The 72,089-nt window shown below is 37.2% G+C and overlaps 1 protein-coding gene and 1 long non-coding RNA gene across 2 annotated transcripts in view; both read right to left on the bottom strand.

Annotated features, from left to right (window-relative positions):
• Positions 1-19,709: 19,709 nt before the first annotated feature.
• LOC122241912 lies at positions 19,710-47,736 on the bottom strand. The gene is made up of 3 exons (XM_042998343.1): positions 47,541-47,736; positions 21,771-21,963; positions 19,710-19,938 (listed from the first exon to the last, which is right to left on the bottom strand). The coding sequence occupies exons 1-3, from the start codon at positions 47,734-47,736 to the stop codon at positions 19,710-19,712; spliced, it is 618 nt and encodes a 205-aa protein (XP_042854277.1).
• A 14,392-nt stretch (positions 47,737-62,128) lies between these two features.
• The window catches only part of LOC122242071, a 10,900-nt gene continuing 939 nt past the window's right edge, over positions 62,129-72,089 (bottom strand). The window contains exon 3 of the long non-coding RNA XR_006222243.1: positions 62,129-62,241. This is a non-coding gene — a long non-coding RNA (uncharacterized LOC122242071). The remainder of the gene's footprint in view (positions 62,242-72,089) is intronic.

Raw genomic sequence — 72,089 nt, 5'->3', positions numbered from 1 at the left:
CCATAGGGTAATTCTTTTTTTTTTTAAATATGAAATTTATTGTCAAATTGGTTTCCATACAACGCCCAGTGCTCATCCCAAAAGGTGCCCTCCTCAATACCCATCACCCACCCTCCCCTCCCTCCCACCCCCCATCAACCCTCAGTTTGTTCTCAGTTTTTAACAGTCTCTTATGTTTTGGCTCCCTCCCTCTCTAACCTTTTTTTTTTTCTTCGCCTCCCCCATGGACTTCTGTTAAGTTTCTCAGGATCCACATAAGAGTGAAAAATATGGTATCTGTCTTTCTCTGTATGACTTATTTCACTTAGCATAACACTCCAGTTCCATCCACGTTGCTACAAAAGGCCATATTTCATTCTTTCTCATTGCCATGTAGTATTCTGTTGTGTATATAAACCACAATTTCTTTATCCATTCATCAGTTGATGGACATTTAGGCTCTTTCCATAATTTGGCTATTGTTGAGAGTGCTGCTATAAACATTGGGGTACAAGTGCCCCTATGCATCAGTACTCCTGTATCCCTTGGGTAAATTCCTAGCAGTGCTATTGCTGGGTCATAGGGTAGGTCTATTTTTAATTTTTTGAGGAACCCTCGACACTGTTTTCCAGAGTGGCTGCACCAGTTTGCATTCCCACCAACAGTGCAAGAGGGTTGCTGTTTCTCCACATCCTCTCCAGCATCTATAGTCTCCTGAGTTGTTCATTTTAGCCACTCTGACTGGTGTGAGGTGATAGCTCAGTGTGGTTTTGATTTGTATTTCCCTGATGAGGAGTGACGTTGAGCATCTTTTCATGTGCCTGTTGGCCATCTGGATGTTTTCTTTAGAGAAGTGTCTATTCATGTTTTCTATTTATGTTTTCTGCCCATTTCTTCACTGGATTATTTTTTTCTCAGGTGTGGAGTTTGGTGAGCTCTTTATAGATTTTGGATACTGGCCCTTTGTCTGATATGTCATTTGCAAATATCTTTTCCCATTCCGTTGGTTGCCTTTTAGTTTTGTTGATTGTTTCCTTTGCTGTGCAGAAGGTTTTTATCTTCATGAGGTCCCATTAGTTCATCTTTGCTTTTAATTCTCTTGCCTTTGGGGATGTGTCAAGTAAGAAATTGCTGTGGCTGAGGTCAGAGAGGTTTTTTCCTGCTTTCTCCTGTAGGGTTTTGATGGTTTCCTGTCTCACATTCAGGTCCTTTATCCATTTTGAGTTTGTTTTTGTGAATGGTGTAAGAAAGTGGTCTAGTTTCATCCTTCTGCATGTTGCTGTCACTGAACCATAGGGTAATTCTATTTTTAATGTTTTGAGGAACCTCCATACAGTGGCTGCACCAGTTTGCACAGTGGTTCCTTTTCTTCCCCTTCTTGGCCAGCGCTTGTTATTTCTTGTGTTGTTGATTTTAGCCATTCTGACAAGTGTAAGGTGACATCTCATTGTAGTTTTGATTTACATTTCCTTGATGATGAGTGATATTGAGCATCTTTTCATGTATGTGTTTGTCATCTGTATGTTTTCTTTGGAGGAATGTCTGTTCATGTCTTTTGTCCATTTTTAATTGGATTTTTGGGGGGAGTGTGGAGTTGTATACATTCTTTATATATTTGGGATACTAACCCTTTATTGGATAAGTCATTTGCAAATATCTTCTCCAATTCCATAGGTTGACTTTTAGTTTTGCTGATTGTTTCCTTCACTGTCCAGAAAATTTTTATTTTGATGTAGCCGCAATAGTGTATTTTTGCTTTCATTATCCTTGCCTCAGGGGATGTATCGAGGGAATGTTGCTGTGGCTGATATCAGGGACATCACTGCCTGTGCTCTCTTGTAGGATTTTTATGGTTTCAGGTTACACATTTAGGTCTTTAATCCATTTGGGTTTATTTTTGTGTAGGGTGAAAGAAAGTAGTCCAGTTTCATTCTGTAGCATGTCGCTGTTCAGTTTTCCCAACACCATTTGTTGAAGAGACTGTCTTTTTCATTCCTCCTTTGTCAAAGATTAACTGGCCATATAATTTGTGGGTTTATTTCTGGGTTTTCTGTTCTATTCCACTGGCCTATGTGTCTGTTTTTATGCCAGTATCATACTGTTTTAATTGCTACCACTTTGTAATATAACTTGAAATCTGGAATTGTGATACCACTAGTTTTGTTTTTCTTTTTCAGGATTTTTTTTGGCTATTCTAGGTTCTTTGTGCTTCCATACAAATTTCAGCGTGGGTGGTTCTAGTTCTGTGAAAAATGCTCTTGGTATTCTGATAAGGATACCATTAAATGTGTAGATTGCTTTGGGTGATATAGACATTTTAACAGTGTCTGTTCTTTGAACTCATGAACATGGAATGTCTTTCCATTTCTTTGCATTATCTTGAATTTCTTTCATCAGTGTTGTATAGTTTCCAGAGTACCAGTCTTTCACCTTTTTGGTTAAGTTTATTCCTATTTTACTGTGTTTGGTACAGTTGTAATTGGGGTTGTTTTCTCAATTTCACTTTCAGTTGTTCCATTATTAGTGTATAGGAGTGCAACAGATATTTCTACACTGATTTTTATACCCTGTAACCTCAGTGTATTTATTTTTCAGTTCTAGTTTTTCGGTGGAGTCTTTAGGGTTTTCTATATATAGTATTATGTCACCTGCAAGTAGTGAGTTTTATTCATTACCAATTTAGATGCCTTTTATTTCTTTATGTTGTCTAATTGCTGTGGTTATGACTTCCAGTACTATGTTGAATAAAAGTGGTGATAGTGAACATCCTTGTCTTGTTCCTGACTATAGAGAAAAAGCTCTCAGTTTTTCACCATTGAGTATGATGTTGGCTGTGGATTTTTCATATAGGGACTTTATTATGTTGAGGTATGTTCCCTCAAGACCTATTTTTCAGTGTTTTTATCATGAATGGATGTTGTACTTTGTATACTTGAAATTTTTAAAGGAGTAAATCTTAAGTGTTCTCACCACAAACACACATGAAAGGTAACTCTGTGAGGGGATGAATAGGTTAATTAATTTGATTGTGATAACCATTTCACAGTATGTAAACATATCAAAACATCACACTGTATACCTTAAAGATAAACAATTTTATTTGCCAATTATACCTCAATAAAGCTGGGAGAAAAAAAAGAAGCCCAGAAGTGGGAATGGGAAAAAGCAAAAATGGGTGGTGATTCAGAAGTGGGGACTTAACAAAGCTGGAATGGTTGCCAGTCAAGGAACAAAAATTCTTGGGTGACATCAGGTGGTCTCAGTTGAACCGAGTAGACCAGAGGTACAACTGGGGTGGGAGAGAATGAGTGTGCTCAGAAGAGATGTGATGACTTTGGCACAAATGGAGTAGATGGACCGGTGTGATCACATGCAGATGGAGAACAGGTTCTGTGATGGTATGGAGCGGGGATGTAGAAGGTAATAAAGTTATTGTTCTAAGGGCATGCTTATTCCTCACATTTCCCAGGAAGAGAGGTAATTCATTTGCAGAAGGAAAAATTGTAGTAGGAGAACTTTTCATGCCTCTCTCAAAGGAGGGGTAGCAACTTCCTTGGTGGTAAGATCAGGAAAGAAGCCTTTGCTGCTCAGTCCCTTCCAGAGGACTGTACTTCAGTCTGTCATCAGGAAGCATGAATTCGTGTTTTCTTTATATGGGAGGCCTTCCTATCTGGGTGGGCAGGCTTTAATTCATGAACAAAAGCAGTAAGGGGGTGCCTGGGTGGCTCAGTCTGTTAAGCATTGGACTCCTGATTTTGGCTCATGTCGTGGGATCGAACCCTGCGTCAGGCTGTGCGCTGATGACACAGAGCCTGCTTGGGATTCTCTCTGTCCCTCACTCTCTACCTCTCTCAAAATAAATAAATAAACGTTAAAAAAGTAGTAGGAATCCCATTACACCCAAGCCTAAGCTACATGTTCCATTTCAGCACATTCAATAAATGCTAAAGCCTCATCTCTTTGATACGTTCCTAAATTTCTCTGAAATAAATTTCTCAATTGATTCTGAACTTGGATGGAAGCAGGATGTAATTGTTACCTCCCCAAATTCTAAGAGCCATGATGAAAAAAACTTTTGAGGTGTGGAAATTTGATCAGTTGACAAGGTATTGCCAACAAATGGATGACTTGATAGAAGGGTCACAGAGTATGAGGAAGCCAAGAATCTTTGAAGTAGTAACATATAGAAAACTTACTAGCATGATGCTAAAGTCTCTGAGGGAGATTTCAGGACTTAGATAAGGAAATGTGGGAGTGTATCCTCTAGTCTTTTAGATGCTGGACAGAAAAAAAAATGTTGGCAAGGGTGTGAAACAATGATAGCTACCATACACTTATATTGAGAATATAAGTTGATATGGTTTGGTGTTATCTAGTAAAACTTAAGATGTGTATGTCATATGATCTTACAGTTCTTCTCTTAGGTATCCACCTTCAGAAACACCACACATTAAGGCAAAATACATGTTCACATTTGCTCCTAGAAGTTTTGTTAGCAATAGTAAAAACAAATGATCAAAAACTGTTCTCATATATTGCAGTGGAATATTATACAGTACTAGAGTGGAATATTATATAATAATAAAAGTGACCAATCTTCAACTAAACCTAACAGCACAGTTCTGAACCAAAGAAGCAAGGCAAAGGAATATTTAAACTATAACTCGTTTAAAAAGTTAAGAATAGACAATATAAATCTATTATTTATCAAATCACTCTTGACTTTTGCTTTTATACATTCCTTACTCATGGGCTTCTTAGTGTTTCTTGAGAAAGTTATAAATGTACAGATTATAATTCAAACTACCTCATTTAAAATGTGCTATCTTTATTTAATGTGTTATCATACACAAGTCACGCAAAAAATAATTTGAAATAATCACTTTGGAATGGTAGAAACACAACAAAAGGAAACAAGATGAGAGTTAACATCATTCAAATAGTTTTGCCATTTATCTCCAAAATTGTTAAGTGACTTGTCTAAGATTGCTCAGCTGAAATGGACAGAGCTGACATTTTAATGTAGGCATTTTGCTCTGGTTCATTGGTTCTCAGATTTTAGTGAGCAGTCTAATCACTTAGAGGGCTCATTCACACTCCTAACACACTCCTGATATTCTGAACTCCTAACATATTCCCAGGTAATGCTGATTCTGAGGAGGACAACTGGTTTAGATAAGGAAAATAATAAGAGTTATCTTATAGGATACACACACATTTAAAGGGTTAATAACTTCGGATAGGTAAGACACTTAACATAGTGCTAGGCATGCAATATTCACACATAAATGTCACTTTTTATTATTATTATTACTACTATTCCTCTATAATCTTTAATGGTCTTGTGAAAGTCCCACATTAGGCATGCCACCTTCCTCCCTTTTCACATTGCATCCTCCTGGGTGCTTCATCTTTTTCTTTCTTTAAGTTTTTTTTTAAAGTTTATTTTTTTAATGTTTATTTATTTATTTTGAGAGAGAGAGATAGCATGTGTGCATGTGCATGAGTTGGGGAGGGGCAGAGAGAGAGAATGAGAAAGAATCCCAAGCAGGCTCCACAGTGTCAGTGCAGAGCCTGATAGGGCCCTAACTCACAAACTGTAAGATCATGACTTGAGCTGAAATCAAGAGTTGGATGCTTAACCAACTGTGCCACCCGGGCTCCTCTGGGCTCTTCATCATTTTACATGCAGATGGGCAGGCTCTTTTTCTCCCAGATCTTCTCCTTCTTCAGAGAGGAGAATCTAAGAGATCTCTGTAAACTGCTCTTTGCTACTAGAGATTGCCTTCCATGAAATAATCTTTGACATGTTCTTGTTAAACACCACCTTCTCAGCAGGGCTGATGAAAAGAATGCAAGAATTGAAAGGGTTAGAGCCTCATTCTGTTGCATTAAAATGAGAATGTGATGAAGTCATGGTCAAGCAGAAATCCTTCAGTGGCTCCTTCCCAGGAGGGAGACTCAGTCTTCCCTGTGACCTGCCCTTACCAACCCGTTCTGCTTCCTCAGATACCCCTCTCCTGCTTCCCAGTCCTGGGAGCCACCGGTGCTTCTGATCCTTGGAGTTCCTCCTGCTTCAGGCTCTTTGCTCACATTGTTCCCTCTAGCATGATCACTCTATCTTTCATCCACATGGCTATTTATTTCCCACTCGTCCTTCCACTATCTGTCCAACCATTATTTCCTCAAGAAAGCCTTTTATGATATTCTAGATTAGTCAAAATCACTGCTTTATGCTCTGGAGCACCTTCATCTTTTATTTCAGAGCATTTATCACAGTTTGTAATAGTATACTTATGTATGTGATGATTTGATTACTATTTGATTCCCTCACTACCAACATTATTTAATGGAACTTCCTGTGATAATGGAAATCTTTTATATATTAAACACTTAAAATGTGAGTAATGTGACTGAAGAGCTGAAGTTTTAGTTTTATTTAATTTTAATATCCACAAGTGACTAATAGCTACCATGTTAGACAGCAGAGTGCTAGACTGTAGGCTCATAAGGAAAGGAGCCCTAACTATATTGTTCATTTCTGTATTCCCAGCTTCTATCACAGGGTCTAATAAATGAAATGATCTCAGTAAATATTTATGAAGTGAATGATCTCTCCAATGTCTATATATTTTAATACTGTAAAAGAGTTGAAAGTCTTTCTTTTTTTTCTATTAGAATAATTCCCTCTTTTTATTTTTTTTTCTTATAAGAAATTAAATAGAACATTGGTGACACTAAGAAATGCTTTTTGTGTGAAATTCTGAGTTGCCTAAACCTTGTGGCTTATATATAGGTAACATCTATTGCTTCAGTCCACTGAGAGTACATTTTAAGATTCTTTGTAATTAAAAAAAAAGTTAATTTATTTCCAACTATTCTTTCTTTTGCTTAGAATTTTCTTCTAAGTAGTCCTTATTTCTCATTTACTCAGAGAATTTTGTAAGTTTCTGCTGTCATTTGATGATTTAAAATTATTTCTTCTTTATGAACAAATAATTGCAGACACACAAAGAATGTTAAAGTAGAAAAGTAGCCATATGAGTATAATTTATAAGAAATACCTTATTTTCTAAATATTATACCATTTGCCTACATTTCCAAAAATTACCTAAAAGCAGTCAATGATAAGGAGCTTTCTTGGATTAAAAATGACCACTCTCAATTTTTGAGCTCTAATCATTACTATATGGATGGCTAAACTTTAGGTAACTACCCAAAGATATCCGATCTAGTCCCTGGCATACACACAACAGGTACTAATAACATGGGTTTTGCCTATTCAGTGTTTCTTTCAATTAGTACAATTGCCTGTCAGGAATATATTGATAGAAACTAATGCCTTTATCCCTGTAGGGAAGATTATCTAATGATCCCACTCTTCCTAACTTCCTTGAAGACTTGGAGGTTCAGGAGGCCAGAACTTATTTCATTTTGATGGCAGAGGTTTTTTCTGGCACGGCTTCTAAAGAAACTCTTACTTATCTTCTTGCTTATGACTATAACTGTTTTCCTGAGTGTGAGATTGGGGTCACAGGGACTCTGCTACAGACTCTTTATTAAGGGGGGTAGGATGGTGTGCAACAGTTTACTATTTTTCTGGGTCTTTACAGTCTGTTTAAAGGTCATCTTCCTTTACTTCCTATAGTAAGTCAGCCAGAAAAAAGAAAAGATGACCTTAAATTCATAAAAATATTCTATTTTTAAAAATTTTCTTTGAACCTCTAAAAAAGCACCCTTTTGTATTGATGTGTCTCTCATTCATATACTGGGCATCTGCCTTGAGTATAGGGACCATAGGTGTGTTACCACTATGAAAATTAACTATTGCAAAATAAGATTAATGTGGAAAGTTAGATTTTAAAATCAAGATATAAGAGAACAAGCAAAGATGTGCAGAATCAAATTGAAGAGAAAGATTTGTTCTGAGTCAGGCAAGAATGACATATGCTCAATTAAATAGCCATTTTCAGGGGCGCCTGGGTGGCTCAGTCGGTTAAGCGGCCGACTTCAACTCAGGTCACGATCTCGCGGTCCGTGAGTTCGAGCCCTGCGTCGGGCTCTGGGCTGATGGCTCAGAGCCTGGAGCCTGCTTCCGATTCTGTGTCTCCCTCTCTCTCTGGCCCTCCCCTGTTCATGCTCTGTCTCTCTCTGTCTCAAAAATAATAAAAAAAGTTAAAAAAATAAAAAAAAATTAAATAGCCATTTTCAGTACAAAATAGATATCAATGAGAAGAGGATAGGTGGGTTTATCATCCATGGGGACTAAGAGGAGAATTGTAGAAGCAACTGTTGGCAGGCAGTGCCCATGCCAAGGAAATGAACCCTGCCATTTCCTTGGCTTGACATCCCTGTAGGAGGGAAGAACTTTCTCACCAAGAAACCACCTGGGTGTTTAAAATGGGCTTCATATTTAATTTCCCTCCAAGGAAAAATGTATAGAGAGGCTGGTATAGGTATATGGCTCTCTTGACAGCTTCTAACAAGTAATAAATGATTTGGCCTACTATCTCTGCCAACAACATTAGGTTCCTGAGCTGTAATCTTGATAGCCAGTTCTGAACCAAAGACATTTCCCTGGTAAATAGGTTTCTCTGCTTCAGCACATAAAATACAAAATGCCAATTAAATTTGATTTAAGATAAATAATTTGGAGAATAGTTATTCTAAAAATCATCATTTATCTAAATTTCAAACTGAACTGGGCATCCTACATTCTGTCTGCTAAGCCAACTTAGTGAAGATCTGTGTGAACTGCCAACTTGCCTAACCTGCAAGCCACCCTCGGGCATCACACTGGTATGAGTTAATATTTGAGGGTGAAGCCATGTCCTGCACTTGATAGGGCTGATGATTCTTTTCCGTCTTATCTGATTTGAGCTTCACAATGAATGTGTGCCCTCCCTGGTGTGCATGACTACCATGTGTTCATCATCATGAGAATAATGAGACCCTCTAACTTCTGGTCTACTGTCTTTTCCATTTGACTGCCTCTCTTAGAGGATGTCTTATTTCACATCATTTCATTAGCTGTTTGTGTTAATCCCTTGATTCTCACTTTGAACACTTACTCCCAGCATCACTTTCAAAGAGTAAGTCATTTCATTTGCTTCCTAACTGATAAGGAGTTGCACTGACACATAATACTTCTCATGGGAATGTAACAGTAGAAATAGAGGTTCAGAATACGCCCCAAGCAAACTTTTGGTTTGACAGACCTTGGATTGGGCACCTTTCTGGACTTCTTTTCTAAGTCAGAAGTCCCTTCATTCCTACCCTCCCCCAAGTATTGAAGATTTCCTTAACTGTTGTTGTTGTTATTTCCTTAAAAAGTTCCAACTTTTCTTTACAAACCTTCTGTCAAGAAAAGACCTTTTTGCTCAACTAACCTAAGGTTAAAAGTACCCAATAATGGGCTTAATTAAGTTAAATGAATGCTTATGGACAGCTTGTAGGGAAGAATGTTATGGTACTTTACTATTTAGAGGGGGATCCTTTCACTTACTCTGAAAAGACTGGCATTTGATCTTTATGGAAGATGGAAGGTTCTAGGAATGTTTGTAAACTCTCTTTAAAAATTATTTAGATCAATAGGCGGACAATCAAAATCACTGAATCCTGTCTGAACAGGGAGCATGACACGAAGAGGACAGTATGGTTCAGCTTCTCTTGCATGGAAGAAGTTAAATTAATATGCAGCCAGCAGGTCTGTTGAGAAGCAGGACCTGTAGCTTCAGTGTCTGAAATCTGTCCCTGATTCTAATGACTCATTTTGTGACCCTATGCAACTTATTAACTTCTTTACTCTAATCTTATCTGCTGGAAAAGAGATTTAATAATACACAATTCATAAGAGATTATAATCCCAAATCATTAATGCAAGAATCTGTAGAGAGAAAATACTGTTAGCTGGTAGAGTGGGGGTGATAAAAGTAATTCTGAAAGGCAACATTTGAAAATCTGGAGACAGTAACAAAATAAACTTGTAATGCTACAATTATGGCTTAAAAAATAGAATCAAGAGGTTAAATCATTGGAGACCTAGAAAATGGAGAGGCACTGTAGGGAGCAAGAACAAATCTAAACCATATTGTGCCGTGTGACATGCCTGTTTCCATTGTCACTACCCCCACTTCCTATGACCTCTCCCCATTTTTGTCTTTTCTCCACATCCCAAACACTGAATTCTATTAAGGGCCTTCTCTTTTTGCCACCCTAAACCTGAAACTTGTTCTGAAATGCTTTTTATGTACTAAGACAGGTATGAAGTAATAAGTCAAAAGGGCATTATTTTACAGGCTGGTGGCAGAATTTCTTCTGAGAAAATATTTTCGGTTTAATATTTGAGAAAGAAAGGTGAAGGCTGCAAGGATAGGTCGGAAGGAAGCAACTAAACTATCTTCCAAAGAAATGACGTTGTGGGTGAAGGAATACTCCAGGAGATGGAGAAGAGGAAAACAGAAGGCTGGCAGAAAGCCAGCAACCCAAATTGGTAGCAATGGCAGAGATACTCTGTAAAAACTTAGACATCTAATATTCATTCTTAAGCTGTTCACATTATTATGTTATAGAACTACCCACACCAAGGCCTTTGTGCTTTCATCTGTGTGTGTGGAATGGAGGAAATGGGTCACAGTGCACTTGAAATGCAAGTCTAGGTCACAAGAGGCAGAAGCCAGACAGCTGGTGGACAAAAGTGAAATGATGGATGAATTAAATGAACTCAGAGGAAATAGAGTTTTGAAGCTTGAGGTGACTGAGAAAAAAACCAAATACTACTTCTCCTCCAGAATTTCCACTGATTTCTACCACAAACAGGAAAGGGTTTCAGTGCGCTTTGCTTTAATTTCCACAGACTGGTATCTTAACAACTCTAGGATTTAATTTGGGCTATAAAAAGCCCCTCTCTGGGGCTGTGTGACGTGGGGCAGAAAGCTGGCATCCCTCATTTCCCTCTTCCATTTCCCCAGTCTACCCTCGCCTTGCTGCTCCTCGTGGCAATTCCAGAAAAGAGTTCCTTTGAACTATGAATTGCACAGCTGGGAAAAAACAAACAAACAAGCCAACAACAACATTGTTTTAAGCAGTTGGAAAATCTCTTTGGAAAGATATTTCTATTTTTGTACAGATCAAATAAAATGATTGGGACTGTGTGAAGTAATGTCATGCACAAGGCTTTCCAGGAATGTGGGGACAAGTTGGAAAAGTGTGCACAGGGTTGGGCTGGAAGATGGTAGGCCAGATGAGGAATCTGGAGGATAGAGCCTGGAATTTGAAGTCTTCCCAATGAGCCCCAGACATTCCCCAGAGGAGCATTTTCTAAAGACTATTTTGGCAGAAAAAGAGAATAGATTTTAAGAAGAAAAACTATAATTTAAGTTCAATTGCTGACCTTTAACATTATATTCTGCTGTCAGAATATCTCAAAGACCTTGAAGCTTAATAAAAAGATTCAAATATTATACCATCCACTGATGATAGCACAACTGTAGCTTATACTGTTTTGTTTTTGCAAGAAGTATTACATTTTGCTGTGAATGCTAATAATTTCTTAAATAGCATGTAAGATAGAAGTACCAAGAAACTCTTCTCTTCGTATAAGAAAAGGTATATTTTTTCACTTAAAAAAATTAAGATTTTATTCCCATTCCTTCACTTCCTTCGAATTGCTTTTTAAAAGGCTACTTAACATTTCTTAAGCTTCTTTTACAAAGGTGATACTTTTGAGAACTGAGTTCAGGATTCTCAAATTTCTCTTCTATCATTTGGTGCTGGTAGAGATCCCCTCACTTTAAAAAATGACTTTTAAATGACAATCTCACAGCTCATTTTTAAATAGCCTCTTTCCATTTCTGCAGAATTGCCTTGGAGTTCAAACAAAATGAGTCACCCAAGGGAAAAAAAATCACAAGCCATTTTTATGCATTCTCCAGAGCAGAAATTTAATTTAATGGCACTGATATAGAAGAACTCCTTCATGCAGCAATTTAAAAGTCAGTTCCTTTACTTTTATGACAGTAACAAGTTATCTATGCAGATGAAATAATAATGAGTGGTGAATGAATGGTGCTCATGTATGTATGGGAATGGGGTGCTGGTGATGAGGGAAAGGGGTGGGTAGACATAGTATCAAAGGGATAAATAATTATGTAATATAATTTGGGGGGAGGGTGTCATTGGAGCCCTTCCTGCCTCCTCACTGGGATCAGAGCCATCTCAGTCCCCCATAGCTCCTTCCTTCCTCCTCCTCTGCCTTCTGATTGGAAGGGTTTTCCTGTGGGAAAAATGGAGGATGGCAAAAAAGGAACTTGAAGTGGTTCAAAATTTCTCTACAAGTTCAAATTGTTTGTTTATCTCTACCTTATGTCTGTTTTTCTAACATTACAGAGAACTTACCAAGGTGTCCTGTTCTAAGTCCTATGTCCCCTTTCTGCCATGAGGGTCTTTTCCTTGACTCCCACACCTGGGGATGAATCCACTACAGAAGTAGATATATGTGTGCATGCATGTTCTCACGTGCCTCAAGAAAATCTACATGTTTAGAATAAGTGACAGTACTGGTCTAAGGTCTCTCTGTTACATTTTGAAATGATCTCTATGGTTCACAATTTCATTTCTTCAACAGGACATACTTTTTATTTATGTTTTATTCAGTATAATTAACATACAGTGTTATATTAGTTTCAAGGATATAATATAATGATTTAACAATTCTATATATTACTCATTGCTTGTCACAGTAAGTAATTCCTTTATCTATTTCACCCATTCCCCCACAACTCCTCTCTGGCAACCACTAGTTGGTACTCTGCATTTAAGTCTCTTTCTTGGTTTTTCTCTTTTTCCTTTGTGCATTTGAGTGAATCGTATGGTATTTGTCTTTTTCTGACTCACTTATTTCACTTAATATTGTACCCTGTAGGTCCGTCCATGATATTGCAAATGGCAAATGTCAAGTCTGTTTTATGGCTGAGTAATATTCCAGTGTGTGTGTGTGTGTGTGTGTGACCCCACTCTTATCCATTCATCTATCAATGGTCACTTGGGTTGCTTCCATATCTTGGCTATTATAAATGTTGCTGCAGCAAACATAGGGTTGCATAAATCATTTCATATCTTTTCTTTGCTTTCTTCGGGTAGATACCCAGTGGTGGAATTATTGAATCATATGGTAGTTCTATTTAATTTTCTGAACCTCAGTACTGTTTGCTACAGTGGTGCATCAATTTGCTTTCTCAACAGTGCATAAGGGTTTCTTTTTCTCCATATCTTTGCCAACTTGTTATTTCTTATAGTTTTGAGTCTAGCCATTATAACAAGTGTAAGGTGATATCTTACTGAGTTTTTTTTTAAATTTTTTCAATATTTACTTATTTTTGAGAGAGAGAGAGAGAGAGCATGAACAGGGGAGGGACAGAGAGCGAGGGAGACACAGGCTCCAGGCTCTGAACTGTCAGCAGAGAGCCGGACGCAGGGCTCAAACCCATGAACCGTGAGATCATGACCTGAGCCAAAGTCAGATGCTTAACCGACTGAGCCACCCAGGCACCCCTCACTGCAGTTTTGATTTGCATTTCTCTGATGATTAGTGATGTTAAGCATCTTGTCATGTATCTGTTTGCCATGCATATGTCTTCTCTGGAAAATGTCTACTCATGTCATCTTCCCATTTTTAATAGGATTATATTTTTGGGTGTTGAGTTTTATGAGTTATTTGCAAATATCATTTCCCATTCAGTGGGTTGCTTTGTTTTCTGGACAGTTTCTTTTGCTATGCAAAAGCATTTTATTTTGATATACTCCCAATACTTTAGTTTTGCTTTTTTTCCCTTGCTTGAGGAGACATATCTATAGAAAATGTTTCCATGGCTGATGTCAAACAATTTCCTGTTTATGTTTTCTCCTAGGGGTTTTATGGATTCAGGTCTTACATGTAAGTCTTTAATACATTTTAAGTGTGTTTTGGTGCATGGTGTAAGAAAGTGGTCCAGTTTCAGTCCTTTGCATATAGCTGTCCAGTTTTCCAAGCACCATTTGTTGAAGACAGTGTTTTCCCCATTGTATATTCTTGCCTCCTTTGTCACAGAATAATTGACCATAAAATGGTAGGTTTATTTCTGGGCTTTCTATCCTATTGATCTATGTGCCTGTTTTGTGTCAGTACCATACTGTTTTGAATACTACAGCTTTGTAGTATATTTTGTAAACTGGGATTATGATTTGTTGTTTCTCAAGATTGCTTTGCATACTAGGGGTCTTTTGTAGTTCCATACAGATTTTAATATTACTTTTTAGTTCAATGAAAAATGTTTTTGATATTATGATAGGGATTGTATTAAATCTGTAGACTGGTATGGATGGTTTGGACATTTTAACAGTATTTGTTCTTCCAACCTAAGGGCATGGGATGCCTTTCCATTTGTTTGGGTCATCATAAACTTCTTTCATCTGTGTTTTATTGGTTTTGTAGTAAATGTCTTTCACCTCTTGGGTTAAAATTATTCCTAGGTGTTTTATTTAAATGGTGGGAGTGGACATCCACTTCTTGTTTCTGATCTTAGGGGCAATGCTCTCAGGTTTTCACCATTGAGTATGATGTTATCTGTATATTATTTATATATGGTCTTTATTATGTTGAGATACATTCCTTCTAAACCTACCCACTTTTCCATCCCTGTAATAAATCTCACTTGATCATGGTAGATGATTTTTTAAAATATATTGTTGAATTCTATTTGCTAATACTTAGGTGAGGATTTTTGCATCTTTGTTTATCAGAGATATCTGTGTGTAGTTTTATTTATCTGGTTTTGGTATCAGGGTCATTCTGGCCTTATAGTATGAATTTGGAAGCTTTCCTTCCTTTTCTATTTCCTGGAATAGTTTCAGAAGAATAAATATAAACTTTAAATTTTTTGTAGAATTCACCTATGAAGCCTCTGATCCTAGAGTCCTATTTGTTGGTAGTGTTTTGGTTACTGAATGAATTTCATTGCTTCATAATCGGTCTAGTTAAATTTTGTCTTCCTGGGGCACTTGGATGGCTCATTCAGTTGAGCATCCAACTCTTGATTTCATTTCGGGTCATGATCCCAGAGGCATGGGATCGAGCTCCATGTTTATTGATAGGTGTAAACTTACTGCCATTTTGTTATTTCTTTTATGGTTGTTTTTGTAGTTCTCTGTTCCTTTCTTCTCTTGTTGTCTTTCCTTGTTGTTTGATGGCCTCCTCTAGTATTATGCTTGGGTTCCTTCCTCTTTACTATCTGCCTATTACAAGTTTTTGAACTATGGTTACCTTTAGATTCATATATATCTTACACATTTAGCAGTCTATTTTAAATTGATGGCCACTTAAGTTTGAACCCATTGTATGCATATGATGTCATACTTTATATCCTTTAATTTTGTGAATCCCTTGAATGTTTTTTGTAGATACAATTGATTTCACTGCTTTTGTGCTTTAACCTCTATACTGGTTTATAAGTAATTAATCTACTTTGATTATCTTTGTATTTCCCTGTGAAAGTTTTTCCTTTCATACTTTTCTTAGTACTGATTATGGCCTTTTACTTTAGCATTTCTTGTAAGCATATTTTAGTGGGTGATGAACTTCTCTAACTTGTGTTTGTCTAGGACATTCTTTATCTTTCCTTCTATTCTGAAAGATATCCTTTCTGGGTAGAGTATTCCTGGTTACATGTTTTATTTTTTTGTTTTGGGTTTTTTTTTTTTCCCAGTACTTTGAACATATCATGCCATCCCTTTCTGGCCTGCAAAGTTTCTGCTGACAAATCAGCTGAGAGCCTTATGTGGTTTCCTTTGTAAGTAACTGTATTCTCTTGCTGCTTTTAAAATTCTCTTTATTAATACTTTCTGCCATTGTAACTATTATGTGTCTTGGCATGGACTTCCTTGGGCTGATTTTGTTGGAGGCTTTCTGTGCCTCCTGGATCTGGATATCTGTTTTCTTCTCCAAATTAGGGAAGTTTTCAGCTATTATTTCTTCAAATAAATTTTCTGCCCCCTTGTTTCTCTCTTTTCCTTCTGGGATCCCTATAATGTAAATGTTGTTATGCTTGGTGATATCACTGAGTTCCCTTAATCTATTTTCATTTTTTATTACTTTTCCTTGCTGTTCAGCTTGGTTGCTTTCCATTACTCTGTCCTTCAGCTTGCTGATCCATTCTGCTTCCTCTACTCTACTATTTATTATATCTAGTGTATTCTTTTCTTTAATTTATTTATTTACTTTGAGAGAGAGCGAGCGAGCATGTGTGGGAGGGGAAGAAAGAGTCCCAAGCAGGCTCTGTGCTGTCAGCACAGAACCCGGTGTGGGGCTCAAACTTACTGTGAGATCATGACCTGAGTTGAAATCCAGAGTCAGATGCTTAACTAACTGAGCCACCCAGGTGCCCATAGTGTATTCTTAATTTCGCTTATTGAGTTCTTCATCTCTGCTTGGTTCTTTTTGATATTTTCTGTCTCTTTATTGAAAATCTCATTGAGATCCTCCACTCTTTTCTTAAGTCCAGTAAGTATCTTTATGACCATTGCTTTGAATTCTTTATCAGGCTTATTCTTTCTTATCTCTGATTCATTCTTTCTTTGGGATATATTCCTCAGTCTCCTCATTTTGTTTAATATCCTGTGTCTGTTTGTACGTATTAGGAAAGTCAGTTATGTCTCCTGATCTTGAAAGTAGTGGCCTTATGAGGAAGAGGTCCTCTGGTACCCTCTTCAGGTGCTTCAGGAATGTCTCCTGTGTGTGTTGTGTGTGCCCTAATATTGTGGATTAGCCTCATTTGCCTTCAGTCCAGTTAGCTGCAATGGCTCACTTTACCTGTTGTGGGATGGGTTTAGGACCTATCTGGGACCACTTTGGGCTTGGTAATTGGGTGGTGTCAGACTAGATGCCTGCCTCCAGTCTGTCTGTTGGGGCTGCAGTAGCACCAATCTGCAGGGTACTCTCCCTGCCTTGTCCTTTGAGAGGCTTTTGTTATTGGGCAGATGTCTGTCCCTAGTCCCTCTGTTGGGGATGCTGACACACTGATTAGCAACACTCCCTGTGTGCTGCCAGTTATAAGATTTGACTTCTGGGGCTACAATCAAACTGGTATGTATGGATATAACTCAGGCACTTTTCCAATTGCTGCTTCTATGCTATATCTCTACAGGGCTATTATGCTGTCTCTTTCCAGGTAGGGACTCAGTTTCCTATTGCCCTTTGGCTCTCCCAGAACTAAGCCCACTGATTTTTAAAGTACCTGAAATTAAGCTCCACTGGTTTTCAAAGCCAACTGTTATCTGTGACTCATCTACCCAGTGTGGACCCCTTGTTTCTAGAGTGCTGGGAATGGGATTTGCTTTCCTTTCTCTGTGCTTGTGGTAATCTTATGGTGGGTTTGGTTTTCAACCATGTCATCACCCCTCTTACCCTTTTCAGTGTGGCCTTTTCTCTGATTAACTGTGGAAAGTCTATTCTGCCAGTCTTCAGGTCATTTTCTGGATTGGTAGCACTGATGTGGCTGTTGTCTAGGTGTATCCATGGGATCAGGTGAGCTCAGGATCCTCCTACTCCACCATCTTTCCAGAAGTCTAACAGGACACATTTTAAACATATGGAGTATGAAACTATAAATATTTGACTTCAGCTTTAGTGTAAAGATAGCTGACTAACAACCTGGTTCATCTCCTGTCTAGGCCCAGTTTCTAGGTATGTGCCTTTGGCAAAGTTTCTGTGATTCAGTTTCATCAAGTTTCTTCATTTGTAGAATAGGATGATAGCAGTAAGCAAGTAAATACATCTTATGTGCTATTTGACAGTAATGTTAGTGCTAACAATTATTATTACCCTAGAATTAAGCATGAAGTAAACTTTTGGCTGTAATTAATAGACATAGCTATTTACAGTTTGCAAGTCATTTCAATATATATTAGCCCATCAGATGTTCACAAATACTGAGTAGAGGTATGTAGGACTTGTGTTTTTATTCCCATTTTTCTAGAAAACTAAAGTAAACCCCACGCCCTCCCCCCCCCCAAAAAAAATCCCACATCACATTTAAAATTGGAAGTGAAAAGTCTTTACAGGATGATTTATACAAAGCAGTGGAGATAAGCTGAATGTAATCAATTAAAAATAGTATTAAAAAAACCTTCCCTATGACATGTTTAAGACAATGAGTAAATAGTACTCTTTCAAATGTCTTTGCTAATAAATTTGTGAAAAAGCAAAAGGATTATATAAAAATAAAAATATTAACATAATCATAAATAGAACTTTAGATAATGTCAAGTGTATATATGTATATGAATATATGTGTGAATATATATTAGTATATACACGAGTTAAACTTTGCCCAGATTGAAACCACAATATAAAGATGATATACATAGCTACCTACCACACCCCACCACTGCCCCCTCATCTGAATTAGAGCTACTTATCCGATTTTAGATAAAACATTAAATTTATATTTTTATAAAATGCCTAAGATTAACTGAAGTAAAATCAGAACACTAAGCTGTTTTCTTTAGCAAAGCATTATCACTTGAGGAAAATTTCCCAGCCTGTATTTACATTTTCATAACAGGAAGGATTATAAGAAAGCTTTGGTTAAACTGCTGATAACCTCTCCCTTTCACGTAAGCAGTACACAACCTTGGAACAGAAGAAGCTGTCTTCCTAGGGATCCTCTTGGTTAGTACACCCAATTTGGTCCCAGCCCCCATTGCTTACAGGTGTGCATCTTGAGGTCTACTGAAAATAGATCCTGGAAGGAAATAATGACTTATCAGGACTGACAAGTTCTGAAATGTCAGTGGGTTTTTCTATCTTCCTGAGTTGTACTCATGCTGGAGGGTCTGGCCTTAATTCTGTGTCACATATTCTTCATTGCTCTATTGAACTTTCATCTGGATGTTTCTCCCTGGGATTGTTAGCCCCAGACAGTCCCTCCCCCCCCCCAAAAAAAGAGAGTAAAGGATGCTTATAACTAATTATTGAGGACATACATGCATACTTTTCTCTCTACCCATGTGATACTCTTCCTATTCTATCTCCTTCCGCCCTCATGTCCCCTACCCCATCCATCAGTCCTCCCATCTCTCCACCACTTGGGATTATGAGAAGGAATAACTGGAGACGGGGACCCTGTAACACTATTGGACAGCCTACCATCACCCAGTTGCATTCAGAGAACCAAAACAGGTAGTAAGGCCAAGTAATACTCTGTCCTCAGTGGGTGAGATCACTACTGGTTATTCTCTGGTTACCTTTGCAAATCCATTCACTCTGTTCTGTGATGATCCCTATTGTCTACAACATTTAGACCCCCCCACACACCTCCCAATGGATTGTTTATGCCTGGGCAGTGGGTGGCACCAGCAGGAACTCAAAGGCCAAGAGGGTTTTCCACCAGGACTATGGTAGTATCTGATTCCTGTTATAATTACAGCTCCTACCAGCAGCCTCTCCTCCTCAGTTCTAGCTCTTAATGAACTTCCATAGCAAACCTGGTTTCCTTTGTCTCCTTAGTCACAAGGCAGCAATGGCTCCCCATTGTTACTTGTCTCTGGGCGCCTCACCATCTTTTGTCCTTTCCCTTCATCATTCCTATACCTCAGTAAGTAGACCCTTCCTGAAGTCTTGCCAGTTGAACTACCTGGTATGAATTCCTGCAAGGGCTTTGGTTAATATGGACAAGAAAAATAGAATCAGATAGGTCTCAGATATTTCCTACACCAGGAAACCATAACACAATACAATACAACATCACAAACCACACCACAGTAAGTTCTTCATGAAGTCCATTTAATCTGCATGATGAGCTCCTGGAGTCACTCTCAGCTCTGTACAGTCTGGGCCTGGATACTTTCATCAACCATTGAGATTCACAAGTAAATGGAAAACTCTTCTCCCTTTGAGTACCAGAGGGTTTGATGCCTTCTCTGATCCTTAAAAAAAAAAAAAAAAGGTTAGCTATCATACACACACACGTGTGTGTGTGTGTGTGTGTGTATCTTTGCTATTATATCTAATAATCTTGCCTTGGGGCTACCTTAGAAATATAATATGGCTTTTGAAAGCCCATGATTTTAGCCCATTAAAATAATAAAAATATCAATGTAACGATGGTGACTACTATCAACTGAGTCTCAAAGATGTGGTGTTCTTGCTTTGAATACGTTATTTCATTTAGCCTTCATAACACCACCATGAGGATGTTTTTCTCTCATTTTATGGGTAAGAAAACAGATTAAAGAGATAAAGTAACTTACTAGGTGAAATATATGTTGCTGTGTAACAAACCAACCTAAACTCAGTGGCTTAAAACACAACAATTATTTAATTTGCTCAAATATCTGCCACTTGGGCACCATGTGGTTGGGATAACCCATCTTTGTTCTAAGCTGGGTTGATGCATAGGTTGGGAGGACATGATGGCTGGGGACTAGAATCATCCAAAGGCCCACACACTTACACAGTCTGGTGGCTGATGCTGCCAGTTACTTAGATATTCAGGTATGGCTCTTGGCTGGAATGCCCATATGTGTTCTCCATGAAGCTATTTGACTTTCGTGGATCTTGGCAGCTGTGTCCTAAGAGTGCGCACCCCAAGAGACAAGAAGTGGAAGTTGCTAGTTTAAAAATTTTTTTTTTCAACGTTTTTTTATTTATTTTTGGGACAGAGAGAGACAGAGCATGAACGGGGGAGGGGCAGAGAGAGAGGGAGACACAGAATCGGAAACAGGCTCCAGGCTCCGAGCCATCAGCCCAGAGCCTGATGCGGGGCTCGAACTCACAGACCGCGAGATCGTGACCTGGCTGAAGTTGGACGCTTAACCGACTGCGCCACCCAGGCGCCCCGCTAGTTTTAAAACCCTGAGCCTGGAAACTGACACAGTACCATTTGCATAGTATTATCTTGGTCACAGAGTCTAGATTCAAGATAAAGGAGACAAAGACCTACCAGATGATGAGAGAAATGTCAATGAATTTGGGGGCCGTGGTTTAGAACTGCACATTTACTGGCATCATGTAGCTATAAGGAGAGAAGCTGGGACTCAAACTTTTAATTTTATAACTTCAAGGTTCTGGTTCGTTTTAAATATATTGTAATGTTTATTTTTGAGAGAGAGAGAGAGACAGAATCCAAAGGAGGCCCTAGGCTCTGAGCTGTCAGCAGAGCCTGATGCTGGGCTCAAACCATGAACCATGAGATCATGACCTCAGCTGAAGTCTGACACTTAACCAACTGAGCCACCCAGGCGCCCCAAAAGTTCTGGTTCTTAATCATAGCTTTGCTAAGTCACCTGAAAACTAATTTTAGATTAATGAAGGGGAACATTTAAGACAGTTCTATCCAGCTGTCCTACCTCGGTTCACCTGACCTCCCCAAACAGTAATGATGACCTGCTTTCTCTCTTCCAAAACAACTGATCCTGTTGATCCCACCTGGCCCACAGGGACATGCCCACGGATGTCACCATGCCCTGCCCCCCCCCAGCCCAGCCCCATCTGACACTAGTGACTCCCTCCTGCCTCTCCCCACACACATCTGGAGTCAGGGCCTGCCCCAGCCACCTGGCCTCTGAAGCTTGAGGCAGCTGCCCTGGGTAGAATGGGGCCCTGAGTGCCTCACCCCTGCCCAGCTTGCTGCTACAGCATGGCTTTTGAGGACATGCTCAATCCTGCCCCCATCCACATCTTGCCCCCTAATCTGAGCCCAGTTTTGCCCAGTCCCCAACCTTCCCAGTCCATACACCCTTGCTACCCTTGGCCTCACCTTTCACCCTGGTCCTTCCAACCCTGCCTTCTCCCACTGGCTGCATCTTGTCCAGCATTGACCCGTCTCTTTTGATGACCCCTCAGTTTACAGAGCCAGCAAGAAGTAGGGCTGCTCTCTCCTGGGTCTGAGCTTGAAGTAGAAGAGGGCTTCTCACCTGATGCTTCAGGTTGAGGCTGCAGGGTAGGGAGTTCTAAAGCACAACAATATGCATAGTGTAAAAACACTAAGAGCTATAGAGTCATCAGTCCCTCATGTGCAGCCAGGGACTAGCCAGGCTCTTGTCTTACTTGGATGCACACAGTTTGGGAGAGAGTGTCCAGTGCAGAATGTAGCAAGCTTCAGCCTTATGGGAATAGGTGCTTAGACTCTGTTCTGTGTACAAATCCTCCCGAGTTCCCCTTTTTTTCATGAAAGTGAAAACTTAGTCTCACCATGTTTGTTTTAAAAACCACCTCTCCTATGTCAACTTTTACCAGAGTCATGCAGCGTTGGGGAGGAGGAGCCACTACATCCCTTGGCTCAGGACCAAGTCATGACCCTGTCCTTCCCATGTCTATTAAAGGACTCCCTCATGAAGGAAAACATATGTATGTGTGTGTGTGTTTCAGAGTTCTATGAATGCTTGCATAAAGTATCCCTCTAAAAATTCAGCTTAAGCAGAGTTCAAGAGATACTGGAGTTAGAGGGGACCTTCATGTACTCCACTCTGCCTCCCCCCTCCACCCCGTATTTTACAGACTTGGATGTTCAGGCACCAGTTGGTTATACAACATGGCCATGTTAGCCAGCTGTGGTGTTGGGACCAGAATCCAAGCCAGTGCCTTCTGTACTGTGTCCCCACATGGGTGCACATTACTTCCTTATCCACTTTGGATACTGGTAATTTTTTATCCAAATAACTACCATCTATGAAGTGCTGTAGTATCATGTGCTTTTTGTCTTTACAGTCTCCTCCAGGATGTCTTTCCTAGCCCACTGGGACAATGCAGAAAGGTGGAAGCAGAGATGCTAATGGCAAATTCATAAAAATCAAACCACTGATTTTAGGCTATGCAATATTAAGCTAGAAAATAAAGTTATAAATGAAGAGTCAACAAATAGCATGGTGATTGGAAGCTGGTAGAAGAAACTGGCAGTGAGAGGATTGACATACAGTGAACAAGGCAGACAGAGGTGTCCTAATGGGGTGTGGTTGCTCCAAAGTGAATATCATGGAGGTTGGATTCTAGTGGCTGCACCCCTTTTAACTCTCACCCCACAAGGTCAAACCCTCACTAGACCTGGCATAACACCACTGTGAGGTACATAAGTGCTGTTATTACCCCCTGTATCAATTTCCTAGGGCTGCCAAAATAAATTGGCCCAGATTGGGTGTCCTCAAACAACAAAAATGTATGCTCTCACCATTCTGGAGGTTAGAAGTCTGAAATGAAGGTGTCAGCATGGCCATACTCCCTCCAAGGGCTCAAGGGGAGGATCCTTCCTTACCTCTTCTAGCTTCTGGTGGTTGCTGGCAATACTTGACATTCCTGTATGTTTGTTTCCAAATGTCCCTCATCCTATAAGGACACCAGTTCTTGGACAAGTGTCCACTCTAATACAGTATGATCTCATCTTAACTTGATTGCATCTGCAAACACATCATTTCTAAATAAGGTCACATCCACAGGCTCTGGATAGAATGTGAATTTGGAGGGGAACACTATTCAACTCAAGCATATGCTCTTTTACAGAAGTAGAGACTGAGGTCCAGATAGGCTAAGCAGTTTTCCCAGCTTGTTCAGAGGAACAAATTGGAATTTAAAACCCAATTTTCTGATTCCAATTCTGTGGTGTTTCTGCTGTATCCTAAAGTATGAAAGTTTTCTGATGTTATTTGATCCTCCATATAAAGCCTGTAAAAAAGAATGCTGCAGCATGAGTATTATCTATATTTTCACTAAGGAAAAAAAAATGACTTCCTTGAACTTTCTGCCCTTTCTATTTGTTCCCATAGCAACCTGTAATAAGTCTTTCATAAGTGTTATCACTTTATTGTATTTGCCCAATTATTTATCTGTTTCTACTAAAAGCAGAGAAAAACAGCATTGGTGCTGGCACTGGTGAATGAGAAGAAGACTCCTGCCTGAGTCAAATAGGTTAGATGCAAAGCTTGGACTTGAACTCATTCTCAGCGACCTTGATTTCATCTTACATATCTCCTCAGAGAGTCCAACTTCTCTCCCTATGCACAAGACCACTCATCGAGAGGTATCATCAGGCATAGTGCCTATAATTGATGAATTTTATAAAGGCCAACACAATGTCTGACAGACATCTGGAAAAATATTACCAGCTGCAAAATAAAAGAACATTGCAAAACTAAATGCAATATGTATTTTAATTAAACTGTAGTAAAATATATGAACAAAATAACTGCAATAATTATTACAGAAATAAATATGCAAATTAGAATTGATCTAACACCTCGGTGCATTCTAATTTACTTATTGTAATGTGGGATAGGTGGGGGGCTGTCTCCAACAGTAAGAATGCCTCAGGCCTATAAAGATCCCAAAAAGGCTCTGATGACCACATTAAAATCAACCCTATTTATGAGGATCAAAACAACTCCAGATTGTCTGGCATATGAAATGGGAGAGTGTGAACAGCTCTTTTTTTTTTTTCTTTCATCACGAGTAAAGCAGCTTCTTCTTATTATATAACCATATTACTCAGGCTCAGTAATGCGGCATTTGGTGAGGTCGTCATGTACTATTTGTGGCTCACTTAATCCTAGTGCTCCTCCCGGGGATAGGCCTAACAGAGAGATATTTCATCTCGGTGTGTTTTTCCTGTGAAATTTTTGATCCAATTATCTTTTAATCTTTTGCTACACAGTGTGTTGGGCAAGCAACTTAGCAGCGAGAGCCCTTGTCTATAATGACAATTAGCCCAAGAGACAAGAGAACCGAAAATATTTGAAATCAAAGAAGGTAATTCTGAAGAGGAGAAAGCTTTATCATTTTCTTATCTCTCTGTTCCAGATAACACCCAGATAGCTAAAAGAACAACTAGATTTTAAAGATGTTATCAGTTTTCTCAGTGACAATTAATTTTAGGTCCAGCTCCCCCTATATTCCCATTCATGGAATAAAAGTCTTGTTAATCCCTTCACTGCGAACATTTTCTTAAAATTCAAAGTAGATCTATGACACGGCTGTGAACAGCACAGTTGAGGAATCTTATGACTCTAGTTGGCAATGAGAGTTTATTTTGTTTAACCACAATAAAAGCTAAGGATGTAGAGTGAGTCTATACTTTTCTCACAATTTCTCAGCCTACTCTTGACTTCCCATCCTTTTTTCTCCGGGCTAAACTCTTAGACCATGATTTCAGTCATTCTCTTGCAAATCTCAACTCCCTCAGCCCTTTGGCCTTTCTTCATACAAACTTTACAAATCCCTGTGCTGTTTGAGTCCCAGGATCTGTCACCTGCTTCTTCACAGTCAGCTGAGTTTCCTTCACTCAGCTCCCATGCTGCCCCATAGAGTTACCACTTACAGCCTGCCTTGGGGGATTTCCTCCTTCTCTCACCCTTTTATTTATCTTTGGCCCGCAGCCTATCCCAGTCTCAGTGCATCCTCCAAACTTTCTCTTCAAGTTGTCATCCCAGCACTCATGCTCAAAAAACTCAACCAGCTTCCAATGAGCATCAGGTTTGAGGCACCACCTCACGCGTCCTTCTGTATTCCCAGAAATCTCTCTATAGCACACCTCCCCCTTCAGTCAGAGGTAAAGGCGTCACACCCCTTTGACATAAATCTCCCGTCTGTGCTCTTCATTGCATCCATCTTCATTTTCTTTCTGTATCCCAAAACTGAAATAGAAGACCGAATGCTTTCTCAAAGGATAGTAAGAGAGACAAGAGACCCAACAAAGGTAACAACAGTTTATATCATTTTGCTCTTCTTGCTAGAAGAATATCCACTCTAGAATACTGGGGCCAGAAAAAATTTCCAGAGTAGGTGATACCTGAACCAAACAGAATAAAAAAAGGCTAGCCTGGATTTAAAAAAAAAAAAAAAAAAAAAAGTGTGTGTAGGGAGACCATCCCATGCAGACTGAGCAGCAATTATAATGGCACAGAATCCAAAAATGAGGGAGGGCTGAGCTAAAACTGAATTACCGAGGTTATCTAGGTTGAGTGGAAAACAGTCAAATAGGACAAGTACTTAATGATCAGACTCTGAATATGTCATACAGACTAAGAAGCTTGGGTTTTTATGCTGATGGCACTGGGGAGCCATTGAAAGTTTCTTATCATGAGAAAGGCACAATCACATTTGCATTTTAGAAAGAACATTTGAATGCAGCGTGGAAGACAGATTGCAGTGGGACAGACATTAAGGGTTTGAACTAGCAGGAGAACAGTTCATAAACTCACAGTAACCCCAGGCCAAGAAAGACAATAGGGTGAACTAATGTATTGCTGCCTCAGAGCGACAGTGGGAGGGGTGCGTTCATACGGCACCAGTTCCCTCAAGCATCCCTAAGTACAGATCTCTGGTCTGGATGTTGATGCTGGTCCCCTGGACTTGTGAAGATTCTGCAGCAGATCTCACTGCTGCAAGCCAGGGCAAAAGTAAAGAAAAATTGTAGACCCCACAGAGGAACCAAAACTGAGTTTCTAAGCCTATGTGAAGAATTGACAAGGTCAGGTTAAATTGGAGAATGTGTGTGTGTGTGTGCTTGGTTGGGGTGTAGAGATTAATGACTGGAGTTAAAGTTCCTGCAAAAATGGGCCGAGGCATGGGGAGGAAGGAGTCATAGCAACTGGGCTTATATTTATTTACGTGTTTTACTAGGGTACACTCTCGGAAGAAGTAACAGATGGGATGTCACCCAGTCTGATCTCCTTGTCAACTGAATCTCCAAGCAGATACACTCATAATATATGCTACGAGGAGGAGAACTTGAATTCAGAATGCCTTTGGAAAGATGTCCCTGGCTAAAGATTTATCTATGATAATAAACCAGAATCTCTGGATTTGTAAGACATGACTTCCTACAGATTTTCACATAAGTTCCTCCACCTTGGGGTATAAAATGGAGATTTTTCACTGCTTAAACATCCTCTGCTATGAGAGGTAACCTCAGGAATCTCCTTTGGAGACCTCACTTCTTATTCTGAACCAGAGGTACATGTTTGCTGCAGGGAGAAAGGACATGGCTGGCTGCCCCCCCGCATCCCAGGCTCTCCCTTGCTCCCCTCTGTGCCTCTTGATTGCCCGTACCCTTGAAGTTAATAGTAAAACTTTATGCTAGATGAGATTTGTGAGTCTGATTTCACAATCCAATCCTGTATATTATATCTGAGAAGAACTAGTAAAGTAACTACTAATCTTGCTATGTTCCTAGTTTTACCTGGAAAATGTTTTCTTTAGGGAAAAACAGGTTATACTTACATTTTATGGTTTTAAGTCTAGCCTTTTTGACCAAATCAAATGCTTCTTGATCCATTCAGATATTTCTGACAGATCCGTCCAGTTGAGCGTGAATTTTTATCCACACCATCTCTCACGCTATCTCCACTAACTCGACCGGTGAGAATAGTTTCTGCCCCCTTCCCCCAACAAGATAATCCCTGAGTTGTTTTCAATACATTACCAGTACAAACAAAATGTATATTAGTGCATGCCTTCAGAATCTTGTTCCTCATGCCCCAACTGGAAGAAGTCACATGGATTAGAGTAAAAATATCTGTAAGAGAACTTGTATGCAAAGCAAGTATAGACACTGCTTTAAATCCACAAGATAAAGCAAGCAAAGCTATGCTTTCTTCTCTAGGGCAATTTGGGCTAGCAGGAAGGCAATTACTGCCTATAGCAGAAGAAAGCTGTCCCCACAAGTAGGCAGCCAGGGAGCTGTGAATTAGCTTTTCAACACCTGAAGCATACGTTAGAGAAAGTTAATGGCTCTGCTTTGAGAATAATAAGAAAAGCCTGGGGTTAGAGGAGGTCCCTTTTTTCACAGTAATTTTGCACATTTTAATAATTAGTAGTATATCAATATTTATGGTATCACAATAAAGGAGCATATTTGGGGGGGATGTTTGATCATGTGCATATTTTGTTCACAGTTGTCCATGACTAAAGAGAGCTCCATGTCAGGGCAGGGACAGTTTCTCTGCCAAGACATTCTAAGTCAATACATATTGGCTGGAAGAAATTAGGCCACTTCGAAAGTACTAGACTTACAACCCTACACCTAAAATGTGATGCTCATCTTAAACTACAGGTCACTTCATGCAGTGATGCTATGGTAACCTTTTAAGTACCTTTTGAAAGACTAGAGGGTATCCCTCGTATTATCTCCTTCAGTGGTTTTCAAACATTAGTGCACATTCAGTGCTCATGGTATTTACTTCCTGATACATGATGAAGGTACTTCTCTGTGGTATTCTTTACAAAAAAAAAAAAAAAACCCAAACCCTAAAGTAACCATGAGAAAAAATCTATACACTGAAAACTATAGAAAGCTTATGAAAGAAGTTGAAGAAGACACAAAAAAATGGAAAAAGATTCCATGCTCCTGGATAGAAAGAACAAATATTGTTAAAATGTCGATACTACCCAAAGCAATCTACATATTCCATGCAATCCCTATCAAAGTAACACCAGCATTCTTCACAGAGCTAGAACAAATCATCCTAAAATTTGTATGGAACCAGAAAAGACCCCGAATAGCTAAAGCGATCTTGAAAAAGAAAACCAAAGAAGGAGGCATCACAATCCCAGACTTCAAGCTGTATTACAAAGCTGGAATCATCAAGACAGTATGGTACTGGCACAGGAACAGACACTCAGATCAATGGAACAGAACAGAGAACCCAGAAATGGACCCACAAACGTATGGGCAACTAATCTTTGACAAAGAGGGAAAGAATATCCAATGGAATAAAGACAGTCTCTTCAACAAGTGGTGCTGGGAAAACTGGACAGCGACATGCAGAAGAATGAACCTGGACCACTTTCTTACATCATACACAAAAATAAACTCAAAATGGATGAAAGACCTCAATGTAAGACAGGAAGCCATCAAAAGCCTCGAAGAGAAAGCAGGCAAAAACCTTTTTGATCTTGGCCACAGCAACTTGTTACTCAACACATCTCCAGAGGCAAGGGAAAAAAAGCAAAAATGAACTACTGGGACCTCATCAAAATAAAATCTGCACAGTGAAGGAAACAATCAGCAAAACCAAAAGGCAACCAACAGAATGGGAGAAGATATTTGTAAATGACATATCAGATAAAGGGTTAGTATCCAAAATCTATAAAGAATTTATCAAACTCAACACCCAAAAACAAACAATCCAGTGAAGAAATGAGCAAAAGACATGAATAGACACTTCTCCAAAGAAAATGCGGTGTACCCTGAATGGGATCCTGGAGCCAAAAATGGGCATGAATGCAAAAGATAATGAAATCTAATAAAGTGTGGAGTTAAGTTACTAGTAATGCACCAGTGCTGGTGTCTTAGTTGTGACAAATGCACCACAATAATAAACATATTAACAAGATTGGGGACTGACTGAGGGACATATAGGATCTGTTTGTACTGTCTTTGCAACTTTTTTGTAAATCTGGAAGTACTGGAAAAATAAGTTTATTTAATGATGCCCACGGAATACTACAGGCAAATAAAAATCTCTGGGGTTGGGACCTGGCTATTGGCATTGTTTTAATCTCCCAGGTGATTCTCCTATGCAGCCAAACTTGGGAATTACTGATTTAGATAGATATAAATTAAGGACTTTCGTACTAAATCTACCTTTCACTTGGTCAGCATGGTAGTTAATACTGAAACAATTTGCTACTTTTTGTATTTCTAGAGAAAACATCTCTTTTAGTTTAGGTTAATCAACTCTGTAAAATAATAGTACCAGTCACTTAAAATAAAAAGTAGAAACAGAAGAAATCCATACACTGGCTTTTAAAGATGACATTCCAGAGTATATCCTGAGGTCCATATGCATCCCATCTATCCTATTACACCATGTTTTAAAACTATCAGACAGAGCTTTGGGACCTGGGGAGAATTTTGTGACTAATAGAATTTAGGCAATTTAGATAATTGCACATGAGCCCTCTGTACCTGGAAGACCCTGTGCAAGCCCCTGTGGTAGATCTATAAAGTCTTTACTCCAAAGCATAAACTTTTCTTCTAATCTCTGTTAGTTTTGTAAGAACTAAGGCTCAACTGTAGCACTCAACTCTAATATTTGTCTCATTTTTCCATCTCTACATTGTGTGGATAAATCTTCCCAATAGGGATACACTAAAAACAAAGAATAATTCTAACTACAAGGTCAAATAAGAGAAAGGTTTTTACTTTTAGTTAAAAAAATTTTTGTTATATTAGGAGTGCTGATGTTGGAGAGGCTAGCTATTCAATTGGCTATTAGAGCATCTCCTGATACTTCCTCTTTAGTAGGGCCACATGGTTTTTCAGACTCAGCATCTGACCTATGGAGAGTCATGAGGAAAGGAAATTAGTACCTGGAATTCTGCCAGTGAAGTGGCAAGTTGTTCTGGTCCCTCACCAGGTAGTGCCAACCAGTTCACTGGGCGGCCCAGTTTTCTGGTTTTTGCAGGTCTGCAGGATACCACTGGAAATGGTTCCATTTCATCCTTTCCACACTCTGGCTAATCTTTGTAGATTGAATGCCACTGGCAATTTTGAATGAAGGATCAAGTCTGCAATTGATGAGACTATACAGGTGGTAACAGAAAGTCTGGCACTTGCCTCCACTGCAGTTTTGTACTGGCATCACAGGCAAGCATAGGGATATAGAAAAAATATCAGGTATTATGGAATTGCAACATTCAAGGAGTGAATGTACATTTTTAATATTTAATGTATTTTTCCTCTTGTGAGTGAATCTCCCATAATCTTAGAAAGCAGTTAGAAGTATTACTACCTGGTTTTAGGAAACATTAATATGACTTTTTAGGCACTGAGAGAGAGAAAGCGAGAGAGAGAGAGAGAGAGAGAGAGTCACCATCTTTTATACACAGCAAACTTATTATTCAGTTTTCCTGCCTTATTCAAGACCCAGAATCTTAGGGATTCTGTTCCCTTAGCAGTTCTTGTGAACACACCTTAACCCTAATGCCAGGCATTATTGATTGGACCCAGAAGAGGACATCTGGTTGGAAATAACTCACTGATTTCCTTTCCTGGGAATCTGTAGTTTGGATCCAGTTCTAGTTAATATTATAGGAGCTTTTAGTGCTCAGCCTTCCATGTTCACTCAGAAAGAGGCTAGATCTACAAAGAGGCAAGTGATCAGAAAGATGCCAGCAAGGTACTGAGTGGTAGATACGCATATGAAGGGGGTGGGGAGAAGGAGCAAGAGAATCTGGAGACTAAAAGAGAACAGATTTGTTCTGTTAGTCTCTGTTAGTCTGGAGACTAATTTGACCCCTAACTGCCTACTTTTTGTACTTCTTGCCCCTAAATTCCATAAATTATCCTGTATGCTAGTAAAACTTATTTTGTTTGTTTGCTTCTGTGTTTCAATCTAATTTACATAAGTGTGTTACTCTCATCAAAATGATTCATAGGAGAGTATGCATACATGCAAGTAATTGAAGCATTCCTTCTAAATTACAACAGTGCCTTTCATATACTTTTTGATAATATATTTGATAAGTAGATTTTCTATGCATCTTTCAAAACATTTATTGTATACGTTTTAAAATTTTTTTAATATTTATTTTTGAGAGAGAGAGTGCAAGCAGGGGAGGGCAGAGAGAGAGGGAGACACAGAATCTGAAGTAGGCTCCAGGCTCCGAGCTGTCAGCACAGAGCCCAACGCAGGGCTTGAACTCACAAACTGTGAGATCATGACCTGAGCCAAAGTCGGATGCTCAACCAAGTCACCCAGGTGCCCCATATTGTCTACTTAACATATAGTATGTATACATATATGTATATGAAATATGTATATTCATATATATGTATGTGTGTGTGTATCCTATTTTTTAGGGAACACCATCAAAGACATTCAACTAGTAATACCACTTACGACCTGCCTATGTTGAAGAACCAACAAAAACTCCTTAGCAATATGTGACTTCGCAATATTTTGCATAGTGACTAAGAACATGGGCTCTGGTGCCAGACTGACTGAAATATTGGGAGGATTATATAAATTTATGTGCAGAACTTGTAACCATTTACCACATATATAATAACCATTCAAAACTAGTATAGCTTATTATAATGCTCATTATCATTATAACTATAGTATATAATAAGTATTCAAAGTTATTGTTTTTATCATTATTATTATCATTATTAAAAAGTTGGTTTAGTCTCTGGAGAATTTGTTAGAGGAGCATAGTCACCTTTTCAAGGACCATAAAACTTTATATTCAGAAAATAAATCAGCCAAAATCACATATAAAAGCACTAAGCTTAGAATGAAGGTTTCTTCCAGTTGGGAGCCAAATTAGTGGCAGAACATGAATTTGACGAAGGTTGGACAAACTAAGGTGTAAGTGCTGCTTAGAGGTTGCTTGGCAACTTGGCAAGAAGATATCAAACAATACCCTAAGATTCTAAACACCTTATACTGTTTCATAAAAAGTATGAAAGGACTGCTGACATCCCCTTTGGAAGAAATATGAGAGCAATGTGGGATCAAGGGTAACTGGTATGTCCAGAGGCGTGAGAAATATGAATAAGAGCTCAAGCCAAATACCTTGTTGATTATTACTCAGGCTCTATATGTGTATGGCCAAAAAAAAAGAAAAAAAACCAACTATTAGAGTGTATCCTTTTTGTTACACATCCACCTTAAATTTACTCTCTTAACTATTAGAGTAATTAAGATAACCAAGCATTATTATTTAATATGCTCCCTAAAAAGTTTAATAATGTCTTAGAACAAGTATGTGTAAACTGTTGTGTAAACGATCAGATTGTAAATACCTTACGCTTTGTGAGCCATGTTTCTTTTTTGCAACTACTCATCTTTTTATGCCATTATAGCACAGAAGCAGCCATAGACAACACATAAATGAAAAATCATGGCTGTGTTTCAATAAAGTTTTATTTACAGAAACAGGTGAAGGGCCAGATTTGGACTATGGGCTATTGTTTGCCAGTACCTGTCTTAGAAGATTTCAACTGCTTTTCCCCTACAACTTTCACTCCCAGTGAGAGTACTTAGAGACTTGCTAGGAACTTCAAAGTTGATTAATCTCTAATGATTTATAGAGCCAGAAAGTCCACACCACTAGAGCATGTATCCATAGAGGATGAAGGCAAGCATTGGAATGGTCAGCCTCAGGTCATGTCTCCATAGTGGCATGGAAGAGGAGAGGCAGGAAGTGCCATTGCTCAGATTATCAAGCATGGACTGTAACAGATAAAACAGAAATATTCCTACTAAGGTGAAACTGGAGGAAGGTGGTTGCATAGGAAAAATTCCTTGAATAAGGCTAACTAATGAAAGGAAATGTCTCAATCTTAATAAAGGACAGTCTTTGGACTGTGAACATCACAATGACAGAGAATATACCTTTCCATATATTTTAGGCCCTAACACAAAGCCTGTACTCAGAAAATGTTTGTTCAGGTGTATCCAGTCAGGTGGCAATAGGGAACCCAACCTAACCGTACCAATAGGGAATCCAGGTGGTGGTCATCATTAAACACTGCATCTATATGTGGAAGCTGTCTGGCTCAAAAGATGACAACATAAGAACAGAGTCTAGTCCTAGAAGGTACAAATACAAAAGCCAAGCAGAACTTTATGAAATAGGAAAGAAGATAGAAGGAAAAATCCAGGCACTACTCCAGGGCAGGTCAACACTGGAAGAGGAAGAGTCACTGGAATTAATGTGTCATGAGAAAATATGAGCTCTTTATGTCTATAGTACTGGATTCCCATTCTGGCTGATAAAAAGGAGACTTAAGAGAGATCCAAAGGTAATCCAACAAGGGACCTATCAGATGTGATTAGAATACTGACTTCTAAACCTACAAGAAATTCTTAGCTTCAAAACTCAGTGAAGTTGATGAAATATTATCCTAAATCAGGGAAGACTGTTGGGGAAGAATGGAGCTTACAGATGTGTTCTATGGGTGTAGCGAATATTTGGAAAGGATAGGCTGAGAGATTGAGTTATTAAAATACAGTGTAATCACTAAGATCAGGAACCTCAGAGTCAGACATCCTGGATTTAAATGTTGACTGCCACTTATTGCTCTACCCCATTTAGCTTTTACTCTTAAGCAAGTTATTAAATATATAGTATTTATTCTCAGTTTCCCTATAAAATGGGCATAAAAATAACACCTACCTCAAAAGATTGCTATAAAAACTTAATGAGGTAAATATGCAGAGTGCTTTATGTCTGGCTATACAGTAACTTTTCAATAAAGGAAAGACCTTATTAAGTAGGAAAAGAAACTATTAGGGATATGGGTTTAGCATTTCTTACATTAGCTTTTGTTAAAATGTATTTAGATTTCTCAAAGCACAAATCTGGGAGCACCAAGTCCATTTTTACATTTTCTTTTCTATTTTGGCAAGAACCAGCACTTTTGGACTTTGCAAATTTTGTCAGGATAGATTGAGAATCTCCAGCAAGTCAGAGCCCAATCTATGGTTCCAGGTGAAGTTTAGAGATTGCTCCACTGTAATGTAGACTGGCAAGTTTCCAGCTTGAAGAAAAATACATGAGCTGCAGCATTGCAAGGAAGAACTTTAATTTTTCCTAAAACTTTCTCAGAATCACCAACTCTTCTCTCCCTTATATTTTTCCTGAAACCAAGAAATAAGCCAAATATGAGACAGTTGTCCTAAGAAGGTTGTCGAAATGAATCTCCTAGGCCTGTTATGATTTTAATCTGATCCTTTGGAGGGGTCAAGAGAACGCTAATGTGACCTGGTATTCAATGTATCAGTAGATTCATCAAACAAGAGTTTTTATTTTTTAGGGTTTTCTGGGGCACAGTGACCTCTCTTCCCAAACCCTGCAAAAGACCTAATCTGGACAGAAGATAGAGGAAAACTCAGTACATGGAGAGTGTCCTCAGTCTCCCATACCTCCCTGGACATTGAGCTTCAGAGACTTACTGCAGAGAGTAATAGTATAGATGGCATATTGCCTGATGCCAAATGCCTTTTGGAGAAAATTAAAACTAGAACTCAAGGGGCGCCTGGGTGGCTCAGTCGGTTGAGTGTCTGACTTCAGCTCAAGTCACGATCTCACGGTCTGTGAGTTCGAGCCCCGCGTCGGGCTCTGGGCTGATGGCCCAGAGCCTGGAGCCTGCTTCCGATTCTGTGTCTCCCTCTCTCTCTGCTCCTCCCCTGTTCATGCTCTGTCTCTCTCTGTCTCAAAAATAAATAAACGTTAAAAAAAATTAAAAAAAAAAAACTAGAACTCAAGTGCTATGAAATCTTGTCATAAATGGCATTTTCTTTTTTCCACACTTTTCTGGATGTTTGGTTTGAGCTTCCAACAGAGCTGTTAAACATTTCAAATATGTTTTCATTGTGATTATAAGTCACTTAAATATTGTCACAAAGGTAGCTTGCAAGATGTTTTCATTCATACCAAATTTAAATACCACCTTTTCTTTCCTGAGTTGAGAGGCAAAAGGTTCAAATAAGAAAACAAAATTTTTAGTTTCTACATTCTCTTATTTGGAATGACTGAACATAAGACCCACATAGCCTCCAGACATTGCAACACTTAAATTATGCTTTCACCCAGCAGAATCAATATGGTCATTTGTCATTAAACAGTTACTCATAAGGAAAATATCAACAGCACAAGGACATTTCATTTGAATTTTCTCTTGGAACTGCTACATCAGAATCAATAGGAGTATTGCTTAAAAAATTGGTGATAAGCATAAGAGACTCTTAAAAAATGAGAACTGAGGGCTGATGGATGGTGGGAGGGAGGGGAGGGTGGGTGATGGGTATTGAAGAGGGCATCTTTTGGGATGAGCACTGGGTGTTGTATGGAAACCAATTTGACAATAAATTTCATATATTAAAAAAAAAAGAAAAAAATGGTGATATCTTGGCCCCACTCAAAACATAATTAAAATACTAGAGTTGGGACTCAGGAATCTACTCCTTGGCAAAGATTCCAGCTGATTCTTGTACACCATAAAATTTGAGAATCAATGATTTAAGGATTCAGTTCTGACATTTGATTTAATAATTAAAAAGCTTTTAAAAGATCACCATAAACTTTATAATTTATTTTGTCCATAATTTCTGGCATTTCACTGATTGTTTCATTATATTAAAATATTGTATTACTAATTTCATAAAATCAAATAAACATTTTAATCTTGAACCAAATATGCAAAATTTCAGTGTCTTTTTCTATTGGCACCATATATAGTTTTAACATGAAATTTCCAAAAAAACTAATTACATTGCTTTACACAAAGAAAAGAAGAAAAATTAATAAAAATACATGAAACTGTAATCAAGCATTGGAAAATAGGAGCCAAGGGATGCTTATCTCTCATAAAGGGAGCACAAATGAGGTAAGTCCTATAATTTCCCTGGCTTCACTTCAGTAAACTCTTCTAAGAATACAGTTCTGGGAAGAAGGACTAAAACCAATCAAGGTAGTTTTGTTGAGTTGAGGAAATAGAGATTTAACTCTTAGAAAGTTGAGGCAGGAAGAATTTTCAGGCCAGGGACCTGGAAGGAATGAGTTACACAGAGAAAGTACCTCAAAAATCTGTATAGAGGTCTACTTGGGTGTTGCTAACTTATGCAAGTTGTATAGGCATAAAGTGAAGCTCAGTGATACCAAGCAAAAAAAACAAAATGGTTACACAATTCCTGAGCTCACACAGGGGTAGAAGACATTTATCTTCCAACTAACCAGGGAGTACAATTCTCAATAAAAATTCAGGGTATTGATCAGAGACCCCAGTGAGTCGGACCTTAATAGTAATGCTACACTAGTCCTGGATAAAAAGATATTCTAAAAATTTTATAACAAAGACTAAAACTAACCTAAAAGGATCAAGTTGATTGCCCACTTACCTGCCTACCAAAATAAACAATACTTTTTTAATAAAGACGAAATTCACTCACACACACATATACATGAAAAAAAATATATATATATATGTATACACACACACACACACACACACTGTGAAAGTGAGGTATATGCAAAATGACCTCCAAAGACCAAAGGGGCTATAAGACCAGATAGATGAGAAATGATTTATTAAGAGGCCTTACAGGACAGAATCCTATCGTAGGCAACTATGAATATATCCTTGTAACTCCACCTCTCTTAAGACCTGCTTTTATAGCCCTAGAGGCTGGGAGTACAGGCGAGGGAACTAACCTCGAGGAGAATGTTTAAGAATAGGTGTACGTCAGTCACAGACATTTTTTCCTGGGCTGATCAAGGATGGTATGCCCTGAGGGTGTACTTAAAGGTGGGATTAAACAAAAGGAAAGAATATGGGAAGGTGGAGGGGATCTGTACTTAAGGTTTCAAGTCACAAAATGGTCCTCATCGTAGATTCGTCCAAGATGCTGTTAGTCTGGTTCACCCAATATGTATGAGATATATATGTATATATGTGTATATGTGTATGTATATACGTATACATATATGTATATATGTGTATGTATATGTATATATGTATATATACATATGTATATACATATATACATATATGTATATATATGTATATGTGTGTATATGTGTGTATATATATGTGTATATGTATATATATGTATATGTGTGTATATGTGTATATATATATGTATGTATATATATCATATATATAAAATCATATCACAATGGTCAGCATCTGATACAAAATTAATAGATGTGAAGACTTGGAAAAATGTCCTCTATAACCAGGAGAAAAATATATGTTTAAAAACAGAGATAGAAATGATAGAAATTAAAGAACAAAGAGTTTAAAATTGCATATATAAGATAAAAAAACAAACTGGGTAGACTTAAGTTTTTCAGTATCAAGTACAAGTTTAGTTTTATCTGTGAATTTCAAGTCATGACTATAGAAGTCATCTAAACTGAGGTGCACAGCAGAGAGAGATAAAGTGTAAAAAGTTTCAATGATTTGTAGAGCAACATCAATGGTGAAACATACCTGTAATTTGAGTATAAGGAAATACAAAAACAAAGGAGTGGGCCAAAACAATGGGAAAAAAAAAGAAAATAAATCCAGCTAATTTTTTTTTTCAAAGCAATGAAAATCCAAGGAGCTGATGAACATTAAGCAAGATAAATAGAGAAAAATCCATACCTTTGTATGCACTGGAAAACAGTGATAAAGGGAAAACTTCAAAGCAGCCAGAGAAATAAATCACAATACATATAGGAAAACAAAGATAAGAATGATCTCTGACTTTTCATCAGGGGCAGGGAAGTACATCAGTAGACAAAGTTTCTACTGACAAAGTTGCTGAAAACAGCAACAGTTATTTTTATACTTTTACATGTAGCAAAATATAAAAGGAAACTGGGACTTCTGGGTGTCTCAGTTGGTTAAGTGTCCCACTCTTGGTTTCTGCTCAGGTCATTATCTTACGGTTCCTAGGATCGAGCCCCACATCAGGCTCCATGTGGAGCCTGGTTGGATCCTCTCTGTCCCTCTGTCTCTGCCCCTACCCTGCTCACACTCCCTCTCACGTGTGCTCTCTCTCAAAATAAATATCTTTTTTTTTTTTAAGTAAAAGGAAACCAAAAACATTTTCATACAAATAGTACCTAAGTGAATTTGGTGTCTGATGTAAACCTGGATCTTCAAAAATCAATAAAGAGTGTAAAAATGTTCAAAATGGGCAAAAAACATAATTTTTTTCTCACTTTAAAAGTTCCTGAGAGGGGCGCCTGGGTGGCTCAGTCGGTTGAGCGCCGACTTCGGCTCAGGTCACGATCTCGCGGTCCGTGAGTTTGAGCCCCACATCAGGCCCCTGTGCTGACAGCTCAGAGCCCGGAGCCTGTTTCAGATTCTGTGTCTTCCTCTCTCTGACCCTCCCCCGTTCATGCTCTGTCTCTCTCCGTCTCAAAAATAAATAAACGTTAAAAAAAAAAAAAAGTTCCTGAGATTTGAGGCTATGACATAAGACTTATTAACAATGAACTGTAACATATATGGAGGTAAAACATATGGCAACCTTAGGACAAAGAAAAGGAGGGGGAAATGATATATTTTTGTAAGATTTCATACATGTGAAGCACTGTAATAATATTTGACTATAGACAATGATATATTAAAATTGTACATTGTAAATCTTAGAGCAACCACTAAAGAGCAAAACAAATATATAGCTTATAAGTCAAGAAAGGACTTAAAATTAAATAATTAAAAATAATCAGAAAAAAAGACAAAAAATGAGAAAAATGAAGAACAGAAGCAACAAATATAAAACAAATGGAATGACTCTAGACTTAAACACATCCAGCTAAAAAAATAAACATTCTATGTAACTCCAAATAAAAAGCAGGGATTGTTACACTAATAAAAAGGCAACATCCACCTATGTTCTGTTTATAAGAAATGCATGTAAAACATAGACCACATATATTTTTAAATTAAAAGGAGGAAAAACTATATACATTTTATGAATCATAATAAATTGGGAGTGGCTATTGAGTATCATAAAAGTAGACTCCAGGACAAGGAATTTGACCATTCATAAAGAATAAGGCTTAATAACAATAAAATGGTCATCAATTCATTAAGAATAAAAGCTTTATTCCAAGGAGGACATCCAGATGGCCAACCAACACATGAAAAAATGCTCAACATCACTCATCATCAGGGAAACACAAATCAAAACCACCATGAGATACCATCTCACACCTGTCAGAATGGCTCACATTAACAACTCAAGCAATAACAGATGTTGGCAAGGATGCTGAGAAAGAGGATGTCTTTTGCATTGTTGGTGGGTATGCAAGCTGGTGCAGCCACTCTGGAAAACAGTATGGAGGTTCCTCAAAAAACTAAAACTAGAACTACCCTATGACCCAGCAATTGCACTACTAGGCATTTATCCAAGGGATACAGGTGTGCTGTTTCAAAGGGACACATGCACCCCTATGTTTATAGCAGTACTACCAACAATAGCCAAAGTATGGAAAAAGTCCATGTCCATTGATGGATGAATGGATAAAGATGCGGTGTGTATATGTATATATATATATATATATATATATATATATATATATGTATCAGCAATCAAAAAGAATGAAATCTTGCCATTTGCAACTATGTGGATGGAACTGGAGGGTATTATGCTAAGTGAAATTAGAGAAAGACAGGGGCGCCTGGGTGGCTCAGTTGGTTGAGCGGCTGACTTCAGCTCAGGTCACGATCTCGCGGTCTGTGAGTTCGAGCCCTGCGTCAGGCTCAGTGCTGACAGCTCGGAGCCTGGAGCCTGTTTCCGATTCTGTGTCTCCCTCTCTCTGACCCTCCCCCGTTCATGCTCTGTCTCTCTCTGTCTCAAAAATAAATAAACGTTAAAAAAAAATTTTTTAAAAAAAAGAGAAAGACAAAAATCATATGACTTCACTCATGAGGACTTTAAGAGACAAAACAGATGAACAGAAGGAAAGGGAAACAAAAATAATATAAAAACAGGGAGGGGGACAAAACAGAGGAGACTCATAAATATGGAGAACAAACTGAGGGTTACTGGAGGGGTTGTGGGAGGGGGGATGGGCTAAATGGGTAAGGGGCACTAAGGAATCTACTCCTGAAATCACTGTTGCACTATATGCTAAATAATTTGGACGTAAGTTTTAAAAAATAAAAAAATAAAATAAAGGTGATAAAAAAGAATAAAAACTTATGTATGCAACCAGAAAAGACCCTGAATAGCCAAAGTAATGTTGAAAAAGAAAACCAAAGCTGGAGGCATCACAATTCCCAACTTCAAGCTATATTACAAAGGGTAATCATCAAGACAGTATGGTACTGGCACAAAAACAGACACATAGATCAATGGAATGAATAGAGAATCCAGAAGTGGACCCACAAATGTATGTCCAACTAATCTTTGACAAAGAAAGAATATCCAATGGAAAAGAGACAGTGTCTTCAGCAAATGGTGTTGGGAAAACCGGACAGAGACATGCAGAAAAATGAACCTGGACACTTTCTTACACCATACACAAAAATAAACTCAAAATGGATGAAAGACCTAAATGTAAGACAGGAAACAATTGTAAGACAGGAGACAATCAAAATCCTAGAGAAAAAGGCAGCAACCTCTTTGACTCTGATGCAGCAACTTTTTACTAGACATGTCTCCAGAGGCAAGGGAAACAAAAGCAAAAATGAGCTAGACTTCATCAAGATAAAAAGCTTCTGCACAGTGAAGAAAACAGTCAGTGAAACTACAAGGCAAACAACAGAATGGGAGAAGATATTTGCAAATGACATATCGAACAAAGGGTTAGTATCCAAAATCTATAAAGAACTTATCAAACTCAACACCCCAAAAAACAAATAATCTAAGGAAGAAATGGGCAAAAGACATGAACAGACACTTTTCTAAAGAAGACACCCAGATGGCTAACAGGCACATGAAAAGACACTCAACATCACTCATCATCAGGGAAATACAAATCAAAAGCACAGTGAGTTACCATCTCCCACCTGTCAGAATGGCTAAAATTAACAACTCGGGAAACAACAAATGTTGGCCAGGATGTGGAGAAAGGGAAACCCTTTTGCACTGTTGGTGGGAATGCAAACTGGTGCAGCCAGTCTGGGAAACGATATGGAGGTTTCTCAAAATATTAAAAATAAAGTTACCCTGTGATTCAGCAATTGCGCAACTAGGTATTTATCCAAAGGGTACAAAACTGATGATTCAAAGGGGCATATGCACCCCAATATTTATAGCAGCACTTTCTTTTTTTTTTTTGTTTGTTTAGTTATACATTTATTTATTTATTTTTTCAATATATGAAATGTATTGTCAAATTGGTTTCCATACAACACCCAGTGCTCATCACAAAAGGTGCCCTCCTCAATACCCATCATCCACCCTCCTCTCCCTCCCACCCCCCATCAACCTTCAGTTTGTTCTCAGTTTTTAAGAGTCTCTTATGCTTTGGCTGTCTCCCACTCTAACCTCTTTTTTTTTTTCTTTCCCCTCCCCCATGGGTTTCTGTTAAGTTTCTCGGGATCCACCTAAGAGTGAAAACATATGGTATCTGTCTTTCTCTGTATGGCTTATTTCACTTAGCATCACACTCTCCAGTTCCATCCATGTTGCTACAAAGGGCCATATTTAGTTCTTTCCATTGCCATGTAGTACTCCATTGTATATATAAACCACAATTTCTTTATCCATTCATCAGTTGATGGACATTTAGACTCTTTCCATAAATTTGGCTATTGTTGAGAGTGAGCAGCACTCTCAACAATAGCCAAATTTATGGAAAGACCCCAAATGTCCATCGACTGATGAGTAAAGAAGATGTGTAATATATACAATGGAATATTACTTGGAAATCAAAAATAATGATATCTTGGCATTTGCAACAACATGGATGGAACTAGAACGGATTCTGCTAAGCAAAATAAGTCAGAGAAAGACAACATCATATGATTTCACTCATATTTAGAATTTAAGAAACAAAATAGATGGACATAGGGTAAAGGAAGGAAGAATAACATAGAAACAGAGAGAGAGGCAAACCATAGAGACTCTTAAATACAGAGAACAGACATGGTTGCTGGAGGGGAGGAGGGGAGGGGGATGGGCTAAATGGGTGATGGGCATCAAAGAGCACTTGTAGTGGTGAGCACTGAGTGTTGTATGTAAGTGATGAATTACTAAATTCTACTCCTGAAACCATTATTACACTATATGATAACTAACTTGGATTTAAATAAAATCCTAAAAATATGTTCTTAAATTTAAAAAAAAGAACAAAAACCCTAAATGACACGTACCTAACACAGAAGCTCCAAAATTTATGAAGCAAATGCTTAACAGTTTAAAGGAAAAATAGACAGGTGTACAGTTATAGTATGGAATTTCTACACTCTTCTCAATAAAACAAGTAGACACTCAGTTCACCCACTGAGCTAATGGACATTTAGAGAACATTTCACCCAACAATAGAATATTTTTTTTCAAGTGTATACAAAACTTTACTAAGATAGACAATATGGTGTCATAAACTTATTCTTAATACATTTTGAAATTATTGAACTTACACAGAATATACTATCTTACTACTATGGAAATCAATAATAAATTTTAAAAAGGAATCTGAAAAATCCCCAAATATATGGAAATCACTTTTTGGGATGGTGGAAATGTTCTAAACATTTGACAAACACATTGCCTTATATTTTAAAGTAGGTTCATTTTTTAAATGTAAAATACACTTTTATGAATTTGATTGAATATTAACTAAAAATATACATAGAGGTGCCTGGTTGACTCAGTTAGTTGGGCATCTGACTTCAGCTCAGGTTATAATCTCACAGTTTGTGAGTTTGAGCCCTACATTGGGCTGTGCTGTCAGCACAGAGCCCACTTTAGATCCTCTCTCTCCCTCTCACTCTACCCCTCCTCTGCTCATGCGCTCGCTCGCTCTCTCTCTCTCTCAAAAATAACTATTTAAATAACTATTACTCATTTGACCTGATTTTCTTGAAAAGGTTTATTTGTACTCTACTCTCAGCTCTACCTTCAACATCTGGCTCTAATTTATTTAATGCTTGGAAGAATCCTGGAGCTACTACTTCCCCACAACATGTTGGGGTCATGCTACTAATCAGTGGAAGTCTTCTGAGGGGAATAGCCATGGAGTAAAGTAATGACCAAACAAATCTCCATGTTTTAAGGCATAAACAAAATCTCAAAACTTTTTACCATTTATCACATATTAAGCTCTTTTTTTATATTTTTCTTCTCTTTGCTTTCATTTTATCATCAATGTCTTCTACTGACACATTTTCCTATTTGGTAATCCTTTCTTCTTGTGATTTAATCTGCCATCAAAACCCATCTTCAGCTCTGAATTTCAATTATTCAGTTTTCGTTTTTAGAATTTTCATGTTATCCTTTTTTATTTTTATTATTTCTTTAAATGTTTATTTATTTATTTTGAGAGAGAGACAGAGAGTGAGCAGGGAACACACAGAGAGAGAGGGAGACAGAGAATCCCAGGCAGGCTCTGTGCTGCCAGTGAAGAACCTGACATGGGGCTTGAACCCACTCACCATGAGATCATAACTTGAGCCAAAATGAAGAGTTGGACACTTAGCCAACTGAGCCACCCAGGTGCCCTCACTTTATTCTTTTAAAAAATAAATTCCTCTCTAGTGAAATTCTTTACCTTGTCAAATGTTTCTTGAACCTATTAATTAGAGTCCTTTCAAGGTCCATGATTGTTCATTCCCCAAAATAGGTCACCTATATGTGTTTCTAATATATGTATAAACATCTTAAAAAGAGGAATCTAATTGATAGTGACAACAGATCACTGGCTGGTGGTAGCCAAGGGCAGATGGAAAGAGAGAACTGACTACAAAGAGGCATATGGATTTTTTTTTTTTTTTTTGGTGTGTGGGGCGAGAAAATGTTCTGTATCTTGATTATAGTGGTGGTTACATTTATACATTTTCTTCTGGTCTTGTCCTTTTTAGTTACTCATCTAATGATACACACTTTACATAAATATAACTGAGCTACTCATTCATACATGCATTCATTCTTGCATTTATTCCAACAATATCAAGAGATTACTATGTGCCTGTCCTTTTACTAGGGACCCAGCAATAAACAGGACAAACACAACCTCTGCCTCATAGAGCTTTATAGTCTTCTATTTCCAATAGTTTTTGGGCATCCAGGTTTTCTCACACTTTTATTTACATAAAATGCCATCCTGTTTCTATCTGTATATTCAAACTATGCACACCTATTCAAAGTCGATTTTAAATGCCATGCCTAAATGAATCCTTCCTGTGCTTGAAGCAATCCCAATCTAGTCTGAATTCTCATGTTATATTATCTGTTCTTCTAATGGTATTTGTGCAACCCATCTTGCATTATTAATGAGGTAGCCCATCTGACTAGACTTCAGATTCTTTAAGTGCAAGAATCTTATCTTACTAACTCTTCTATGTACTTCAGTATTTAGAAAAGTGCCTGAGTCATAGTAAATAGGTATTGATTAAATGAATGAATGCACAAGTATGCCATTGTAACATGTTTAAAATCATGGCCTGCATTTTAGTATTTTCTACCTAGTAATCCACCAGATTCTTCACCTCTAATTATTGAATTTGAGTCACTTCTAACCCTACCATGTCTAATTCTAGCTTGCAGCTTCTATGATACTCTATGCTCACAAACCAGATAATCAAGCTTATTAAGGACTGTGTATTAAATAAATGTAATTAGGCACTTAGGGAGGGTATAATGACTTTTCATACATTAAAGCATGGCTTGAGAGTTTGGGCTTTAAATCTAATAGCTCAGAGGGACTATTTTGTCAACATTCACATTTGGGGCTATATTTTAAAGAAGAGACAATGGTTTCCAGAAGTCTGACCTCCATAAAAATAGGCTACAGCATTGCTAGAAAAAAATCATTCCTTTTATATAAAATGGCCATTCTAACACTGGATATGTGTCCTCTCTGACAAATGAATTCTGGTGTTCAGGACTCAGAACCAGACAGCTGTCACAGCACCACTGAGGATTCCCTTAAATTGCAGCAGATGGTGCTACTTATTTGGCCATCTAATGCTATTCTGAAGTATCAGTTGGCCAACTGCTGTGGTGGAGGTATGAAAATAGGAGATTTATTTAGAGCCAGAGGATGCAAGCACAAATGTTTTGGGACTCTGAGTTTAAACTGATACAGAAAAATTGTATACAACAAATTGCCAAGCCAGATCTATTAGAGGGTGTGGCTGTAAAGCCTCATCCCTCAAATGAAACCAGTCATGGAAAATACAGCTTCTTTGGTCAGCTGTACTCTAATCTCTTCCATGCCCTTTTCTCCTGAGACACACACATGCTCATAGGCATACTCACACATGCACACAAATAGAGCACATGTATTTCTACACATACAGTTGCTAATCAGTCTGACATTTAAATTTAATGCCTCTTAGGAACCAGCTGGGTCACCTGTGGCTGGCCTGTAGAAATATGCACAGCATGTGTCAGTGGCCTACTTCAGAAGTAAGAGTCTTTCTCCGCTCCAGCTTTAAGGTAGCAGCTGCAGTCCTATGTAGCTTTTTATCAGCACACAACAATCTGGGATTTCTGCATTATAGGGATATCAAATATTCTGGTCGTGTCTTTGGCCATCTCCATAGCAGCTATGGCTCACTCCTTATCAGAATTACATCTAGTTAATGAATGCTCTGCTTACTACTGCTCAGAATACAGTTTTTTTTTAACTCTAATTTACATCATTTGAGCTTTACTGTGAACATTAGTTTTCTTAACTCTAATTTATATCATTAACTATATATAAAGCCTAAAGATAGCTTACAATAGCTATTAGGTAGAATACTAGTGCACTGTAACCTCTGTTTGTAAAGTCAATAAATTCCTACTATGTGTCTAGTGAGCTTCGTACTTGAGAAAAATGAACTAATTAAATTATGCAACTGAATGGCAATTTAAATCGGTACACTAAGTTACTGAAAAGGGGGTAACGTAAAAAGTGAAAAATATACAGAAAACTTGGAGATTATTTCCAGGCATATGTATTGGAGACCCAACATATATGTGGCACATGAATTAGAAACACCAAAATGCAGATCAAAATGGCACATAAAAATAAACCTAAATAAATAAATGGATCAGCTTTGCATCAATAAAAGTGAGACTGTCATGGATGAAAAAGCTTTTAAAACACAGAAAGAGTACCTAGCCATAAAGAAGAGGAAGACCCCCAAGATGATCAAGATCAAAGGCAACTAGGAACTCCCAGAGAAGATAGCAGAATAGGAGGACCTTGAGCTCACCTTGTCCCATGGACACACTGAGATAACAGCCACATCAGTGCAACTAACCCAGAAAGCAACTTGAAGACTGGCAGAACAGACTTTCCTGAGTTAACTGTAGAGAGGAGGCCACATCAAAAAGTGTAGGAGGGAAAGAAACGCAGTTGGGAACTAAACCCCTGGTGAGACTAACCACAAATGGGAGGGATACCACAAGGATAGAGAAGTGGGAGGATCAGATCCCACACCAGGCACTCCAGGCATGGGGGACTACACTGGGAACATTTGGCTTTGAAAACCAGTGAGGCTTAACCATGAGTATTTACAATCTTCAGGGCTTAACTTGGGTACTTTAAAAATCAGGAGGCTTAGCTCTGAGAGAGTCACAGAAAACTGAGCCCCTTTCCTTAAAGAGCCAGCATAACAAATAACCTGGCCGAGATACAGCATAGAAGTAGCAGTTTGTGGCCTGGGGTATACTGAAGATGACTTATTTACTAATCTCAGAATGTGCACTGGAGGGGCAGGAAAATTTGGGAGACCTCTCCAAGAACAAAAGTGTTGGTGGGAACCATTTCTCTGGTGCCAGCCTCTCCCCCCAACCCCCATCCTAAATAGCTGGATACTTGCAGGAACCAGCAAGACTATTCTCCACCTATCTTCATAACATTGCATGCCTCACCTCCATGCTCTCCCATGGATGTGCCCCATCCAACATGACCCACTTGGAAGGCATACCTCCAAAGCAGCTCCTGTCTCCACATACCCAGCAAACAACTCCAGCAGGGACCTGAGCCACTCCAAAGTGATTCCTGCCCCTAGGAAAGGGGAAGAGAACCATAAATATGAATGTGCCTGTAGTCCCAGCAACTGAACCTTTAACTGGCAGCACAGAGAGTGCCCTGCTGATCAGTCCCAGACGGGGTCCATGCATCTGATATAGCCCACCACAGAAAGCCTCTCAGAAGACAAGGCACACAGAGTGCCTTGAAAGTTTGTGTGACTACAGCCCCATGAGATGGGTTAAGGGCAGACATTTGGTGTGAGTGCTGACAATGCCCAACTACAGGGCTGTGGCAGCTCCAGACTGCCAGGGACCAAATCCTGCCCAGTGCACCCACAATAGACAAAGTGGGTCACTGCAGTCAACTGGACTGAAGGCAAATGAAGCTCAGCTATAACAGCGGGACACACACAACCTACTTGGGAGACACCCATGAAATACCTGGTTCTGGTGAACAAAGGATATTGCACAACTGGACACTGTAGGACCTCTTCTTCATAAGACCACCACTTTTAAGATCAGGACACATAACTGACTTTCCTAACACATAGGAGCAAACACAGAGAGTTAGACAAAGTGAGGGGATAGAGGAATATGTCCTAAATGAAAAAAAAAATGACAAAACCACAACAAAAGAGCTAAATGAAACAGAGATTAGCAATGTGCCTGATAGAGAATTCAAATGAATGTCATAAAGATACTCCCTGGTCTTGAGAAAAGAGTGGAGGATCTCAGACCTTCAACAAAGAGAAAATATGAAAAAGAACCAATGAGAGATGAAGAACTCTGTAATTAAAATTTGAGAATACACTACAGGGAATAAATAGTAGACTACAAGAAGCAGAAAAACATATTAATGAACTGGAAGTCAAAGTGATGGAAAGCAACAAAGCTGAACAGAAAAAAATAATAAAAAATAAAAATTGGTTGAGAGAACTCAGCAACATAACCAATCATAACATTTGCATGATAAGGCTCCCAGAAGAGAAAGAGAAAGACAACGGGGCAGAAATATTTATTTGAAGAAGTAATAGCTGAAAACTTACCTATTCTGGGGAAGAAAACAGACATCCAGATCCAGGAGGGACAGTGCGCACCCAACAAATTAACCCAAGGGGGTCCACACCAAAACAACATAATTAAAATGTCAAAAAGTAGTGATAGAACTTTAAGAGCAGCAAGAGAAAACAAAACAGTTACCACATAAGGCTCTCAGCTAATTTTTTAGCAGAAATTTTACAGGCCAGAATGGAATGGGTTGATATATTCAAAGTGCTTAAGGGAAAAGCAAAAACAAAAACATGTAACCAGCAAGGCTGGTTCCCAGCAAAGCTGTCATGCAGAACAGAAAATATAAAGTGTTTCCCAAACAAACAAAAGGTAAATAAGTTCATCACCACTAAACCAGGCTTACAAGAAATGTTAAAGGGAAATCTTGGAGTGGAAAGAAAAGGCCACAATCAGGATAAGAAAATTATTAAGGGGAAAAAAATCACAGATAAATACAAACATAAAGTAGTAGAATAATCACTTATAAAGCTAATACAGAGGTTAAAGCACAAAAGCAGTAAAAGCAATTACATCTACAAAAATCAGTCAAGAGTTCACAAAATAAAAGGATTTAATGTATGACATCATATACATAAAAAGTGGAAGTGGAGAAGTAAAACTTTAGTGCTTTTAGAAGATGTTCATATGTAAATGACCATCAACTTAATATAGACTTGTATATGCACAAAATGTTACACATGAACCTAATGGTAACCACAAATCGAAAACATAGATACACAAAAAAAAGAGGAGAAAGAAATCCAAGCATGTCGGCAAAAAAAGTTATCAAACCATAAGGGAAAAAAGCAAGAGAAGAAAAAAGGAACAGAAAAGAATTACAAAAATAACCATAAAACAAGTAACAAAAAATGGCAGTAAGCACATACCTATCGATAATTACTTTATATGTGAATGGACTAAAGAAAGCTCCAATCAAAGGCATAGGGTGACTGAATGGATAAAAATGCAGGATCCATCTGGAAGCTGCCTACAAGAGACTCACTTAAAATCTAAAGACACATGAAAAATGAAAGTGAAGGAATGGAAAAATGCTTACAATGTAAAGGGAAGCAAAAAGAAAGCTGTGGTACTAATACTTATATCAGACAAAATAGACTTTCATACAAAGACTGTAACAAGAGACAAAGAAGGACACTACCTAGTGATAAGAAGGAACAATCCAACAAGAGGACATAACAATTGTAAATATTTATGCACCCAACATGAAAACTCTTAAATACATAAAGCAACTATTAGCTTACATAAAGGATGAAATTGACAATCATACAATTATAGTAAGGGGATTTTAATAGTAATATAATGATAGTATGGAACTTTAACACCCTACTTACATCAATAGGTCATCCAGACAGAAAATCAACAAGGAAATAGTGGCATATTTGAATGACATATTGTACCAGATGGACCTAACATATATTCAGAACATTCCATTCCCAAACAGAATACACATTCTTTTCAAATGTACAGGGAACATTCTCCAGAATAGATCACGTATTAGGCCAGAATAGAATTCTCAATAAATTCCAAAAGAGTGAAATCATATTATACATCTTTTCTTACCACATGGTATGAAACTAAAACTCATAAGAAAAAAATCTGGAAATAACATGCTACTAGACAATGAATGGGTCAACAAAATAAACAAAGAGGAAATTAAAAAATACATGGAAACAAGTGAAAATGAAAACACAACAGTCCAAAATCTTTGGGATGCAGCAAAAGCTGTTCTAAGAGAGAAGATTATAACAATATATGCCTTTCTCAAGAAGAAAAATCTTAAATAAACAACCTAACTTTATACCTAAAGGAGATAGAAAAAGAACAACAAAGCCCAAATCCAGTATAAGAAAGGAAATCATAAAGATTAGAGCACAAGTAAATGATATAGAGACTAAAAAAAGCAAAAAACAAAACAAAACAAAAACAAAACAAAAACAAAAAACACAACAGAACAGATCCATGAAACCAGGAGCCAGTTCTTTGAAAATAAAATTGATAATCCTTTATCCAAATTCCTCAAGAAAAGGAGAGTACTCAAATAAATAAAGTCAGATATGAAGGAGGAGAAATAACAACCAACATCACAGAAATACAAAGGATTATAAGAGAGTAATGTGAAAAATTGTATATCAACAAACTAGACAACTTAGAAGAAATAGATAAATTCCTATGAACATAACCCTCCAAAATTAAATCATGGAGAAATAAAAAATTTGAACAGACCTATTACTGGCAATGAAATTCAACCAATAACCAAAATACTATCAATCAACAAAAGTCTAGGAGCAGATGGCTTCACAGGTGAATTACACCAAATATATAAAGAAGAATTAACATCTACCCTTCTCAAACTATTACAAAAACAGAAGAGGAAGGAAAGCTTCCAAATTCATTCTATAAGGACAGCATGACTCCGATACCAAAACCAGATAAAAATACTACCAAAAAGGAAACTATAAGCCAATATCTCTGATAAACACAGATGCAAAACTCCTTAACAAAATACTAGGAAGTTGAATCCAACAAGACATCAAAAAAAAAAAAAAATCATTCACCACAATCAGGTGAAATTTATTCCAGGGATAAAAGAGTGGTTCAGTATTCACTAATCAATCAACATGACACATCACATTAACTGGATAAAGGATAAAAACCGTATGATTATATCAATAGATTAGTGAAAAACAAAAGCATTTGATAAAGTTTAACATCTATTCCTGATAAAAACTCTCAACAAAGTAGGTTTAAAAGGAACATATCTCAATATAATAAAGATCAGATATGGAAAAATCCACAGCTAATATCATACTCATTGGTGAAAAATTGAGAGCTTTCATGTAAGATCAGGAACAAAACATGGATGTCCATTCTCACCACTTTGATTCAACATACTACTGGACATTATAGCCAGTAAAGAAAAAGAAATAAAAGATATCCTAATTGGTAAGGAAGAAACAAACTTTCACTATTTGCAGATGATATCATCCTATATGTAGAAACTCTAAAAACTCCACTAAAAAGCTGCTAGAACTGATAAATGAATTCAGTAATGTTGCAGGATACAAAATTAATGTACAGAAAGCTGTTACACTTCTGTACACTAATAATGAAGTAGTAGAAAAAGAAATTAAAAATATAATAGCATTTACAATTACACCAAAAATAATAAAACACCTAGGAATAATCCTAACCACAGAGGTTAAAGACCTGCACTCCAAAAACTGTAAAACACTGATGAAAAAAATTGAAGATGGCACAAATGGGAAGATGTTCCATGCCCCTGGATTGGAAGAACCAATATTGTTGAAATGTACATGCTACTCAAAGCAATCTACAGATTTAATACAATCCCTATTAAAATAACAATGACATTTTTCACAGAGATAAAAAAATAATACTAAAATATGTATGGAACCACAAAAGACCCTAAATGGCCAAAGCAGTCTTGAGAAAGAACAAGGCTGAAGGCATCACAAACCCAGATGTCAAGATATACTAAAAAGCTACAGTAATGCAAACACTACGATACTAGCACAAAAGCAGACACATGCATCACTGGAAGAAAATAGAGAGCCCAGGAATGAACCCACACTTATGTGGTCAGTCAATCTTTGACAAAGAAGTAAGAATATACAATAGGGAAAAGAATATATAGTGGGGAAACTGGACCCCTTTCTTAAATCATACATAAAAATAAACTCAAAATTGATTAAAGATCTAATGTGGGACCTAAAATCATAAAACTAGAAGAAAACATAGGCATTAATTTCTTTGACATGAGCCATAGGAACATTTTTCTAGATATGTCTCCTCAGGCAAGGGAAATAAAAACAAAATTCAACTATTGGGACTACACCAAAATAAAGAGCTTCTGCACAAGGAAGAAAAACCATCAACAAAACAAAAGGCAAACAACTTAATGGTAGAAAATATTTTCAAATTATATAATCCAGAAAGGGGTTAATATGTATATATATGCAGAATTTATATAACTCAATACTGGGGAAAAACAATCTGATTATAGATGGGCAGAGGAGCTGTATAGACATTTTTCAAAATGAGCCATACAAATGGCCAACAGACACATTAGGATGTTCAACATCACTAATCCTCAGGGAAATGCACATCACAACCACAATGAGATATCACCTAACACCTATCAAAATGGGTAGAATCAAAATGACAAGAAATAATAAGTGTTAGTGATGATGTGGAGAAAAAAAGAACCCCTGTGCACTGTTGGTGGGAATGTGAGCTGGTGTAACCACTGTGGAAAACAGTATGGAGATTCCTCACGAAACTAAAAGTAGAACTACCATATTATCCAGTAATTCCAATACTGGGTGTTTATCCAAAGAAAACAAAAGCACGAATTTGAAAAGATACATGCACCCCTATGTTCATTGCAACATTTTTTACAATAGACACAGTATGGAAGTAACTCAAGTGTCCATTCGTAGATGAATGGATAAAGAAGATTAATATATATATATATATATATATATATATATATATATACACATATATATATATACACACACATATATATACATATATACACACACACAATGGAATATTACTAAGCCATAAAAAAGAAAGAGATGTTTCCATTTGCAACAAATTAGATGGATCTACAGGCTACAGTGCTAAGTGTAATAAGTCAGAGAAAGACAAATACTATATGATGTCACTCAAATGCAGAATTTTATGAAGAAAAAAGACAAAAACAAAAAAACAAAAAATCCCAGACTCTTAAGTACAGAGAACTGGTGGCTGCCAGAGAGAAAGTAGACAGAGGGATGGATAAATTAGATAAAGGGGACTATCAACCTTGCCGAACACTGAGTAATGTACAGAATTTCTGAATCATTATATTTTACACTTGAAACTAACATAACACTATATGTTAATTATACTTCAATAAGAAATATCCAAGGCAACTCAAAATTCAAATTCCTTTAAGTACATACATACATATATACATAAACTCTTACAATAAAATAGAAATTGTCCCAGAATGAACTGTAGCATCGGTAAAACTTTTAAAATAAAACCAAGGGTGAATAACAGCTACAGAATACAATGTAGAGTGGACACGCATGATCACAGCATGCAAAGTGCCCTGGGGACTAGTGAGTTGGAAGCACATAGGCTTGTGAATGCTTTTTATCCTTGTGGGAGAAAATATTATCAATGATCTCTCTGCCAAATTATCTTTCCAGCAGGTTCTAAATCCTTGAAAGGCCTGTAGGAAAATTTAGGGGCAAAAGTGTCTTCCATACTATTAGGACAGTAAGAACCAGCAGAAATAGCAGACGCCAAGCTGTTGGCATTTATCAACACAGCCTTTTGTCTGACAGCTACGGTCATAACTGATTTCCTTTTGTCCCAGGTTAACTCTTTGCCCTAACTTGAGATTTATGGCTCAAATTGTTTAAATCCTATTAGTTTTTTTCATGGAAAAATATATTGCTGACTTGCTTACTGACTTATTTACTGACTGGCTTGTTCAACCTCCACCCCATCTCTTATCCTTTACTACCATCCCCTCAGCCAACTTTCATAAGGTGAATTAGGCCTGATACTCATTTGCCATTAACACTTAAAGTTTGTGAACTGTACCTGTGTTGAAGCCCATTTCACCATATCTGGAAGAAGTGATATAGACACAGATGAAAAATGGTAAAATCACAACATACGGAGATGAAATTAACAAACCAGACTTAGAGAATCTGTATTATAATTAATATTTATGGAGAACTAAGGGATAAGGTCTGTTTTAAACACTTCACATGATTACATCACTTAATTCTCTAACAGCTCTTTAGCATAAGTAATAGTTAAGCTCATTTTACTACTGAGGAAGCTGAGAACAAAGAGATTAAATAATATACCTACTAATCAGGGCAACTGGGTGGTTTAGTCAGTTAAGCGTCCAACCCCTGATTTGGGCTCAGGTTATGATCTCATGGTTTGAGTTCAAGCCCTGCATTGGGCTCTGTGCTGGTAGCCTACAGCCTGCTTGGGATCACCTCTCACTCTGCCCATCCCCTGCTCGTGCTCTCTCTCTCTCAAAATAAATAAAAGCATTAAAAAAAATAATATACCTACTACTGCTAGAAAATGGCAGAACTAGAATTTGAGCCTAGGCAGTTTGAGGCCAGAGCTCCTCCTGTTAACCATAATGCTGTATGCAGTCTTGAGAAGTGAAAAACAGGAAGGAAAAAAATCATGGTGCTGTTAGGACAGTGTATAAGCTATCATGGCAAATTACAATTTTCAAGAGTATCTTTGAATTAGTAACATAAAAAACCTATATGTACTCATCAATAAATTAGATTCTAGAGAGGCCTTGTAACTTAGATTGAGGAGTCTAGTTACTCATACCTAAACTGAATACAATGAAGGAATTGTATATACCAGTCTAAGGACTGGTATAATCTTAGAAAGCTTCCAAAGCTTTCAGGAAATTGAAATGGTTGTCTGTTTTTGGTTGTCAGGTATATCTTTAGTTCCATTCCATTCAAAACTTCAAAGCAAGGCAGATGTCCATAGAAGTTATATGCCCATAAGATAGTTTAGATATATGGATGGGATTTTTGTTCTTATCAAGGGAGGATATGGTGTTATTGTGCCACATGTAGTGAAAATCCATGGTTGACTAATGAGGGCAGTGTCAGTAAAATATTATATTGAGCTTAGGATAACAAGGTTATATGGTGGGTTTGGTGTAACCTTCATCATTAATTACCATTGTAGCTCATTATATAAAAGACTATGCATCAATTCTAATATCTTAGGTAAAGGACTGGGGAAAGTCTTAGAGAAAGGGAAGATTGATGAGTGTAGTCAGACATAAGGCAACATTTTGCATGATGGTTAATGCTAAGATTTGAATATTTGTGTTCCCCAATATTCGTGTGTTGAAACGTAGCGCCCAATGTGATGGTATTAGGAGGTGGGAGGTGATTAGATCCCAAATTAGTACCCTTATAAAAGAGGCCCAAGAAAGCTACCTTGCCCCTTCTGTCATGTAAGGACATGACTGACAAGTCAACAGTTTGAAGCTAGGAAGAGGGCCATGCCAGCACCCTGATCTCAGATGTCCAGCTTCTAGACTGTGAGAAATAAAATTGGTGTTTATAAAGCAATAAATCAATGATATTTTGTTAAAGTAGCCCAAATGGACTCAGAGAGTTGACAATCTGTTTTTACTTATGTTTCTCATGTAACAAGGTGCTTTGTAAGTCGGTCTGTATGTCCTGAAGTTCATCTGGGTTGTTATATCACGAAAGGACCATTTTGCCAGACACTAGAAAATACTGTTGAATTGGGAACATACTTGGAATGAATGAGGATGTTCTGAGTTGAGAGTAGATGGCATTATGAATAAAATGTTAATACTTTCATGGTTTTGCCTGCTCAGAGCTTTCTGAGCAAAGATTGCTAGCAACATGGGTTAAAGGATGATTGAACAGCAATACTAATATAGAAACATCTAGAAAAAATTTAAAGAATTATTTTCCTGAAAACTTTTTTTGTTTCTGTTTCATCAAGTAACAAAATCGGGAGCCATTTGTTTACATTTTAAAGGGTGGTGGTTACAAATACCTAGGAATCTTCTCCGTCTCTTCCCAGAAAGAATTTGTTTTCATTAGAGAGAAAAAAATTTCTCTCCCTGTCTCCGGGAGAGAAATTCCTATATAAGCTCTGAAAGCTAGAGTTTTGGAGTTCCTCATCTATAGTGTAAAACTCCCTTTTACACATGCAGGTGACATCTGCCATCATTACCTTACCCTAGGGGGAAAAAGAATACTAATGTGAGGTTGCTGTATAAGTAAATAATTTGCCTTCCTCTCTGATGCATAAACTTTCAAGGTTAAAAAAATTACAGATATTAAAAAAACTTACTAGTTACATTGCAAATAATATTATTCTAAGTTCTGATTAACCAGTATGTTTGTTCTACATGAATGGCACTTAGAACAATGCTTCTAAGATTTGGTTGTGCAAGATGTTCATATGTTGCACAAGTAAAAAGGGTCACATAATTAAATTTGAGAAAAGTGGTGTACCATATCCCTCTCTGGGATATTTACAAATTGGGGTCCACAAACTTCATAATAAAGAAACATGTTCAGTCTTGATTGAGGATTTACAAATCAGAAGTACCACTGTGCCGTTGTAAAATGACTTCATAGCATCGTCTTATCCCTCCAGATGTGTCAAGAGTATCTAGAAGTTAGTGCCATATTCATAGGTTTATTTTCTGCCTAAATGTCCTGGAAGAGTTACTAGTTCATGTCATCTTTTATCTCATTGTCCTCAGAGTCTTAGAAGAAGTCACTCTATTGACCATCTAAAAGCAAAGACTATTCACAAAGAGCAGTGCTTTTCAATGCTGACAGCACATTAAAATCATCCAGGCAGCTTTTAAAACACCAATGCCTGTGTCCCAAGCCACACCAATTTAGAGAGCCTCTGAGGATGAGTCTTAAAATCCGTAAGATTTAAAAGCTTCCCAGGTGACTCTAATGTGCAGCCAGGCTTAAGAACCACTGATACAGAGGAGTGGTTCTCAAACTTTAATGAATGTAGGTATCACCGCCATATGAATGTAAATATCTGTGGAGCTTATTATTCAGCAGGTCTGAGGTGGGCTAGAAAGCTTCTTTTTTAAACAAATATTCCAGATGATTCTGATAAAGTTCTTCAGTGACTGCACCTTGAGGTACATTTGTATAAGCTGAACCTGTCATTCTGCCTGCTTCTTGACAGTTAATCAAGAATCCCATCTTCTGGAAAACAGAGAGTGATATTCCAGTTCTCCCTGTGGTATCTTTCACTCTGCCTCCATTTGCAGACATGAGGGATTTGAAATTACTTTAAAATTCTGACAACAATGTCCTGACCCATTTTTAATGTCCTGGCAGAACTCTGGATGAGGCAGGACAGTCTAACCCCCAGCAGTTAGACTCAGTTGTGAGAAGGTAAGCCCAGCCACTCTAGGAATATTCTCCTCAGAGTTCATAAATCGGACTGCTGTAGTCACTCCACCTGTAATATACCTGCCTTAGACCTCAATTGCAAATGAAAGAGAATGAGACATGCATGCACAGAAAATATGGGCGGTGGGGAGCTTCTACTTTGATAATGCTCAAGTAGTTCCTATCAAACTAAGATGCTGTAAATAACAACTATGACCTCTGGACAGGATACAGAAAACAACTACTCAAGAGACTAGACAGAAAACAAAAATGCCCGGATATCAGAGGGCAGTCAACACATAAAAGAAATAACACAAGGTAAGTTTCCCACTTTTTAATAGTTGTTAGCCTGAGAGCAGGCCACAGTTGGCATTCAATGTGGATAAAGCCCAGAAAGAGACACCAGAATGTTGAGGAAGCAGAATACCCAATATGGGAAATCCATAGGAACTAGAAAATGAAGCAGTGAATCCTAGAAAGAAAAGAACAATGGGGAAGTCGCAAATTCTTCAAATAACTCTGTTCAAATATCTGGCTAACCCTATAAGTGTACATTCAAGAGGTAGCTTCCAAGTAGCCCAGTTAAGACTTAAAAAAAAAAACCTTGAAGAATGAATTCAGAGTTTCGAGTTTCTCTTTATAGGAATATATTAGAATCAAAATCTACAGCACCTAATCCATAATATCCAGCTTACATTCTAAAATTACATGTTAAAACTACAAAAATATCTATTTTCAAGAGAAAAAAATAAAGTCCAACCTCAAGATAATGCTGATGTTGGGACTGCCAAAGTTTGTATTTTTAATTTTTTTAAAAATCTTTATTTATTTTTGAGAGAGAGAGACAGAGTGTAAACAGGAGAGGAGCAGAGAGAGAGAGAGAGAGAGAGGGAGACATAGAATCTGAAGCAGGCTCCAGGCCCTGAGCTGTCGGCACAGAGCCCGACGCGGGGCTCAAACTCAGAAACCGTGAGATCATGACCTGAGCCAAAGTCGGACGCTCAACTCACTGAGCCACCCAGACACTGCAAGGAAGTACCAAAGGTTTTAAAAGTTATTTTAAATATGCTCAATGAAGTAAAGGAAGATATGCTTGTAATGTGTAAAATAAATAAATAAATCCCAACAGAGAAATAGAAATATAAAAAGTAGGGGTGCCTGGGTGGCTCAGTCAGGTAAGCATCTGACTTTGGCTCAGGTCATGATCTTGTGGTCCATGGGTTCGAGCCCTGCATCAGGCTCTGTGCTGACAGCTCAGAGCCTGGGGCCTTCTTCAGATTCTGTGTTTCCATCTCTCTGTGCCCCTCCTCTCTCTCTCTCTCTCAAAAATAAATATTTTTTTAAATTAAATAAAAAGAAATATAATAAGTAAATAAGGATTCTGACACCTAATTCCAGTGTTTGGAGAGGAGGAATTTGCCCACATATACAAGTAATTCTCAGATACCCCAGTTGGATACCCTATAATTTGATTCAATTTTGATACTATCTACCTGGAGAGAGCATCTGAGTCCACAGGTTAAGGGCTCAGTCCTACAAGACTTCAGAGGCCAGTTACAAGTCCAGGTTGTTACCTGTGCTTCTGACCCACTAGCTACAGGTTGAAGATTTCAATGGCCCCTCACCCCCACCACCTCCTGCTCCTTAGGTAACATTAATTTGCTAGAGTGTTTCACAGAACTCAGAGAAATGTTTTACTTAATAGACAATCAGTTTACTATAAAAGAATCTAACTGAGGAACAGCCAAATAGAAGAGATGCAGAGGGCAAGGTACAGGAAAGAGGGAAAAGCTTTTTTGACCTCAGAATATACCACTCTCCAAATTTTCATGTGTTCACCAACTTGGAAACTCTCCTAGCACATTCTTTTGGAGGCTTCTTTACATAGACTTGACTGATTAAATCATTGGTCATTTGTGATGATTCAACCTCCAGCCCCTCCCTTCTCCCAGGAAATCAGGGAGATGGGACTGAAAATTCTAACCTTCTCATCATGTGCTTGGTTTCCCTGACAACCAGTGCCCATCCTTAGGTTAAGTCCAAAACTCACCTCACCAAAATAAACTCAGGTGTATTTGAAGGGGTTTATTATGAATATTAAGACACCTTTATAATTCCTATCGCTTAGAAAATTCCAAGAGTTTTAGGAGCTCTGTGCCAGAAACAAGGATATATATATATATATATATATATATATATATATATATATATATATATATACATATATATACACGCACATACATACACGTACACATACACATACACACACACATGTGTGTATGTGTGTGTGCAAAACCAAGTGGAATTCTAGAAATAAAAACAAAATGCAGTATCTAATATAGAAAGTTCTATGGATGTACTTAATAGCAAAATAACACTTTCTTAAGAAAGAGTCAATGAATTAAAAAATACACCAATTAAACTTATCCAATCTGAAAAAGTACAAGAGAAAACAATTTTTCAAATTAATAGTGCCTCAGGAGTCTGTGGGGCAATTCTAAAATATATAGACTACATGTAATTGGAGTCCTACAGGGGCTTTCTGAAAAAATATTTGAAGACATATAGGAGCCAAAAATTTCCTAAATTTGGTGAAAGACAAATTTATAAAGATTTCAGCAGCCCCCAAGCAGAGTGAGTACCAGCAAATGCCTCCAAGCATACCAGTAAAACTGCCAAAGGCCAAAGATAAAATCTTGAAGGCAGCCAGAGAAAAATGACATTGAATACAGAAAAACAAAAATTCATTCGAACATTGGCTTCTCATAAGAAACAACTGAGAACCAAAGACCGTTGACATGTGCTGAAGATGGCCCAGGAATAGAATGGGAGTGGGAATGGGGAAAATACAATAATTTAACAGAGCCATAGAGAGTGAAAATATTGAAAACTCAAGATTGTATGATACAACTAAATAGTACAGATAAAAATGAGATATAGGAAAGAAAATTCCACCACGAATCCTAGAACAAAAAGGGAATGGCACATTAATGTGGCACGCATCACCAGAGGGCAATATGCATATATGTATCCCAAGGTCATGTCTGAATTTGCACTTGCACAAACCGTGTTTCTCTCATACTATGGTCTCATATAAAGAAGCCCGTGTTCTCCACCTACTCCCTTTCCCTGACTACACAAGCACTTCCATGTACCTAATGGGAATAACTCTCCAGTGCTAGTTCTGCTCCATTTGTACTATATAATATAGCTATATATTTCAAAAGCCTCTAATATTTGTATACTTTAACACAATAATTTCAATTTGATTAATTTAGTCCAAGAAAGGTATGTGAAATGCAGGCAAATATTTACACAGAAGAATATTCGTCAAAATTTTATTTAGAAACATCTTTTAACAATAGTATTAACAGAATACTGTTAAAGTAACAGAATTACTTTATGGGTAATTTGCAGCTATTTCACAAGAACCATGTATGTTTAATAATTAAAAAAAGAAAGGTAGAAAAATAAATATGGTTCCTAGAAAAACCAAGCTGCAGCTAAAGTAATGAGGCATGGTAGGGGCAATTGGAGTCTTGGTGAGACAGGGCATCACAAACTAGATAGGGAATCAAAAGTCCATGCATATACTGCAGTAAAATAAGAGCACACTCATGATTTAGGGAAACAGAAAACTGGCAGGTACGGGCCGCAGATATATAAGCAAAGAAAATCAGGTGGTTAAAACGGGTTAGGCAGTCAAGTACTCAAGTAGAAAGTCAAAAGCCAAGAAAGAACAAAAATCATATGACAAAAATCATACAAGGGGATATTGAGCTCCCTAGCTATGAAGCTTCCTATGTGCTCTGAGCTAGACTAGAAATGAACCTGAACATTTGGCCAGTTCAGAGTCCATAGAGGAAAGCAGATAAATCAGGAAACCTAACAAAAAAAAGGTAAAGATAGAGAACGGATTTCTGAAATCTTTTATGTAGCTGACACCAGGGAAGAATATGGGCAAGAGGAGAAGACAGAGGGAGAGAGAAAGAGAGAGAGAGAATATTAATGAGGTTAAGAGTGCCCCCAAATTGCTGGATACAAGGGCAAACCAGTGCAGAAATCAGGGCACTGGGACTCTACAGATCTTCAGTGTGGCTTATTCACAAGCGTATGATCTAAAATGTTATAAGTGTAAGAAGAATTATGTTAAATCATAGGTTATATGTATTTAATACCTGTAGTAAATACAATGCTTATGTATCTACAAAATATTCCTTTCATTTTTCAGCATAAGAACAATCTATATCTGATTTCCATTACAGGAATGTATAAGCATTTACTGTATTTTTGCAGACTACAGTTCACTAAAATACTACCATTTGTTTCCTACAATGCTAACATTCTGTTTTAGAAATGCCAAGTATTAGAATTTGCTGACTATATGCTTTTGATCTATTACAGAAGTATGCTACAGGTTCATCCTTTGGAAAGCTCACAATCACATAAATGAAAATTTACAATCTGTTACTCACCTTTAACCAATGCAGAGTAAATAGAGAATCTATAGACATTTTCCCATGTCTTCACAGCTTTTCACAAATACAAAGAGACACTCTGGCCCCAGCACTGTGCCTGTAAAATGCCTATGTCCCTCCTGTCAATGTTAATAACAAAATAAAGTTCCTATGACAATTTCTTTCAGATTAGAGTTTATCTCAATCAAATGTATTATTAGTTATATCCAGTTCATTTAAAATTAACCACATCTTCTGTTCAAATGTTTCTGGAATTGACCTAGCATGTCTGCAGAGATAATAAGATTAAGGTGAATGAAGTAGTGAATAGTATAACATAGCCTAATTATATACCATACTCCCATTCACCTTAATTTGAGAAAGAGCAGAAGCTGGATGGAATTCAAATGGCAGCAGATTGAAAATGGATAAAAAGACTTTTTATGTGGTGCATAATCAGCTTTCACTGCTGCAGGATATTTCTCAGGCTAAAATTTAGTAAAGTTTCAAGATAAGAATAAGAATAGCATCTGTGGGTACACTAGCTGGATGTGAATTTATGAAAGCCATCAATCCTCATGCTGGTAGCCATAAAATCATCACCAGCTGGTGCTGGGATGGAAACCCTCCCTGTGGTATCCCACTGCACAATTGGCCAGATGCATGATGTGCTGTTGTTGTTGTACAAAGACAAAAGAACCCAGAAAGCCTGAGGCATTAGCCTTTGCAAAGGAACGAGTGTGCATGTGATGGAAACTTGCAAGCAAGCCATGAGCTGTGCTCCTGAGTTTCACAGTAACCGCCCCTATCTGTTTTTTTCATCAAATGTCATTTCCCCCGTCATGGTAAAACACAATGATTCCTCCTTTCCATGGAGTTTATTCAGTGTTATCACTGAATTATTGTGCACTTTATTGGTTAGAAATGCACATAATTTCTGCTGTGAATAACTAGACCACCTTTCATTTCTAACCGGCAGGTCCCAAATGTTCTTTTTTTTAAAGTGGCTACAATGGTGACGGCGGTCATCTGGGGCTTTGTTAATGGACAGCATGGCAGGTCTATTTGTTGGCATCCTCCCTGACACCCTGAGCCATTTAATTCCGTCTAACAGATTCAGGCCATGCTCCAGATCTCACAAAAGAGGCAAGAGAGAGTATTGATCCTCCTGTTATTGTTGGTGATTTACCATCGTGTTCCTTTAGCAAATTTAAACACACAGGCACACATACAAACACTCACCACTGGGGTCACAGCTGCTAGATGGAAGAGTAATGAGTGATTATTTTCTTATCTCCCCTAAGCTCCATAAGTAACTTCTCTTGTGGATTCATGACAGTTCTGCAGATTTAGGCCAAATAAATAGTATCTTTTCAACCTGGGGTCAAAGGGTTCCTAAACATGGTAATAAATATCTGCTTAAAATAAAAACTCATACATGTTGAAAGCATGCTGAGAACTGAAATTGGAGAGCTACAAATTGTATTTTTTGACCATTCTACAGTCTAAAACACATTTGCACTGCGCCATTTTAGAGTAGTCTAACACAGTGTCACTAACGGGATAAATAATGTACCAGTGCACATTTAGGTGTATTGTTAACATCATGCCGTGAAACTGCTTCTTCCCCCAAAGCCCAGATGTTCATCATGAAGACTGTTCCTCTTAAATGTTGCTGCATTAGGACACTGCTGACTTTAAGCATGTTACTATTGTACAGACTGCTTTTGAACTCGTTTCTCTCCTTTCCCAAGTTTCTTTTTTTCATTGCTTTATATACCTACAGCGTTTGTGCCCTCAAAACATGATATAAACAAGTTATTCTATTAATGTGCTTGGGCTGCCATAACAAAATACCACAGACTGGGTAGCTTAAGCAATAGAGACTTATTTTGTCCTAGTTCTATGGATGACCAAGATCAAAGTTCTAGCAGGGTTGGTTTCTGGCGAGTCCTCTCTTCCTGGCTGTGGATGTCCACCTCCTCACATGGTCTTTCCTCTGTGTGTGCACAGGGAAAGAGAGAGGGCTTTGATATCGCTTCCTCTTTTACACTATCACCAGTTCTGTCACATTAGGACTTCACCTTATGGCCTCATTTGCTTCTTTAAAGGTCCTATCTCCAAATATACTTTTATTGGGGTTAGGACCACAACATGAATATTAGGGGGACACAATTCAGTCCATAACAATCATCTTATTTTTTTATTTAGTACCAAATAATTTTTTGCCTATATAAGAAATATCAAATTTTTTCTTGAGGTGGATGACAGTGTTTAGATAAATGCCAATTCTTAATAAATTGAAAAATGTATCACAGGCTCTTAAGGCAATTCCTAAAGAAGTGCTAAACATATGTTGAAAAAGTCAGCATTTTCCAGAATAAATAGATTCCTATGATGACTACATCTAGAGAGAATAAATCATAGGAATTAATAATTTTTATTTAGTCATTAAAAAATCCATTCCATGCTAGTCCTTCATTATTCTATAGAAAAAAATTTGGTGCGATGGCTGAATAAGCTCCTAACAGCTTCAAACAGTCTTTCTGCCAATAACAACTATAAACCCTGAACAAAATACTGCAAACATCTTGAGGACTTTGGGGAGGAAATAAGGCAGGCAGGTTCTGAAGAGAAGTTATCACTAGGAAAAAGGGAATAGTACTATATATGCTTTATGTTCCTATGGACTTGGCTCAGTGAGGAGTGGCTAAAATTCTAATATTCTGATAGAAAGACCTCCATATTTATGTGGAACCAGGGAATGGAGGAACCAGGGAATGATCCCAACAACCAGATGATAATGGAATCATGGAAAAGAAGGAACCAGAAAAGGGGAATCTCTAAATTGTGCATATAAACTCTGTCCCAGTCTTTGGCTAATCCCTGAACTATGCATGAATAAGGAAAGCTACCAACTAGGGAAAGCTACCAGTAAACCATCCAAATATAAAATAATTAAACTTTGATTTGAGATGTCATCTACCACAGGTGAGTCAGAGTTGGCAGTTTGAATCTGACCAAATTAATTGCCTTCAAAACAAAAAACATCAAGTCTTCTAAGAAATATAGCAGAATCTAGAGCTACACAGAATTACATTTATAATGTTTAAGATGCAATCCAAATTATGTCACATACAGATAACAAGAAAATTTGACCAATTTTAAAGGGAAAAGACAGTCAACAGAGACAAACCCTGAGATGATAAGAAGTTGGAATTATCTCAAAATGACTTTAAAGCAGGTGATAATAAATATATATTCAATGATATGAAAGAAAATATACTTGAAATAGATAATATGAAATCTTAGTAGAGAAATAGTATACATAGAAAGCAACCAAATGGAAATTTTAGAAGCAAAAATACATTATTAGAAATTCAAATGTCACTAGTTGGATTTAATAATAGAATGGAGATGACAGAGAAAATTCAGTGAACTTAAAGAGAGGTCAACAGAAATAATCTGAAAAAAAAGAGAAAGAGAAAATAGATTAAAAATAAAAAATCAACAGACACAGAAACCTATAGTAGATCAAAATATCTAACATATGTGTAATTGTAGTCCAGGAAGCAAAGAAGAGTGAGGTGGACAGAAATAAATCTGACAAAATACTGGCTGAAAAGTTCACAAATTTGATGAAAGCCAGATTCAAGGCGCTCAGCAAATTCCAAGCTGAATGAATACAAAAACACCCCAACATATACCCTGCCAGGTGTGTGTGTGTGTGTGTGTGTGTATGTGTATATATATATACATATATGTGTGTGTGTATATGTGTATACATATATATACATATATGTGCATACATATATAAATATATATACATATATACATACACACATATATATACACACACACATACATACATACATATATACATACATATATACTGGTGGCAAACAAAAGATAAGACAAAAAATCTTGAGGTCAGGAAAACATATATACATACATACATACAAGCATAGAATAACAGACAACATACCCAGAAAATTTGCATCAAAAACCATGGAGGACAAAGACAGTGAAAAATATCTCTAACTTACCAAAGAAGAAAACAAAAGAAAAAAAAAATCAATCTGGAATTCTTTATACAGCAAAAATATCTATCAAGAATGAAAGAGATATAAACACATTTTACATAAAGGAAAACAAATAATTAGTCACTAGTATACTTACAATAAAAGAAAATTTGGAGTTCTTTAGGCTGAAAGTTATGAAACCAGGGAGAAATTCAGATCTTCAAGGACAAATGAAGAGCACCAGAAATGGTAAATATCTTATTGAATGACAAACTATTTTTTGTCTTAACTTCTTCCAAATATACATGACTGTTTAATACAAATTTATAAAAGACATCAGAAGGTAGAGAGAAAATAGTCTAAATTGCAAAGTTTCTACATTTCATATTAAGTTATATTGATAGAGAAAATATTTTGGGTGAAAGAATTTTTCTCAGTGAAATATCCATTTACAAACATAATGTTAGAAATTGTCACTCACACCCAATACTTTTGTATTTTACTTCATTTCTAAATTGTACTTGCTCCATCAGCAGATACACTAAAATTGTAGTAATACAAGAGTAATTTTCCTACCAGTAGGGCCAGAATGACACATTTACAAATAATTTAATTTACAAATAATTTAACAAGAATGAAGTGATAGGATTTACTCACTCTTTTAAAAATCCTTAAGGAATGCCATAATGGGATTCCATAATACATATTTGAATTCTTTCATCACATACACACATACACACACATGCCCTAAGAGCTGGATTAAAAGCATATAAGAAGGGATAGAAACTTTTTATCTTTCAAATAAAAACATGTCTTGTTTTAAATTTTAAAAAATGTAATGTTTATTTATTTTGAGAGAGAGAGACAGAGACAGAGACAGAGAGAAAGAACAGGTGGGTGAGGGGCAGAGAGAGAATGGGAGAAAGACCATCCCAAGCAGGCTCCACAGTCAGAGCAGAGTCAGATGTGGGGCTCGATCCCACGATGCAAGATCATGACCTGAGCTGATATCAAGAGTCATATAGGTTAACTGACTGGGCCACACAGGTGCCCCAAATATGTCATATTTTAAAACAAGACAAAGAAAGCACTAAAAATGAAATAAGTTAAGAAATAATGAATAAATATTACCTTGGATTTGAATCAAGAAATATTATAAAATACATAAAAAAACACCTTAGAAGCTAAGAGAAGAAAATTCAAACTATTCCTAAAAATCAGTGAATAAAAGAAAAACAGTTCAAAGGAAAAGATATGAATAGGCACATAGGAGATAACCAAAACAGCCAATAAACAGGTGAGTATATATTATCTATTAATAATCAATGAGATTCCATTTAGACCACATTGAGATAACATCTTTTCCTCAACAAATTAACAGAAATTAAAATACCTAACAATACCACATTTTATTAAGGGTGAATAGTGAACTCCTGTTTTTGGTAAATTGGTAAATTTACTACTCTAGATAGCAATTTTGTAATATCAGATAACTTAAAGACACAAATATGCTTTTCCTAAGCTATTTCACTTATACATCTAGAAAAATTATTGCACAAACACCTATGCATAATAATAATTATTGCAGCATTATTGAGAATAAAAAAATGTTACTGAAGGTAATGAATCTATTATGTCAAATTCATAAAAATAAATGTTATATGGCAGTGAAAAATGAACATTAAGACAGGTAAACTTTTATGGATCAACATAGATCTATCTTACAAGCATAATGTTAAGCAAAAACACAAATTGCATTTATGTCAAATGTTTTTAAGTTTATTTTGAGAGAGAGAGAGCAGGGGAGGGGCAGAGAGAAGGAGAGAGAAAATCCTAAGCAGGCTGACATGGGGTTCGATCTCACAAACTGTGAGATCATGACCTGAGCCTAAATCAAGAGTAGGATGCTTAACAAACCAACTGAGGCACCCAGATACTCCCTATCAGTTTTAAAACATATAGAGCAAAACAATATATTGTATTGCATACATATAGTTATACTAATATTAGCAAGAAATGCATTAAATTGTAACAATGAACACTAAATTCAGTATAGTGATTTTTCTTGAAAGAGGTGATCAGGGAAAGATACATATCATATCAGAGAGGACAGTCATAAAGCTGTTATGCTGGTCCTCACAAAAAATAATTATTTGAATTAGAAAATTATGGAGCTGAGATATGAACCCTGCTTTTTTTTTTTTTTTAATTTGCCATTTGAACCTAATCCACCAGTAAGGGATCTCATTTCTAATGAGCAAATGTTTCTCTTTTCATGTCTGCTCAAACTAAGCATAAGCTTCCCTCATTACCAGAAAGAAGCACCTATCTCTTCACCTTGTCATATGACTATACAATAGCACAAACCTATCAGTATTTATAACTAACAGACTACACAGCTATTTGTACAATGTTCACACTAAACAGCAATGTAAAAACATCAATGTAATAGACTTGGTGAAATCTTCACTTGTGCTAAATGTTTGAGTCTCAATTTTGGCAACATACTTTTTCTTCACGTCCTTCCTTCTCTAATATTTAGTGGTGAGAAATGAGGCTTCATTAATATATTCTGTAAACTCAATATCTGGCCACATCTGTTCCTTCAACATTTCATGTTCAATAGCACACTTTACATCTGAAAAATTGCTTGTCTTCATATAATTCCCTAAAAATTCTCTGCACATATTTCAATGTGATGCCTATCATCCAGGGCTTTCAAAATGTTTCAGTCATGTCGACACACTAATCATGCATATATATTTAGTAAATCGTTTTTTGGTTTTTTTTTTTTTTGCAAGGTACTCAAAATTCTTTAGACAGTACTTCATAAGTTTGTTCCTTAGAACTGTGGTCTTGGGAGCAATTGCCTCTGAATTTGCTATAAATAAGTTCAGAAAATTTAAGAGGAAAAAAAAATTCTTAGTCTCATTTTTTTCTCTTTGTAAGGAAAAGTTCAGATATTTGATTATTGGTATTTCTCTTAAGCATTTGAAAAAATGCTGTTCTAATGGGGAAAAAGTTTGAAAGCCAGTTCTCTGCACATGCAGTTGGAGCTTCAAACCAAATTTCAAGCATAAGAGCTTATTCAGATCTTGGCATCCTATGGGTCAAGACTGAAGGCAAATGGCAAATACCCTAAAGGAAGATTCACTACTGGTGAAAAATTTCCTTTGAAACTCATCCATAAAATAAAAATTATAAGGCACACAAGAAAGACAAATATTATAAAACACCCTACAGCAATTGTTTGAAAAACTTTTATCAATGAAAGAGATATTATGTGCATTTTAAATCCCTAATTAGTGAAGACATCCAAGAACACAAAATTAGATGTATAAGTAAAGATAAATGGTTTAAAAAAAAATAAAACAAAAATAAATAAATAAACCAATGTGACAGCCAGTGATATAAAACCACAGTAGACTATATATAATAGAATGGCATGTATGAAGAGAAAATTTGTCTTTGGAACAAAGCACTGACAAAGTCTCTAAAAATGCTTCACAAAGACACAAAAGAAACTTTTTAAAAAATGAAGGAAAACCTAAAAGACAGTGAAGACAGAAAAAAAAAGTTTAAAATCCTTGTAGTGGAAGTCCTAGAAGAAATGAATTTAAAAAAATGGTATTGAAGCTAAAGGATATCTATTAATTTTTTGAGATAAATGAAAACATGTATTCTAAAATTGAATTGGCTTCTCATGTACCAAGCAAGATTAAAAAATCAAAAGAAAGAAAGAAAGAAAGAAAGAAAGAAAGAAAGAAAGAAAGCAAGCAAGCAGACAGACTAGGAGGAAGAAAGCAAGAAAGGGGCCTAGTTATAGTAAAACTATAGGATTTTAAGAAAAGTCTTAAAAATTAATAAAGAAAATAGATCATGCAAACAGAAATTAAAATCTAATTGTGCCAGCTCTATGTTTATAGTGCCTCAACTTCAAATTCATACTTTATTAAATGCTATGCAAAAACAGAGATGGACCCTTTAAATATTTTCTTTTTCCAGCTGACAGGATACTAAATTTTAACAGTAAAGGACGATGGAGAGACAAGGCACGAAATAGAGGTGTTGCTTCTTGGTTCAGTGTACCTTCTTATTAGGCTCCTACAGTATATGTCCAGTTCCTGCAACACAGATGCCTCCCCAAATCCCAGCTTCTGCAGCACAGTGCAGGAAACTTCTCCAATGCTGCATTGCTGTACTACAGATGGCTTCCTCAGCACCCTCCTTCTGCACTGCCCAGTTGTCAGCTGCACTCATTACCCAGAAGATTCCCTTGGCATCTCTTTTGGATGGTATACAGTTAGAGAACAATACACAAAATCATCATTACTTCTGAAATGGATTGCAAGTTTAGGGATCTCCAAGACCACTTTTAGGTTTGATAATTCACTAAAAGTACTCATAGAACTCACTGAAAGCTGTTAAACTCACACATTTATAGTTTATCACAACAAAAGGATACATTAATTTTGATTTCTTAAAATCAGCCAAGGGAAGAGATGCAGGGGCAGAGTCCAGAAGAGTTCTAAACACAGAGCTCTCAGTTGTCCCTTCCCACTGAGGTCATGGTCAGTGTTAACTCCTCTCAGCAAATATATGTGACAATATGCTGTGAATATGGCCAACAAGGGAAGTTCACCTAAGCCTTGGTGTGGAGATTGTTTTGGGTCACACAGACATAGTTGACCACCTGTGTGGCCAACCTTGATTTCCATCCCCTCTGGAAGTTGAGCTGATATGACATGGCTCAAAGTCTGTACCATAAATCACATCATTAAACTATCCAATATTGTAAACAAAGATACCAGGCAGAATATTCCAAGGTCTTAGAGAATATATCTCAAGAACCCAGGGCAAAGGCCAGACCTCTCTTTTGGTAAGCTTAAATCTTTACTACACAGATGGCTTCACGGAAGACTGCCTCTGATGCAATAACTCCCCATAAATAGCTCTCCTCAATCCCTAGAAGGCATATTTTCATAAATTTCTACCATTGTGGAACCGTCAAAACTGGGGTTGAGTGAGTCACAAGTGTGTACAACTCAAGGTGGTCTGAATCTCAATCTGGCATTAGAAACAATTTCTTATATTTGTTATTCCTATATTGTTTATATTCTGCTTTCCTTCTCACTATCAAATTAATTCCTTGATATTCCAATCCCTTGTCACAGTTGATGATTCTTTACATTAAACTTAACCTATTCAAGTTGGTAAGTGGGTTCTGGCCCCTGAAGGTTTAGCATATACTGATTAAGTACAGATTTCATAGCTGTCATGACAGTCTCCAGAAGACAGTGGTAAATATCTTCATAATGCTAACTAAAATTAGCCATCGACATCAAATTCTATTCCAAGCAAAATTATATTTTGAGAATGAATAAAAATATGTTCTGACATTCAAAAACTGAGATATTTTATTAAAAATGCTGTCATTAAAAGAAGTAAAGGACTTTATTAGGAGGAAAAGATAAAAAATTCAAAGCAAAGAATATGATGCAAGTATAATAGTAAACAGAGAAATAATTTTATACTACTGACATATGTAAATTAAATCTTCCCCTCTCTTCTCTTCCCTCTCATTCCCCTCACCCTAATTTCAAATGTGTGTGTGTAAAAACAAACTGGAACCATAATTATGAATAATATCATTCTAAACATTATATGGAAATATAAAGGACAAAGAATAGTCAAAACATCTTTGAAACACAAAAACAATGTTGAATAACTATCAACTGATTTCAATATTTATTATAAGGTTAAAAGGAAGTAACGGTAGTGTGGTACTGGCAAAATGATTTTTAAAAGCTAAGTAGAACAGAGTTGAGAGTTCCTAAGTGTATTCATACATTTCTGGACAATTGATTTTTGATGAAAGTAAAAAGGAAAATCAACACAGAAAAGGCAAATCAGTACAAACCTAAATATATAGTGATGGAATATTTGGATAGAAATATTTTAAAAAA

The sequence above is a fragment of the Panthera tigris genome, chromosome C2, assembly GCF_018350195.1.
Source record: "Panthera tigris isolate Pti1 chromosome C2, P.tigris_Pti1_mat1.1, whole genome shotgun sequence".
Lineage (NCBI taxonomy): Eukaryota > Metazoa > Chordata > Mammalia > Carnivora > Felidae > Panthera > Panthera tigris.
Note: the sequence above shows the minus strand (reverse complement) of the source record. Positions and strands in the feature narration are given on the sequence as shown.

Coding starts and splice junctions, on each gene's coding strand:
- LOC122241912 (XM_042998343.1), bottom strand. CDS start 47,736: ATGCATGGACCCCGTCTGGGACTGATCAGCAGGGCACTCTCTGTGCTG. Junction 21,964..47,540: donor AGACAGGAGCTGCTTTGGAG/GTATGCCTTCCA, acceptor GTTGTGCTTTAG/AACTCCCTACCCTGCAGCCT. Junction 19,939..21,770: donor TGGAAGGACCAGGGTGAAAG/GTGAGGCCAAGG, acceptor TTTTTTTTTAAG/GATCAGAGAAGGCATCAAAC.